This window comes from Mixophyes fleayi, chromosome 10, assembly GCF_038048845.1.
Source record: "Mixophyes fleayi isolate aMixFle1 chromosome 10, aMixFle1.hap1, whole genome shotgun sequence".
Taxonomy (NCBI): domain Eukaryota; kingdom Metazoa; phylum Chordata; class Amphibia; order Anura; family Limnodynastidae; genus Mixophyes; species Mixophyes fleayi.
In genome coordinates this window covers 40,793,074-40,865,162 of record NC_134411.1, presented here as the reverse complement: position 1 = coordinate 40,865,162, position 72,089 = coordinate 40,793,074, and the positions used below count along the sequence as shown (strand labels likewise).

The window sequence follows — 72,089 nt, the reverse complement described above, 5'->3', positions numbered from 1 at the left end:
AAAATGCGGGAGTCTCCTGGATATTTCGGGAGAGTTGGCAAGTATGTTGTAATAACAGTGCACTATAGAAAGTTCTGTGAAGCATAAATAAAGACATAGCACAGGAGTGTGGAAGAACTAAAGATAACTGGAAGGTGTTACACCAATGTATGCTTTGCTTTATATAAACAGTACTCATCACCATATATTAAAGCACAAGAAATAACAATGAAATAACATGAAATAATAATGTGAACAAAATAAGGAACCAGGAGAGATGAGCATCCCTTCACCTAAAAAGAAATGACTTCCAAACATCAGGTTCCAGTAGTGCTGTCACAGCTGATTAATATAAACAAGATAAAAACCCAGCTGTGAGAAATATAAGGTAAACAAGCTCAAGTTATACACCTACAACTCACTGTAAATGTCATAAGTGGGCACAGGAAGCAGATCTGGGGGTATGACGAGAAGGTCCTCGGACCACTGTCTATTAAAAATGTTAAACAACTCACCCTGTGGCATGGAGCCAGTGGAGGCTGCACTCTCAGGATCACCCATGCACCGGGAACAGGTGGCCGGGTTGAACCCCGGCCCTAGTGGGTAGAAATTATATTCCAAGTTCTTGTTGGCACCACTATGATGTACTGAGCGGTTTCTAAGCCATACAGAATGGGTTGGGTCTAACGCCATGATCTGTAATAAAACAAAAATCAATATCTCACCCACATGACTGCAGTATACACATTCATTGTGTTGCTTCATTACAGGAACTTACCTCATTGCAATGACGTCTGCTGACGACTGCTCTGTACTTCATTTGAGCAAATAGTTTTGTTCTTAGATTCACAAAGAGACGGAAGTGTTGTATCCATGTCTTTCCCAGTGCCCATGGGAATATTTCATAATGGTAATTGTCCTCTTCTTCTTCCATGTCATTTGCAAGGTACCTATGGAAAACACAAGAGTAGTTCAATGCTGGCATTTCTTGGCAGTTTTTTGCACTCACATTGGTTATGAACTATACCAGGGTGTCTCCTTACATACACAACCAGGTCAGTTCAGTATTTCCTTAACCACTTCATGTCCTGAGCTCTTAGCCCTTCATGACTAAGTCAGTTTCCAAGTTTTGGGAAGAATCAGTTTCTTAGTGATAACCTATTTTATCAAGGCAAATGTTATATTTTCCCTGAGATAAGGCTTTCTATGGTATATTGGATTTTTTTAAAAAAAATAATTTAAGTCCGGTATACATGTCAAAGTTAGCAAAAAAAAAATCAGCTTCTTGTACCATTCAGTTACACCAAGCCCATTCTATTACAAAATATAATCAGGGAGACATCCCAAGTAGAGTGATACAAAATGTGTACTTTAACACTGAAGTAGTGATAGGGCTATGAGGGTTTTTTTCAGTGTTGAAAAAAACTTTTTTCAGTGTTCAGCATAAACTAAGAGGTATGTTAATAGCTCTGGCAGTGCTCACTGAAGAACAAATAGATTTCTGCAGTGGTGAAGAGCTCTGGTGCATCCACCTCGGTGAGTCAATGACTGACCAATAGCGAGTGTTTAATCATGCAGATATATATACTTATTTGACTGGGTTAGTATTTATCCCATGTATATGAAGATTTCCCTCTAAACATGACCAATTAGAAGTATTTGCGGATAGTGCTCTAGTCTAGAAACATTGAAATGAACCAGCCTCTTTAAGCTATATGGCAGTTTAAGTTACTGTTTGTTAGTTTCAGCATCAAAACACATATCATGTTCGGAAAGAATTCGTAATTTTGGTTGAGTAAAGCAGAACTCATGAATAGTAAATTGGGTATGGCAGAATGACTCCATGTGTATTATAAATAGACCAGGCTAATGTGTATAAGAATGACAGCTTTACCTGACTATAACGTAAAACAGTGTGCCAGTAGGACTTACACATGTTAACACAAAGATATCCCCCCTTAACTATATGCAAGCAGAAACTGCAATATTAGGGGCTTATTTAAATTTTAGAGTTATTAATTCATGTAACAAACAGTAATGGACATATGAGGAATCCTATCTCAGACAGCTATACTATCACAATGAAGGGGGTGGTCCACGGCCTTCGACACCGTGGACCACCCCCTCCTGCTGCAAACTCTACTCTCTCTTGGCCTCTCTGGCTCTGTCCATGCCTGGTTCACCTCATACCTTGCTAACCGCTCCTTCTCTGTATCTACGTCTGGTTCTTCCTCCACCCCCTCCCCTCTCCCTGTTGGAGTCCCTCAGGGCTCTGTTCTTGGCCCTTTACTCTTTTCGCTCTATACCTCCTCCCTTGGAGCTCTCATCTCTTCGTTCGGTCTTCAGTACCACCTATATGCTGATGATATTCAACTCTACATCTCTTCTCCTGATCTTTCCCCCTCCACTCTCTCTTGTAACTGACTGCCTCTCAGCCATCCCATCCTGGATGTCTTCGCGCTTTCTTAAAATTAACATCTCCAAAACTGAACTCATTGTCTTTCCCCCACCCAGACTCCCTTCCCATCATGACCTCTCTATAATCGTTAACAACTCCACTATCTCCTCTGTCACCCAACTCCGCTGTCTAGGAGTCACTCTTGACTCCTCTCTCTCTTTTGCCCCCCACATTCAATCCCTTACCCAAGCCTGTCGCTTCCAACTCCGTAACATTGCCCGCATCCGTCCCTTCCTCTCTCAAGATGCCACCAAAACTGTCATCCATGCTCTCATCATTTCCCGCCTCGACTACTGCAACCTCCTCCTTACTGGCCTCCCCTGCTCCCACCTCGCCCCCCTCCGCTCTATACTTAATGCGGCTGCAAGACTCATCTTCCTCTCACGCCGCTCCTCCTCTGCCTCCCCTCTCTGTCTTGTCTTACACTGGCTCCCCTTCCCCTACAGAATCCTTTTCAAACTCCTCACCACCACTTACAAGGCTCTCTCCCAGTCTACTGCCCCTTATATCTCTAACCTCCTCTCCATTCACACTCCCGCCCGCTGCCTGCGCTCGGCCAACGATCGCCGCCTCTCCTCCACTCTGATCACCTCTTCCCACTCTAGAATACAAGACTTCTCCCGTGCTGCCCTCCTTCACTGGAACGACCTCCCTCGCTCCATCCGTCTCTCACCCAATCTGTGCTCCTTCAAGCGGGCACTTAAAACTCACTTGTTCCTTAAGGCCTACCAACCATCCAATTAACCTCCCACCTCTTCTGTTTCTCCCCTGGCTCCTTTTCTCTCCCCTTTGCTTCACTCCTCTTGTGCCTGATTTTGTATACCCTCTCTTAGGATGTAAGCTCGTATGAGCAGGGCCCCTCTCCCCTCCTGTCTCCACACCTGTTCTTCTGCTCCGTCTTTACAGTATTTGCCTGTCTGGAGTTTCTGAAGTTCTGGTACTTTGTGTTTATTGTTCTGTATTGTTTTACCCTGTATAGTATACTGTTTGTGCCGTGTACGGCGCTGCGGAAACCTTGTGGCGCATAACAAATAAACGATAATAATAATAATAATAATAATAAATACTTTGGTGGCACATAGGAAGCACAGATGGACAATACTGCACCATAGCCTGTTGCAAATCTAAAGTAATAAATGCCCAGAGTATTCTTGTTCTGGTCAGTTTTAAATGTACTGGTTGAATAATATTATTTTACTATGAATACAAAAGTAAAAAAGCAATACTTACAGGGCAATAAAAAAATTCATTGGTGTATATTCGCTGATATATAAGCCTGCCCTCTTAAAGTATGCAAATACCATAGCGATGAGGTACTGTAGAAGACAAAAAGCAAAACAAATGGTTGTGAATCCTTGCTCCAATAGCAGGAGATATACAGTTATACAACTATACAGCTCAATTAAAGTTTATTGGCAGTAAATATACAGACCATCAAAGGATACAAAAATAATTACAAACATTGGATGAAACACAAGTGCAGGATATTATAGACAGTATTGTGGTATGTACACAGTGGCTTCCATTCCCCTCAATGTGAGTGTAGCTGTGCTGACCATGTGGTAAACAGCATCTTGGACAGATATAACCATTGATATACATTGATCAGTATAGTAAACGCAGTATCAGTAAAGAACAGTATGAATACCAGAACACTGCTAGAGCTACAAAACTTGCAGTTTACTGAATATCTAGTGGTGGGAGGTCAGAATTGCATTATCCATACCCACCTTGTCCGAGATCTTCATGCAGGCATCCGCACATAGGAAGTCCTGGATCACTTTATTTTCTGCAAATGAAGTTGTAAAAATTTTATATCAGTGACCACTTAAGACATCAAGGGAAGAAAAACATTCACCTACAACATTACATCTTGTTTTTTTGTTTTTTATATGAACACTTTTTACAGCTGTGAAAGGACTGGAATATTAGAGGACAATGACCCTATCCACAAAATTTTATAAAAATAAACACTTGAACGCAGGCAGGGATAACGGACATAAGAATTCACTTCCCTGCACTCTATGTATGTGTAACGTTCCTCAATGCTTCTAACAGGGAGAGGGGACATCCCCAGCAAAGGGCCGCTGAAGCAGAAGGGACGTTCTCCTGCTCAGGCTGTTAGATCTTTGATGCCTGAACCGATCCATTTAAAAACAGCGTCTGTCAATGCCTAAGGTGATATTGTGTAATAAACTGATAGTTGTACACATTTTTACTTCACTCTTTATAAATTAAATTATTTGTTTTTGCAAATTAATGCACAAATATATCCACTATCGATGCTTACATTTCTCTGCCAGATTTTCCATGTTTCATAGCATTAGTTTGGATGCATTTTGCAAAAACAACCTTATTTTTTGACAAGTGTCTGCTGTGATTGATTTACAGTAAGAGAATGTTGTTTACAACAATAAAGGATAAGTCGTCTGAAACCCTTCAAGACAGAAACCATTTTTGGGGTTTTGTACTCAGAAAGCTTAGCTGGGAATAACCTTTTAGTCTATCCAGTAGATACCAAAGGTATTTGCTTTACTCACAGCCTTACAGTGGCAGAAACAGACTGCACAAGCAATGCTCTCATGTGAATACTATTTGGAAAAATCACAGAGCTAGAAAACGGGCAAAACATTTACTGGCCCCATATCACTGGACCCTCCGACTGTCACTGACATCTGGAGTTGTACAGGAATAAGACGCCAAAATCTCTACAATGGTACTTAGAAAAATAATTGTAACAATTTGGTCTTAATAATTGTTTGTGGTCTTAATAAATGTTAATAAATGTTAAGTCCTACCCAGCAGTTTGTAAAATGCAGTGTTCTCCTCTTGTCCTGGGCTAGGAGAGTGGTCCGCGCTGTAATGTTGGCTTTGGTCTTCCTGTAGTTTTATTTGCTTGGCAGGTTTCAGCTTCTCTTCTGTTGTCCTGTTGTTATAAATTTGTTTCTTTTATATATGGAAATAATGAATACTTATTTTCAAATGAAAGATAAATGAAGTGAAGTATTATCCATAAATGTATATAATTAATTTTTGATGTGAAAATGGACACATACTACTTTTGGGAACTACTGCTGTAAAATGAGGATGCAGCTGCTTTGCATGATGCAGGTCTTGTTGAATTTGCACATTGTGAAAAGAGTATTAAAATTTCTTCAAAATCCTGTTACTAACCCTTTAGATCCTCCTCCTTCTTTAATTTTGACTTTTCAATTTTTCTTCCAAAATACTTCTTGTTCTAGCCTTTTTTATGTTTTAAATGAATTATGAGAGTGAGAGGGCACCAGACTGTCTGTATTTCATGTGTCATTTTTGTGTGTTTGAATATTTATTTTATTTTACATGGGTATTGGGCACATATAATGCGCATACTAGCGTCAAATGCACCAGGATGCTTATAAAGTCATCCCAGTGACAGTATAACAGCAACTCCCCATTACTGGCACCTCCTGAGCGCCCATAAATATCCTATAGTTTTGCAGGTAGAAAAAAACTCTGCAGCCACCCACAAGTCAGGTCATCCCCCATAAATGTGTATCTTTCTTCTTTCCACTCTTATTTAAATATTTTATCCCACTAAATAAAAACTCATTTATGCATGTGGATGTCTAAAAATATAAAACTACCTATAACAAACTTAACTACACATCTATACACTCAGTAATGCACCGTAAAAAAATTCCCCAAGCTAGTGATATTGTGTATTGTATAATATTTGACACAAATATACCCACAGCTCCCCCATCACAATGCATTTAGCCCCTTACAGGCGTGACCCCTTTCACTATTCCTCCCATAACCTACTACATGTAGTGACTGGCTCATTGCACTTACCTCTTGTCCATTTTCACGACTCAGTTACACCCAGCAAAGGACGAAGTTAAAGGAAAATTAAAAAAGAAGGTGTAGGTTAAAACAGAAGGGAAATTATGGAAAAATCAGCTAGAAACAATGTACTATACAACACTAAAGACTAAACTACTTAGCTTAACTTAATATAGCTTAACTTAATTTAGCTTAACTTAATTTAGCTTAACTTAACTTAACTTAGCTTAACTTAACTTAGCTTAACCTAACTTAACTTAACTTAGCTTAACTTAACTTAACTTAACTTAACTTAGCTTAACTTAACTTAGCTTAACTAAATATATCTTATAATTAAATATTATACTACAGATAACTTATCAGATCTCAATATAATATGCTATATAATAAAATATAAATATATATATATATGTAAGTATCAATAAAGTATTAAAAATTCTGTTTTCAGCTCGAGAGTAATTGGCTCAGTATCGCAGGGCTCAAGAGTCACAGCGATATGAGGACCATCAGGCACCAGGGCTCACGGCCAGTTTGAATGTATACAACTGACATCACCATGACAACCTGCTCTGCAGTGATGAGGACCGAGGTTTTAAAGCTGTTGTCATGGCTTCAACTAGACTTAAAGGGCCACTAGAGCTAAAATGCTGCATTACATAAAGGAACTAATTTATCAAATATAATTTAGGAAGCTGTCACAAGTTTGACATGAGGAAGTGAATACAGTCAAGACTTAGTCATATGCACATCAGTCTTTCTGTTTTTAGGACTATTAAAAGTTACGGCAGTTAATCTATTGTTATCTAGCCAACTATAATCAATAGTTAATCTACTTTAGGTCCCTACTAATTGGCACTTGACCTACAGCGTTCATGGATGGCATTAGCAGTGGAGGAACTAATGCCAATACAAAAGGAATGGCTGCTACGGGCAGGGCCAGTGTAAGGGCAACAAGGACCTGAAGGACCTATAGAGAGAAGCCCAGTTGACTCCCACCGGAGAGGGTGTGGCCATGGAGTACATACCTAGTGCCACCCTCCATCCACCTACATCTCTCTCCCATCTTCCCTAACATGAAGCACATCAATAACTTGTTCACACAGCATTTAAGGAAAATAAAGATTTTGAAATATCTCCCAACTGCCCCTCATGTGAGGACAATACATTATTTACAGATAAATAGTAAAAAAAGCAAAAAATAATATGGAGGTCACTTTTCACCTTAACAGCTTGGGCAATGCCTTCCAAACTTACAGTAATGCACTTACAAAATTAGTGTTACCAGATACCAATGAAACTTTCACACAAAATCCTTTTTGAGTCAAACTATATTATAAAAATAAGTACAAAACAAGGTATTTCAAATATCATAAATAAAAAAGTTTATGATCTCCTACCTAGAAAGGGGTAATCCAGAAAAATTTGAAAATCAAAAATGGCAATTAAATAATAGTAGCTATTTAATTTCACGAGGAAGGGAAGATAATGGGTAATTATTTAAATGTAGTTTAAAAGATCTTAAGCTTAGTGCTCCAAAATTAAAATACAATCTCTTGTGCATAACAGTATAAGTCATACTTACCAACTTTGAATAGTTGGTTTCCGGGAGCCTGTTATGGGTGGTGGGCGTGATGGGGGCGGGGCTCCAAAATTAGTGGCATTTTGGACCCACCACCCGTTAGGTCATGACGCAAAACGCGGCATTTGACAGAGGGGGGCGGGGCCAAATGCTGCGATTCCCTGGGAATCGCAGCATTTGCGAACTAATTCTGCCCACTTCACTAGGAAGTGGGCAGAATTTGGGAGATTGCCCCACTTACCCAGGAGTCCGAGAGACTCTCGCAAAATGCGGGAGTCTCCCGGACATTCAGGGAGAGTTGGCAAGTGTGGTATAAGTCCTGAGCATTGTCAATGATAGATCCTGTACCTGTACATCTTGATGCTCAAACTCTTCCATTGGCTCACTCTCTTCTTCTACTAGATTTATACAGCATACACCCTTATCCTCACTAATCCCATCATTACTGCAACAGCTGTGTACTTCTTGTGATGGAAAAACTCTCAAAACAGTCAAAAGCTCAATCACTACAACCAAAATTGTTACATTTGGTAGCTTCCAATAATTCTTCCTCACTATATATGACCACATATTATATAAGAGCCACTGATTTTTATCATTAGACTGACACTTGACAGAATAAACATGTGTTAAGAAATCTATATTTATGCCACCTCCTCCAAAAAATAAATACATATATTTGGTGTGTCTGGGACACAGGAAGACTCTGTATCTTGGATAAAGTCACAAAGAAACACTGTCATGTGAACCATGTTTTTGGGCAACTCTTTGTCCCCATTTTGTTATCAGAACTTTAAGCAATTGTACTACTCATTAATTAGGGATTGAAAATAGAGATGTGTGATGGCAATATGTAGAGTAATGCCTCCTAATTTGTTTAATTTTTTTTTTTGGTGATATGACCCACCTATGGATATATATGCCACATTTTTCACTCAATGCTAAAATTATGTAATAAAGAAAACAAAAAATAAGAGTTTAAAAAAGTTGGTAATTTTGTTGTAAGAAAATGAAGAAAAGGAAGGGATCCCTACACTAATACACACGGGCCATTCACACATGCATCTTATATTCTCACATATCTCTTGTTGGACGCATTTTCACATAGTCACACACAGCCTCTGTGGGCGTAGTCCCCATCTCACTCAGCAACAGACAGCCTCCAACGACCAGACTGCCCCCAACCAGGGAAGCCACCAGCGGTCCACTTCACCCCCCCACACCGCTCATTACCATGAAACACTGCCTCCTCCTAACGAAATTAACCCTTGTGTTGTCAGCCTTCTTTTGGTGGGAGAAAAAGCATGGTGTCTCCCCTGATTTTATGATAACCAGCACTAGACAATTCAGCCAGGACTGGTGGAATAAAGCAAGGGAAGCCGCAGCATGGGGTTCCCCTGTCATAATGACAAACCAGACCCAGGCTGCTCAGCACTAGTCTCTTAGGGAGTTGGCCTCCGCAAAAAAAAATTCCCTTAGGGATACTCAGCTCCATGCTGCAAACACTAGGGCTCTTCCCACACCAATGGGCGGTGGGTGTGGAGTAAAAAAAAAAAGTAAAAAATTATTTAAACACTATTCTAGTTTGTGGAACTACAGGTCCAAGCCAGCCCAGGCTACCAATAACAGTCTGGATATGCAGGTCTTCTTAGAACTACAAGCACAAGCATGCACACTGCAGCCAGCGTGTCAGGGCATGATGGCATTTGTGGTTTCAGTGCCATCATGCCCTGACACCCAGGGCCCGTTGATCCGAGGAGTACCACAAGCAAAAACTTAAATAAAGCACGCATCTCTTTTATACCACATAATTTTATTAAAAATAATAAAATCCCATATATACTTAACAACAGCTGTTAATCCTTAAGGTTTGAGTCCATCATAAAAACCAAAACATTCCAAGGTCCTGTCACACTGGGACATGAAGGGCCCCCCTGGAGGAATGCAGTGGTAGGGGCTCATGAAAATATGTGCTATATATATATATATATATATATATATATATATATATATATACAAACACATACACACACACACACACACACACACACACACACACTCATGCACTTACCTAGATGAAAGTCAATGTCCTCTTCTTTCTTTTCTCTCTCTCTTTCTCCTCTGTCTTCTCTCTTCTATCATCCCTTTTCTCCATTGCTATAAAAGTGGTGCAGGAAGGCCAGCCTAGAATCAGATTGGGGAGAGTAGTGGCAGGTGATATACAGCAGCAGAAGATGTCAGTCAGAAGTGAGGCTAAATGTATTGATGGGGCCAGTGGCAGCACTGGGTGACTGACAGTGGTGAACAGTGCAGCAGCAGGTAGGTGAAAGGTGTAGATGGGATGCCCAGATGCAGGGAAGGAAAGTTGGTAAATGGGGAGCCCGGACGCAGGGAAGGAAAGTGTAAGAGATGGGGATCCCGGACGCAGGGAAGGAAAGTGTGGTAGATGGGGTCCCCAGATGCAGGGAAGGAAAGTGTAGGAGATGGGGTGCCTGGATGCAGGGAAGGAAAGTGTGAGAAAGCTCTATTGCTGACTTCATCCACCTTTGAATTCTTCCTTTCTTACTACTATTCTGCCCTCTACAGCCAAATAAATCTATTTCACGTCCTTCATCTTCTCCATGTCCACTAAACCCAGATGCCTCTTTGCTACCATTAATTCTCTACTGTGTTTTCCCCCACCTCCTCCTCCATCATCCATCACCGCTCTTGACTTTGCTACCTTCATCAATGACAAAATTGACTTCATCCACAATTATATCTGTTCTCCTCAGGCTTGACCCCCCCCTCCACTTGTCCTCTCTTTCACTAACTCTGCCACCCATGGCTCTTACCCTCCTGTAACTGAGCCTGAGATCCTCTTTTTTCTCTCCTCCTTTTCCTCTACAACCTGTCCTCTCGATCCTGTCCCCTCCAAGTTCCTCCACTCCCTCTCTTACAATGCCTGTTGTCACCTTGCTCACCTCTTTATCCTCTCCCCCTTCACTGGTATCTTCCCCTCGGCATTCAATAATAATAATATTACATGCCATGACACAACACATGGCAAGTTGCCCACTCCTGAAAAAGAGGTAAATATTACATATGTTTGTTGTTAAATGTTTGGTATGGCATGAATTCATTTTAACTAAATACTTATTTGTAAGTGGTCATTATAATTTTATTATTAATATCATTTATTTATGAGGCGCCACAAACGGTCCATATCACCATATATAGAAGCGAGGGAGAAGAGTACAGGGTAGCAGTACACAGCATACAAGCATTACAAGGTGCAATAAGTACAAGAGGTACAACAATTACAAACACAGCAGATAGCAGGTGCAAAGGCAAAGAGGTAAGAGTGACTACCAGAGCAAAGAAAGAGTGGGAATGGAGTGAAGAAAGGAGTCCAAAAGTGTGGCTACCACTAGCAGGATTTGGAGAAGCAGAGGCAAGGGAGAAGAGAAGAGACAGCAGCAGCAGACAAGTGACAAAAATGAGAAAAGAGGGGGGGGGCAGGGGCATAGGTAATCAGGAGAAGAGGGCATAAGGATGGAGGGCCCATCTCAACGCAGCTTACAATCTAAGGGGGTGGGGGAGACTGCCCAGAGACACAGAGAGGGAAGATAGTGTGAGGGGACAAGAACTCTAGGGAAAGAGATGAGTACAAATAGGAACGAGGGAGGAAGAGTGAGGGGGAGGTAGAGTAAGGGAAGTAAAGAGGGTTAGAGGAGGGCAGTGTTCGATGGAAGAAGGATAAGCTAATCTAAATAGATGGGTTCTGAGGTAGCTTTTGAAGTGAGGCAGGTTGGGGAAGAGCCTGATAGAAAAGGCTAGATCGTTCGAGAGAAGGGGGGCAGCACAGGAGAAATCTTGAATGCGGGAGTGAGAGGTGTTGACCAGATGGGATGTGAGGCAGCGGTCGTTATAAGTCCGTAAAGGGTGAGAGGGAGTATGAGTGGAGATGAGGTTGGAGAGATAAGGAGCAGCGGCATTAGAGAGGGCTTTGTAGGTGAGAGTGAAGAGTTTGAAGAGGACTTTGAAGCGGAGGGGGAGCCAGTGTAGAGATTGACAGAGAGGGGAGGCAGATGAGAATCGGTGGGAAAGAAAGATAACTTGGGCTGCAGTGTACATTAAGGACTAAAGTAGAGTGGGAAGGGAGCGGGTGAAGCCAGTGAGAAGAAGGTTGCAATAATCCAGGCAGGAGATACTGAGAGTGGATGAGAGACTTAGTGGCATCAGTAGAGAGGAAGGGTCTGATAAGGGATATATTGCGAAGGTGGAACCGGCAGGATTGGGCAAGGGATTCTACGTGAGAGGGGAAGTCAAGGGTAACCCCTAGATAACGAAAATTGGAGTGAAGAGAAGATGATGGTAGGACCAATGGGGAGGGGAGGAGTCTCTAGAGGGGGGAAGATAATGAGTTTGGATTTATCCATATTGAGTTTGAGGAAATGTTGGGACATCCAGGAAGAAATGACAGGGAAGCAGCAGGATAACTTGTTGAGGATGGAAGGGAAAAGGACTGGTGAAGAGAGGTAGATCTGGGTGTCATCAGCATAGAGGTGGTACTGGAGGTTGAAGGAGCTGATAAGATCACCCAGTGAAAAGGTGTACAAAGAAAAATGCAGAGGGCCAAGGACGCTGAGCACTGGGGAAGGGGAGCCAGAGAAAGAGACAGAGAAGGAGCATTTAGACAGATAAGAAGTGAATCAAGAGAGGACAGTGTCAGAAAGGCCAAAGGAGCAAAGGGTGTCAAATAGGAGAAGGTGATCAACTGTGTCGAAGGCTGCAGAAAGGTCCAGGTGGATGAGAAGGGAGTAGTGACCTTTGGATTTGGCAGATAAACGTTCATTAGCAACTTTAACTAGGGCGGTTTCAGTGGAGGGGTCAAGGAGGGAATTGTTGTGAGGTGGTTAAGGAGACGGCTGTAGACTAGACGTTCAAGTAGTTTATAGAGGAAAGAGAGGAGAGGAGAGAGTGCAGTAGTTGGATAGGGTGGAGAGATCAAGGGATCAAAATTTGTTTTTTTTAGAATAGGCCAGACTATAGCATCTTTGAAGGAGGAGGGTAAAATTCCAGATGACCAGGATATATTAAAGAGATGGACTAGGTGGGAACAGATAGTGGGCGAGAGGTATCTGAGGAGGTGGGAGGGAATAGAATCAAGAGTACAGTTGGAAAGGGTAAAGGATCGAAGTAAAGAATAGACTTCCTCACTCGAGGTTGGGAGGAAGGAGAACATGGGATGAAGGTTGGAGGGCAACGAAGGGGATGAGAATTGAGGGAGGAAGAGATTTCGGTTCTAATGGCATTGATTTTGGAGGAGAAGAATGTATAGACACCATCAGAGGCAGAAAGATGAGATGATGGTCAGGGAGGGGGAATGGAGATGTGTCAAAGACAGAGAGTGCAAAGAAAGGTGGGTAAAGACATGGTCAAAACATGGCCAAGATGGTGGATAATGGAGGAGGTCCATTGTGAGTGGCCAAAAGAAGAGGAAAGAACAAGCCATTTAATGGACCCTGGGTCAGTGAAATTATCCATGGGGATATTGAAGTCGCCCAGGATGATGGAGGGAGGTCAGACGAAAGATAGAGGGGAAGCCAAGCTGCAAAGTTAGCAAGGAATAGGGAAGTGGGGCCGAGAGGGAAGCGGTATATGACTGTGACATGGAGATGAAAACCATTGAAGAGGCGGATGGAGTGGACCTCAAAGGAGGAGAATGTAAGGGAAAGCTCAGGAGGGATGACACTGAAGCTATACATAGGGGAAAGAAGGAAGCCCACACCAACCACAGGATGCTTGCCAGCCTGACGGTGTGGGAGAAGGAAAGGCCCCCATAGGAAAGAGCAGCAGGGGAAGCTGTGTCAGAAGAGGAGAACTACATTTCGGTGAGGGCAAGGAGGTTAAGAGCCTTGGCGATGAAGAAATCGTGAATAGAGGGCAGTTTATTGCAGATGGATCTTGGGATCTGTGAGACTGTGGAATGGAAAATGGGCTAGAGGCAACCGGAGAGAATCTAGGGGTCTGGTGGAGAGGGGTGTGGTGAATATCCGGAGAGGAGTGCAGGAGCAGGGGGTCAAATGGAGAGTCATTCGGGGCTAAATTGGAGGACAGTGGAGAAAGGCATCCAGAGTTCAAGCTCCGAAGAACATAGCTGCCGAACTGAAGTTGAAGAAAGAGGATATGGCAGGAAACAGCGGGAGACTAGGCCCAAAGCCATGGGCCCCAGTACAGTAGTGGAGGATTGTCATGCAGAGGAGGCATCAGAGTAAGCATCAGCCGTTGCTGCAGCAGCAGCGCATGTGGCCGGAAGGCAGTAAGAGAGCAAAGCCAGGTAAACTCTGGGGAAAATCAGAGGAAGCAGCCAGGAGAGCAGGGGGCTAGGCTGGAGCAGTGGGCTGAAGTAGATGCCAACCGGGATAGAGAACAAGAAGTGACAAAAGCTGCGTTCTGCAGACACGCTTACAGATTCAGCGTAGATGGAGATGCAGCAGGGTCCATCGGTTCAGCGTGATTGGGGACCTCATGGCCCCAATGGAAGGCAGGACAAGGCTGAAGACAGTACCTAGTTGCCTGAATGGATCCGCAGCAGCAGCAGAGGAATTACGAAGCAGTGATGAGGACTTCAGAGGAGGTAAGAATGACTTCAATGGCACCCCCTGATGATTTTGTAGCCCAGGGTGATCGTGGATACCGGGCCTCAGCAGGGAGCTCACAGAGCACGTCTGCTCAGTCCAAGAGTGGAAGTAGGTTAAGGGCTATAGAAAAACAGCAACAGTATAAATATATTCTGAGTGAAATAGGGACTAGCATTCAGAATATTTTGAAATATAACAACATAATTGCAATTACTGAGGATTAGAGATGAGCGCACTCGGATTTCTGAAATCCGAGCCCACCCGAACGTTGCGGATCCGAGCCTGATCCGAGACAGATCTGGGTATTCCCACCAATTGCAAAACTGAAACCGAGGCTCTGAGTCATATTCCCGCTGTCAGATCTCGCGATACTCGGACCCTATAAATTCCCCGCTAGTCGCCGCCATCTTCACTCGGGCATTGATCAGGGTAGAGGGAGGGTGTGTTAGGTGGTCCTCTGTCCTGCTATATCTCGTGCTGTTTAGTTCTGTGCTGTGCTCTGTGTTCTGCTCAGTCCAGTGGTGCTGTGTCCTGTGCTCTGTCCTTCTGAGTTCAGTGGTGCTGCTGGGTCCTGTGCTGGGTCCTGTTCAGTCCAGTGGTGCTGTGTCCTGTGCTCTGTCCTTCTGAGTTCAGTGGTGCTGCTGGGTCCTGTGCTGTGTCCTGTTCATTCCAGTGGTGCTGTGTCCTGTGCTCTGTCCTTCTGAGTTCAGTGGTGCTGCTGGGTCCTGTGCTGTGTCCTGTTCATTCCAGTGGTGCTGTGTCCTGTGCTCTGTCCTTCTAAGGGCATTGTTATTTCCCCATTATTCCCAAATTATAAAAAATTTCAAAAAAAGTTATAAAAAAAATTACAAAAAAAGTAATTATAAAAAAAAATAAAAAAAATATCCCTAAACAATCCTGCAGTATAAGTCAATTGGTACTGCTATATTACAAAGTTCACTGATTCAGCAGTATAAGTCTAGTGGTACTGCTATATTACAAAGTTCACTCATTCTGCAGTATAAGTCCATTGGTACTGCAAAATTACAAAGTTCACTCATTCTGCAGTATAAGTCCAGTGGTACTGCAATATTACAAAGTTCACTGATTTTGCAGTATAAGTCCATTGGTACTGCAATATTACAAAGTTCACTCATTCTGCAGTATAAGTCCAGTGGTACTGCAATATTACAAAGTTCACTCATTCTGCAGTATAAGTCCATTGGTACTGCAATATTACAAAGTTCACTGATTTTGCAGTATAAGTCCATTGGTACTGCAATATTACAAAGTTCACACATTCTGCAGTATAAGTCCATTGGTACTGCTATATTACAAAGTTCACTCATTCTGCAGTATAAGTCCATTGGTACTGCAATATTACAAAGTTCACTGATTTTGCAGTATAAGTCCATTGTTACTGCCATATTACAAATGTCACTGATTCTGCAGTATAAGTCCAGTGGTACTGCTGTATAACTCCAGTCCAGTGGTACTCTCCTGTGCCGCATATAATTTTTAAAGGCTTTGCCGAGTGTGTGTGGGTTAGGGGTACACACTCTTGTGCTACATATAATGCAGAACAAAAATTTGGAGGATAAAGTAGGGAAAGATCAAGACCCACTTCCTCCTAATGCTGAAGCTGCTGCCACTAGTCATGACATAGACGATGAAATGCCATCAACGTTGTCTGGCAAGCCCGATGCCCAATCTCCTAGTACAGGGCATGTAAAATCCAAAAAGCCCAAGTTCAGTAAAAGTAGCAAAAAGAGAAACTTAAAATCATCTGAGGAGAAATGTAAATATGCCATTTACGACATGCAGTGGCAAGGAACGGATTAGGCCCTGGCCCGTGTTCATGACTAGTGGTTCAGCTTCACCCAAGGAACTAAGCCCTACTCCCCCCCCTACAAAAAATTTAAGAGAGTTATGCTGTCAGCAACAACACAGCAAACAACTCTGCCTTCTAAAGAGAAATTATCACAAATCCCCAAGGCGAGTCCAAGGGTGTTGGTGGTTGCGAAGCCTTACCTTCCCATCACTGTACGGGAAGAGGTGGCTCCTTCCACAATTTGCAGCACGCCCTCTGCATATGCTGGAAGGATCACCCACAGTCCAGTTACAGATTTGGCTAATGAAGGTGTGAATGTTGTACACTGGGAGGAGGATATTGATGTAGCTGGCGTTGAGGAGGATGTTGATGATTATGATGCAGACAGATACCAAATTGCCTTTCTCAATTTCTATTTCTATTCTAGATTATATAACGGCTGAATAGTTTTCTATTTTACTCCTAGTGGAGAGGGGATCTGATGCAGACAGATACCAAACTGCCTTTGTCCATTTCTTTGTATATTTGAATTTCTAGTTCTACAGTCTATGCAGGGGGGGGGGGGGGGGGGCATAGATAGCCAGCAAAGTAACGTGGTCCATTTAATTTCACTTTCTAGCTCCACAGTCTGTGCAGCCTGCTTTTTTTTTATCTTCACAGTATTTATATTTACAAGCCTTGAAATCTAAATTAGCTAGAGGTAGTGACGTGGTAGAACTCCAAAAGGCAGTTTGGAAGCCTCTGTACAAACTGGCTCTATTTTTTAACTGAGTCGTCCCCCCTCCAGTGTGTACTCGGAAAGAGTTTTTAGTGCAGCGGGGAACCTCGTCAGTGAGCGGCGAAGGACAACGTTGAAAAAATGATGTTTATAAAAATGAATAATCAATTCCTCAATGAAGTACAGCACTGCCCTCCAGATAGTACAGAGGGACCTGTGGTTGTGGAGTCCAGCAGGGATGAATTGATAATGTGAGAGGAGGAGGAAGTACACACTGTAGGGGGAGAGGCATCAGAGGTTGAGGATGAGGACGAAATCTTGCCTCAGTAGAGCCTGTTTATTTTGTACAGGGAGAGATGAATAGCTTTTTTGGTGTGGGGGCCCAAACAAACCAATCATTTCAGCCACAGTTGTTTGGTAGGCCCTGTCGCTGAAATGATTGGTTTGTTATAGTGTGCATGTCCTATTTCAACAACATAAGGGTGGGTGGGAGGGCACAAGGACAATTCCATCTTGCAACTATATTTTTGGCATTATGTGACCATTCAACAGTCGTTTGCCATGTTCAAAAAGTAAAAGAAAATGCCAACAAATTCAATAAATTAAATCAAAAGTTAAATGCCCTGTCATTATTTTAAACAAGAGGTTTTGACGTGCTAGAATTAGTGTAGTGTTAAGATGTTATAAACACTACACTTGGAACTTGGATGAGGTATTGTGGCCCCGGTATCAAATTGGGTACCGGGGCCACCCCACTACGCAGTTCAGATACTTGTTTGGTGGAATTCTGACCAGTTAAGGGTGTATTTATTATATTGTGGCCCCGGTATCAAATTGGGTACCGGGGCCACCCCAATACGCAGTCCAGATACTTGTTTGGTGGAATTCTGACCAGTTGAGGGTTTTATTATTATATTGTGGGGACTACTCTATACCACACTACCACTCTATACCACTCTATTTAATACTTTAATTCTATTTAATACTTTAATTATATTACTAATTCCCATAAAGAGGAACTGCCGCTTCTATTTAATACTTTAATTCTATTAGTATACTAATTAGTATACTATTTACCAAAAGTATAATATGACTTACAAACACTACACTTGAAAGATGGAGCCTTTAAATGAAAAAGTCAGTCTTCATTGCACGACTATGTGCAACAGGGACAGTTTTTTGGTTTACAAAGTCAACCAATAACACTTCGACCCTGTCTGTCTTTAACATACTTGATGGGATCTCAATGATGAATGCTCTGTACCATGGTTGGAGGAGGTATTGTGGCCCCGGTACCAAATTGGGTACCGGGGCCACGCCACTATGCAGTCCAGATAGAGGTGTATCAGATATTAAACAATGTTGACTGTTGCTGCAAAATGTTTAAATAATATTGTGGGGAACACTACACTACGCAGTCCATAAACTTTTTGGGTGGAATTCAGACCCGTGGAGGGTTTTTTAATAATATTGTGGCCCCGGTAAAAAATTGTGTACCGGGGCCACCACTACGCAGTCCAGAACCTTTTTTTTGGGAATTCAGACCCGTGGAGGCTTTTTTAATTATATTGTGGTGACCACTCCTCTGCACAGTCCAGATACATTTATTGGTGCGAATTATACAAGTTCAGGGTTTTTAATTTATATTGTGGTGACCCACTCCTCTATGCAGTCCAGGTACATTATTGGTGCGAATCATACAAGTTCAGGGTTTTTAATTTATATTGTGGTGACCCACTCCTCTACGCAGTCCAGGTACATTATTCGGTGCGATTCATACCAGTTGATGGTTTTCTTATTATATATATTGTGGTGACCCACTCCTCTATGCAGTCCAGGTACATTATTGGTGCGAATCATACAAGTTCAGGGTTTTTAATTTATATTGTGGTGACCCACTCCTCTACGCAGTCCAGGTACATTATTCGGTGCGATTCATACCAGTTGATGGTTTTCTTATTATATATATTGTGGTGACCCACTCCTCTATGCAGTCCAGGTACATTTATTGGTGCGAATCATACAAGTTCAGGGTTTTTAATTTATAATGTGGTGACCCACTCCTCTACGCAGTCCAGGTACAAATGCTTGTTATTGAATGTTATTGAGGTTAATAATAGCGTAGGAATGAAAATAAGCCCAAAAACTTGATTTTTGAACTTTTTATGCTTTTCTCAGAAAAAAATCCGAATCCAAAACCTTAAATCTGAACCAAAACCTTTCGGCAGGTGTTTTGCGAAACAAATCCGAACCCAAAACATCACGGAAATCCGAATCCAAAACACAAAACACGAGACACCAAAAGTCGCCGGTGCACATCTCTACTTAGTACATGGGTGGGAGGTAGGCTATTAATTTAATGGTGACGTTTAGGTGGGGGCTATTTATTTAATGAGTACTATTTTATTTGTGGGGGGCTGGTGGGTCAATTTAATTTATTGATGGGGCTTTTTAATTTAATGGTGGGGTCTATTAATTTCAGGTGAGGTATTTATCTGTATTGCAGTCACAAGAATGCTCTGTATTAAATGGCGGTCATAGGAATGCTCTCTGTATTGTACGGTGGTTATAGGAATGCTCTCTGTATAGTATGGCGGTCATAAGAATGCTCTCTGTATAGTATGGCGGTCATAGGAATGCTCTCTGTATAGTATGGCGGTCATAAGAATGCTCTCTATATAGTATTATTCACTTGCAAACATGCAAGCAGCTAGAGTCTAGTGAATTGAGCTGCAGGCCATTACAAGAGTTTTGACCATTGGTTGGGTACCGCAGGAAACCTGTGCTCAATTGTTCAACTTCAGTTTGCTAGTTACTAATAAATAAATATATGTAAAAGGGTAGCTATTTTGACCCTGAAGCAGGTGCTACTTATTGTGCCATTTTCTTCAGAGCCTGCTATTCTGTTAGTACTGAGGGTGTAATGACGTGGTAAATATGTTAACAACACATCTCAGGCATTTCTGTCAATATTAAACCAATCAATACCCATGACTCAGCTCTTTCTGTCTATCTAATATTTTGTTACCCATGACATCTCCTGACCTTTTCGTCAATATCTAACTATGTGTTACCCATGTTACCTATGACATCTTTGCTGGTATTAAATTGCATCTCTATGCAACCTCCAAAAACTATATATATATATAAAATCTATATCAAATTATTTTACTACACGGATGACTGAGTTATAAATAGTACCTATAAATCCTTGCATAAAATTCACATAATATGATGTGATTCAACAGGTAAAAGGATCATACAATACTACCACTAAGTGAGTTTCCAGTTTGTCTCCAGTAATGTGCTATCCCTTTCTGTTACCAAGTTAACGTGGTATATTTTTATTCATTTCTTAGGTATATAAGTATCAGCAGGAGCGGATTGGGCACAGGACTTACTGGGAAGTTACTGGTAGGCCAGGGTTTGGGTGCAGGCGAGCAAGAATGATCAAAGCCACTAGTGGTCAGTGGACAGTAACAGGCAGCTATGTATGGGCTCCCACAGAGCTGTACAGCAGACAGGAAGTCTCACTTCACTTCCTGCGTAAACCGAGGAGCGACGCCGGCCAGCGTAACTAAATGTAAGTGAGGGGGCTGCCTATACAACACTATAGTGAGGGGGCTGCCTATACAACACTATAGTGACGGGGCTGCCTATACAACACTATAGGGAGGGTGGGCTGCTGATATAACACTATAGGGAGGGTGGGCTGCTTATATAACACTATAGTGAGGGGGCTGCCTATACATCACTATAGGGAGGGGGGATCCAGACAAGCAGCAACTGATCTAAAGACACTAGCAGTCACAGGTAGTGAAAGTGACAAGAACAGGAAGAAGAGAACAGGAATCTGGTTGTGCAGTTCTGAATTTGGGTGACTGTCCCACTTATTCGGGACTACAAGGACAGTTTAGAGGTATGTCATCATCATCAATTTATATAGCACCACTAATTCTGCAGCGCTGTACAGAGAACTCACCCACATCACTCCCTGCCCCATTGGAGCTTACAGTCTAAATTCCCTAACATACACACACACCGAGAGAGAGAGAGAGACACACACACACAGACACAGACAGACAGAGAGACACAGACTAGGGTCAATTTTGTAGCAGCCAATTAACCTACCAGTATGTTTTTGGAGTGTGAGAGGAAACCAGAGCACCCGGAAGAAACCCACGCAAACACGGGGAAAACATACAAACTTCTCACAGATGAGACCATGGTCGGAAATCAAACTCATGACCCCAGTGCGGTGCGGCAGAAGTGCTAACCACTTCGCCACCGTCCTGCCCATGCTTCACACTGTACTACTTGTGAAGGCAGAGCTGCGTACACCGAACAGAAGTGCTCACAGTTTTGCATGTGTATTTGTATAAAATATATCTAAAATGATAACCCCCCCTGTCTTGAGTGCCTCAGACCCACAGATCCTTATTCCAGCTCTGGCGATACTTTACTGGTTCTTACATTGATCCCATTGCTTGCCTTCTACCCGATCCCATCAGAGCCGGATTTACACCTCATGGGGCCCTAGGCAAGATATCGGTTTGGGCCCCCCCCCCCTTCACACACACAGTGGCCCCTCACACACACATAATACACGCACGCAGTGGCCCCTCACACACACATAATACACAGAATAATACATGCACACAGTGGCCCCTCACACACACACACATAATACACGCACGCATTGGCCCCTCACACACACACACACATAATACATGCACACATAATACACGCACACATAATACACGCACACAGTGGCCCCTCACACACACATAATACACACAGACAGTGGCCACACACACACACACACACACAGACAATACACACAGACAGTGGCCACACACACACGGGGCCTGATTAAGGGTTCTGGCAGCCCTAGGCTAATACGGCCGCAGCGCCCCCCCGAATATATATGTGTATAGGAACACTCCTGAATATGAATGTTCAGGTGTATTCTCCAGCATTCAAATTTAGACAGATTGTGCCATTGTCTCTTACCTGTTCTTGCTCTTCTCTCTTGCAATTTTGTTATCCTCTCGCTGGCTTCTGGTAAGTTGGCGTCCTGTTTTGAAAAAGCAAAAATGTATTATAATGCAAAATGTTAACAAACCCTGAATGATTAGGCCCTTTAGTTAAAACAAAACACCCCATTATGGCCAGCTAAAAGTACCCCATTGTACAGGCATATATAAGCAATATCTAAATATTTGTGGTCAATCAAATACAAACCTCTACCAGCCCCATCTCACTAATATTTAGTATTCTAGTGATTGCTGAGACCACAGAGAGCATCCAAGTGACCACCACACAATCATGAGATTATGCCCTCCAAAGCTGCTCTATTTTTTAAATAACCCCTGCAGCCATTTTCCTTAACCACCCCCCCCCTACAGCCATTTTCCTTACCTCCCACCCTGAATCCATCCCCCCTGCAGCTATTTTCCTTACCTCCACTCGGTAGCTATCCCCCCGTCACATCAAAACTCCCCCAGTCACATATATCAGCCCCCCTCCTCTGCCCTCCTTCACACATATCAACCTCTCTCCCTCCCTATAGATTTTCACGGCAGCCCCCCCTCCCACTCTATAGATATGCAGGGCAGTTTCCCCCCCCCCCTCCCTATAGATATGCAGGGCAGGTTCCCCCCCTCCCTATAGATATGCAGGGCAGGTTCCCCCTCACTTACCTGTAGTTGAGTAGTGCTGGCCAGCGTCGCTCCTCTGCTCCTCAGATCAGCAGACAGGAAGTGAAGACGTCCTGCTTCCTGTCTGCTGCACAGCAACAGGCAGCCTAGCGATTGGCTGCCTGTTGCTAACCACTGACCACCAATGCATTTGATCGTGGAGCACCAGACCCCCTCCCCCGACTCATGGCACCCCAATTATTTTTAATTGCTCTTGTGTCCCCTGCTGGGCCCCCCGAGATCTGCTAGGCCCTAGGCAGGTGCCTAGGTTGCCTAGCGGTAAATCCGGCCCTGGATCCCATTCTCAGATCACTTTGTTGAACATATGACCAGCACCCATTGCACTGACAATATCATTAATCTTTCCTCCTTTGGACTAACTATAACACCACATTACAAACCCTTGGAATAGCTCTCCTTTTCACTTATGTCATTGTCTGCCAACCTTCCCTGCACTGTTATTAATTCAAACACCCTCAAAACCAGGGCTCAAACACAATTGTTTCAAAAGAAGTGTTTTCTTGCAGACGCTTAAAGCATTTCACCTTTGAGGTGATCGCACCTGGGCAGCCATTTATTATAAGGATTGTTTTCAATGCATTTTTTTCCAACACACAGTACACATATTTATATATTATATATAAAAAGAGATTTGACTGGTAGTTTGCATCTCATGATGTCAGGGGAAGATGCATGTGTGCGTGAGGGGCTCATTTGCTGATCTGGCAGACTGATTAAATACGATTGTATTGACATGTCTCGTAATAGTTATACTTATTAATCAAAGTCAGATATGTTTCTATGAAGGGAATATTGAAAGGTTATGTTAGTAGGCAACTAAAGAAGTATGAACACAGAGTCATAAACCAGTCACGGATCATGCAAAAGGATTCATGTATTTTTATAGCACAGTATTGGCAGCTCTTTCCCTGCATTGCCTTAGAGATGACCCACTGTGTCTTAAGTAATCACATCCAGGTGTTCTTAAATGTTGCTACAACCAAATTCCAGTAACTTTAAATCACACCTACTTTTGTGTTGGCCCCACCTACAGTTGGTTTGGTTCCACCCACAAGGACAATTTAAGAATTTATCCAGGGCCACTTTAAGTTCCCAATCTAACCCTGAGTTCCAGGATTTGTTTACTATATGTGTACATGTAGGTTTATATGAGTGTGGAAAAGTGAGCTAAAACAGAACTAATGTATGCAAGTGAAATATCAGTAGTTCCTCTCGGTGTGTCAATGTATACGTTAATTAAGTATGAAAGTGAGGGAGGGACATGCACGAGAGAAAGAGAGAGAGAGAGGTGCGTGCATGAGAGAGAGGGGAGTGCACGTGAGAGAGAGGGGAGTGCACGAGAGAGAGAGAGGGGCATGCGAGCACACGAGAGGTTACGTAGACAACCACATTATTACAAGATAAGGACATGCCGCATGGAAGAGACAAGATGGAGAACATACCGCATGAAAGAGAGGACAAAGACAAAGATAGAGTTACAAGATGGAGGATATGCTGCATGGCAGAGACAAGACAGGGGACATGCGTCATGGAGAATACAAAGGTAAAGATGAAGGAAGAAGCCACATGGCAGAGAAGACAAAGACAAGGATAGAGTTACAAGATGGCGTATATGCCACATTGCAGAGACAAGATGGAGGACATGCTGCATGGAGAAGACAAAGATAGCTTTGGTTATGTTATAGGATTTAGCTGGGTTTGGCTAAAGTATCGTATACATTTGTCCTTTAATCCTATAACAATATCATATCATACACACATCCCTATATGTGGGAGAACTTGCTTATTGCATTTAGGGATACATATCTGGTATAATAGTGTCTGACTGAGGAAAATAATATGTCGAAAGAGAGGAATGAAGCAGAGAAGATATAAGTTGTTTCAAACCTACCAACAGACCCAATTATTTTTGGACTGTGGGAGGAAACCCACACAAAAAGAACATACAAACTTCACACAAATAGGTCCCTGGCCTGAATCTAACTCTTGAATCATTGTTAGGCAACAATGCTAATTGCTCCAATTACGGATCATGAGAGTAGAGTCTAAGTACTGTATACCAGGATTACTAAAAATGAGTTTAATAAAAAAAAAAGCAATATACCTACTCGTACAACTCACACTGGTGCTGTCTAACTAGCATGCTTCCCGGCTCACTGCCCAGATGGGATTTCTTATCTTGTATATGTTACTAGTAAAACTGTCATAAATTATTTTTAAAAGATTATTACACTAAGTTTGTTTTATATTTTAAAACTAGGTTTTTGTATATGCTGATCCCGTGGATGGGTTTGTGATTTGTAATGTTCCTATTTGATTACAAGAGTTTATTTCTCTTTCCACCATGTGCTTGATATAGTGGGAATTGTTTATCATCTTATTTTCTGAACTTTTACGGTATATGGGTGTGTAATTAAAATAGTAGATACAATCAACTCAGTTTGTAACCAAACGATTAATCCTCTTTACTTAAGTTCATGAAGGCATTAAGGAACTCCAATCTCCAATACAATTTTATCCCCAGCCACCTTCTTCCAACTAATGGATTCATGGGGCTTCTGCTCTAGGACCCTGCCAAGTTGCCCAATACTCACACTCATCACTGAAATAAACAAAAACCCTGAAACAATTTTGCTGCTGACAGCTGAGATACAGCACAGTTATTCTCATTCACTCTGAATAGACTCCAGACCACTTAAAACACCAAACAAAAGGTGTAAGTCCCAGAAGAGGGGCTCCCAAGTTCCACCGGGCAGGGTATTTAATATAGGTTATTGGATACTGTACTTCTCTTTTTAAGGACTTTATGACTTTTAAGACTCCAACAATTCTGCACCTGTATTTCAACCATCATGCCTGACCTAGCCACTTCCTACACAATTCACAAATATATGTAATCTGAAAACAGTTTAATGCATGACCTTAACATTTTACATAAAGAAAAAGAATTCTGAAAGCTATGAAAGTACCTAATCAGTACCAAAGAAAGACAATTAGAAAGGGGGGACTACAATGAGAGATGGTCATTACTCCTATGATAACATAGAAGTAGACAGGGATTGTTCTTGTTTGGTGAACAGTGTGGAAGGTCTACATGTTCTGATGAGTGAGTGCTGTATGTTGTACGTGGTCACATACATATATACATACACACACATATATTTATTTATTGGGATGTGACCACAACCTGTTGTGCTTTGGAGATTAGCATGCCAGCTTGTAGTATTGAAGGGTGCAGTACCCTGTTGGGGTTGGGTACGCTTTAACGGTGCAGACAGATCCGTAACGAGGCCGGTGCGGGCGGTGCCGCCGCCCAGGGCGCAGTCCCAAGGGGGGCGCAGTGGCCGCATGCACCTGCCTCTGTGTGAGGAGTGAAAAAAAATAAAATGAAACAGACCTCAGATTCAGACTGCCGGCCGCCCGGCGCATCCAAAATGGCGGCTGGCACCCGGCTCCACCCCCTTCTGAACTCTGCCCTCTGCCTCAGCGTCTGATGTCATGACGTTGCTAGGCAGCAGAGAAGCAGAGAAGCAGAGAGGAGCCAGGCAGCGACGGCTGGTCAGGAATAAAGACAACAAAGGTAAGCTTCAAAGCAGGGGAAAGGGGATGTGTGTTGCTATTATGGAGGGAGGGGGGATGTAAGCTGCTATTATGGAGGGAGGGGGGGTGTAAGCTGCTATTATGGAGGGAGGGAGGGGGGCATGTGAGCTGCTATTATGGAGGGAGGGGAGGGGGGCATGTGAGCTGCTATTATGGAGGGGGTCATGTAAGCTGCTATTATGGAGGGGGGGATGTGAGCTGCTATTATGGAGGGAGGGGGGGATGTGAACTGCTATTATGGAGGGAGGGGGGGATGTGAACTGCTATTATGGAGGGAGGGGAGGTGTGCTGCTATTATGGAGGGGAGGAATGTGTGCTGCATCTTGCTATTATGGAGGGGGGGATACTGCTATGCTTTATGGGGGAAGGGGGGTATGCTGCCATAATGTGTGAGAAAAGGGAGGATGTATTAATATAATGTGTGATATGTGGGTAGGGAGGTTGGGTGTCTTAGTACATGGGTGGGAGGTAGGCTATTAATTTAATGGTGACGTTTAGGTGGGGGCTAATTATTTAATGAGTACTATTTTATTTGTGGGGGGCTGGTGGGTCAATTTATTGATGGGGCTTTTTAATTTAATGATGGGGTCTATTAATTTCAGGTGAGGTATTTATTTGTATTGCAGTCACAAGAATGCTCTGTATTAAATGGCGGTCATAGGAATGCTCTCTGTATTGTACGGTGGTCATAGGAATGCTCTCTGTATAGTATGGCGGTCATAGGAATGCTCTCTGTATAGTATGGCGGTCATAGGAATGCTCCCTGTATAGTATGGCGGTCATAGGAATGCTCTCTGTATAGTATGGCGGTCACAGGAATGCTCTCTGTATAGTATGGCGGTTATAGGAATGCTTTCTGTATTGTATGGAGGTCACAGGAATGCTCTCTGTATTGTATGGAGGTCACAGGAATGCTCTCTGTATTGTATGGAGGTCACAGGAATGCTCTATAAGGTATGGGGGACACTAGGAGGCTCTTAATATTGTATGCGTGTGTGTGTATATATGTGTATATATGTGTATATATATATATATATATATATATATATATATATATATATATATTATTCATTTCGTGTGATGGTGATAAGGGGGCACAATGTGATAAAGATGGCTCCATGGCACGATGTGATAAAGGAGAAACTGTGATGGAGGGCACAGTGGGATGAAGGGGACGTGTGATACAGATGGTACCGTTACATTTATGTTTTAATTTGTTTCAGTGAGTTTTATTTCAATAACCAATTCATTTTTTATACAGCTAGCATGTGATAGCTGCATTTAAAGTACTTTGATTCTATGGTGACTTATTACATAAAGATCCTTACAAAGCCAGACCGTGAAGAATGGGGAGGGAGAGGGTTTCAGTGCAGTCTAGAACTTGTAAAGCGCTAGCCACGCCCCCACAGTAGGTTGACCACGCCTACATGATGATTGACACTCCTACTTAGATGGGGGGCGCCGGTTCCCTATCTCGCCCAGGGCACTAAAATGGCTAGTTACGGCACTGGGTGCAGATAATTCCCGACACCGAGGATTCCTCCATTTAAAATCCGAATCTGTGAAAAAACGATTTAAATAATAATAATAAATATTACCTCCATACTGATGCTGTAGATCTGCGATCGCAGAAGGATGCTGACCGCAAGTTATTCTGACTAGTCAGGTGTCACATCACTTTCACGTCATTGCGCCCTCTATCACTTTTAATTTATAGCGGCAATGTCAGGACCCCGCAGGTTAAGTGTTTAAACACTTAACTCGCCATTGCCGCTTTCAATTAAAAGTGATGGAGGGCGCAATGACGTGAAAGTCTACTGACAGTGAAAGTCTTTTGGCGTCCATGCCTAGACAGGTCAGAGCTGTTCTGGCGGCACGATAAACAATATTAGGCAGGTTGTTTTAATGTTGTGGCTGATCAGTTTATATCCACAGCCTAGATTCAAGTCAACCAGCAGGTTTGTAGGCTGAATCAGCTCATGTTAATGCAGCATATTAAGTCAAGGAGAACCAATGAGGCCCAAAAGCAGGCTTGGAAACCTGTGGTTTTCCTGGTGTCACAGAACTACATGTAGTAACCACTAGTGACTATAGCCTATCGCTGGAGTATTTTGTTTTACTAGGCATTAATAGCCAGAATTACATCATAACCAAAATCAAGTGCTGACAACTTCACCTACTGGTTCTACACTACTCCGGAGTCCTGGCTGTAAGCAGTTATAATTACTACAGTTGATGGCATCCCCAGGTTCCAGCTAGTGTAACATTTTATTATATCATAACACATATTATAATGTACTGTTACAGTATAGCACATACTAATAAGCAGGAATATCTTGTGTGTCTTGGGTAGCTGGAACCCCAGAACTCAATCAACCACAGTTTTGAAAATATTACATCCTATTGCATTTGTCACTGAATTCTAGAGCAGAGAAGATAAACAAACCATCCCACTTGATTGGAGATGGATGGATGGCCCAGACAGATAAACATCTAACCATTGTATAACTTCAGGACAATAATACTGAAGAACATTTTGTACATTTTGTTTTAGTAACAACTTTATTTAGGATTTTTGACTTTGTTACGCTATTGGCCATATAGAGTGCGGTTTTTTTTATAGATGGATCCAATGCTATGATAAATACAAGCAGGAATGACCCCCTACCACCACCACAAGTGCTCTTTACCAATGCATTTTGATTGCAGACAAGTTTGCAATGCAGCACCATTGGCATTCAACACTACGCCAGTGGGTAATTAGCATTAGATTTCTACACGTGGTCTATTTTACACCCGTGCATTTAAATAAATTGGACTAACCTTTCAATCCATCTCTGTAGTAGTGACAGCACCCCTGGGAGCCGCGGCGCACAGTTTGGGAACCGCCGATCTAAGGTATCAAGTGGAATATTCCTAATATCGGACATTGCTTACTTCATGAACTGGGACATTCCTACATGAAATTATTCAAAATATTGGACATATTTTTTAACTGTTGGTGCACATGCACTTTCTACACATATCAACCATTGTGTATTATTGTGTTATCTACAGCCTTTGTATATTTTATAAACTGGCATTGCTCACCTTTTCAAGAGAATATAATACCATTTGCTTTTATGTTTTTTTCTGGTATTTTTTGTCTGTAATAGAAAATTTGACAGCAAGAGAATACCTTTGACATGGTGTATTCAGGTTGCAACGTGGATTGTATTTTCATATATTCATTCATTTATTTTCATGCATGTTTTTTGGTTTTGTTTTATTAAACTGTCTCATATTTATTGGTGCAAAGGGATTATTTTTTCTACATTATTGTACTGGAAGGTTTGGGACTCCCCTTCTATATATTCCAACCCTACGCCAACATTAGCTTCTCTTCACTTTATAGGGAGCTCAGATCCCCATACCCCCCTCTTCTATCATCATGAGGACTGGACTTATAGAGACCACATATATTCCTTATCCTGTAATAGTGATTTAATCTCTGATCCAGGGACATCATGTCTCTTTGGTATACACACTCCACTATGGACCAAGAGGTAATGGCTGACTATGGCAAATGGTAAGTTTATATGTCAGTAAAGCTAATTTATCCCCTGTGTCACTTGCCCACTGCAAACCATCTTTAATATTTTAACCTATGAGTGTGTGATAACCTCAACATCAAGAAGTTGTGTAGAAACTCACTAACATAATATGTATACATAGAAATAAAATGACAGCAGAGACTATATCTATAATATAAATGTCTAGTGGCGTGTGTTAGTCTGTCTGTGTGGAAAAAATAAAACCAAGCTGCAGCGCCACCTGCTGGGCGGAGTTATACACTGACCTACTAAATTCTTTGTGTGTGGAAAAAAAAATTCAGAAAGGGCTGAAATTTGGTATACTAAGATGTTTTTAATTTGTTAATTTAATTTGTTAATTGTTAAAAGTGTTTATAAAGATTTAAAAAAAAATATATATATTTCTTGAAGGAGAAGTGACAGTTGGGAGTGGTTGGTGGTTGCCGGTGGTGACAGTGGGGAGTGGTTGGTGGTTGAGGCCTGGGCTATGGCCCAAATGCATGACAAGAACCTTTTTAACACCTTAAGTAGCTTGATTTCACTAGAATGCATGAGTATAATGCACGGGTTAACTTGTATATATATATATATTTATACACACACACACATATTAGATATATAGTCAGAACTCCCAATATGAAGACCACTGAGAGAATGTAAGTGGAACGGAGTATTTTATTTATTACACTGATCACACAGGTTTGGAAATGCAATATATGGTAAGGCAACTAATAAAAGTCAGCAGGGTATAGCAGTGCTGAGAAGCCAATGTCACAATCCAGAATTGAAATATAGGATCCCCAGGTCTGTCTATCTTGGTACTACACTACCCAGAGGCGCAGAGTCTAACGGGACAGGTTGTCTTCACCAGGAACCCCCGCAAGGAGGTATGGGCTTTGCAGCCACTGCCCCGCAGGTCGCGGCCCTCAAGGAGACTGCTAGACGAGACCCATATGGAGAACATAGGAGTAGAAGAAACTCTGCAGCGAGGAAATCACATAGAGGTTAACACACTTGAGCAGGAGATAGCTGTAGTTGAGTGGTACCAAACAGCAACTGAGAAATCACTGGAACAGTCAACTGAAAACGAGGAAGTGATGTCTGTGGATGAGTATCACTGAACAGCAACTGAGGAATCACTGGAACATGCGGATTAACTTGGTACTACTCTTCCCAGAGGCGCGGAGTCTAACGGGACAGGTTGTCTTCACCAGGAACCCCCGCAAGGAGGTATGGGCTTTGCAGCCACTGCCCCGCAGGTTGCGGTCCTCAAGGAGACTGTTAGACAAGACCCGTTTGAAGAACATAGGAGTAGAAGAATCTCTGCAGCGAGAAAATCACAGAGAGGTTAACACACTTGAGCAAGAGATAGCTGTAGTTGAGCGGTACTAAACAGCAACTGAGAATTAACTGGAACAGTGAACTGAACACGAGGAAGTGATGTCTGTGGATGAGTATCACTGAACAGCAACTGAGGAATCACTGGAACAACGAGGAAGTGATGTCTGGGGGTGAGTAACACTGAACAGCAACAGGAATAACGGGAACACAAACTGAAAAGGAGGAAGTTATGTCTGTTGATGAGTAGCACTGAACAGCAACGGAGAAATCATTGGAACAGCAAACTGAACATGAGGAAGGGTTATCTGAGGATGACTAGCACTAATCAGCATCTGAGGAATCACTGGAACAGCTGACTAACTTTGTACTTCTCTTCCCAGAGGCGCGGAGTCTAACGGCACAGGTTGTCTTCACCAGGAACCCCCGCAAGGAGGTATGGGCTTTGCTGCCCTGCCCCGCAGGTCGCGGCCCTCTAAGAGAGTGTTAGATGAGACCCGTATGGAGAACATAGGAGTAGAAGAAACTCTGCAGCGAGGAAACCGCAGAGAGGTGAAAACACTTGAGCAAGATATAGATGTAGTTGAGTATTACTGAACAGCAACTGGAAAATCACTGGAACAGTGAACTGAACACGAGGAAGTTATGTCTGTTGATGAGTAGCACTGAACAGCAACGGAGAAATCATTGGAACAGCAAACTGAACATGAGGAAGGGTTATCTGAGGATGACTAGCACTAATTAGCATCTGAGGAATCACTGGAACAGCTGACTAACTTTGTACTTCTCTTCCCAGAGGCGCGGAGTCTAACGGCACAGGTTGTCTTCACCAGGAACCCCCGCAAGGAGGTATGGGCTTTGCTGCCCTGCCCCGCAGGTTGCGGCCCTCTAAGAGAGTGTTAGATGAGACCCGTATGGAGAACATAGGAGTAGAAGAAACTCTGCAGCGAGGAAACCGCAGAGAGGTGAACACACTTGAGCAAGATATAGATGTAGTTGAGTATTACTGAACAGCAACTGGGAAATCACTGGAACAGTGAACTGAACACGAGGAAGTTATGTCTGTTGATGAGTAGCACTGAACAGCAACGGAGAAATCATTGGAACAGCAAACTGAACATGAGGAAGGGTTATCTGAGGATGACTAGCACTAATCAGCATCTGAGGAATCACTGGAACAGCTGACTAACTTTGTACTTCTCTTCCCAGAGGCGCGGAGTCTAACGGCACAGGTTGTCTTCACCAGGAACCCCCGCAAGGAGGTATGGGCTTTGCTGCCCTTCCCCGCAGGTCGCGGCCCTCTAAGAGAGTGTTAGATGAGACCCGTATGGAGAACATAGGAGTAGAAGAAACTCTGCAGCGAGGAAACCGCAGAGAGGTGAACACACTTGAGCAAGATATAGATGTAGTTGAGTATTACTGAACAGCAACTGGGAAATCACTGGAACAGTGAACTGAACACGAGGAAGTTATGTCTGTTGATGAGTAGCACTGAACAGCAACGGAGAAATCATTGGAACAGCAAACTGAACATGAGGAAGGGTTATCTGAGGATGACTAGCACTAATTAGCATCTGAGGAATCACTGGAACAGCTGACTAACTTTGTACTTCTCTTCCCAGAGGCGCGGAGTCTAACGGCACAGGTTGTCTTCACCAGGAACCCCCGCAAGGAGGTATGGGCTTTGCTGCCCTGCCCCGCAGGTCGCGGCCCTCTAAGAGAGTGTTAGATGAGACCCGTATGGAGAACATAGGAGTAGAAGAAACTCTGCAGCGAGGAAACCGCAGAGAGGTGAACACACTTGAGCAAGATATAGATGTAGTTGAGTATTACTGAACAGCAACTGGGAAATCACTGGAACAGTGAACTGAACACGAGGAAGTTATGTCTGTTGATGAGTAGCACTGAACAGCAACGGAGAAATCATTGGAACAGCAAACTGAACATGAGGAAGGGTTATCTGAGGATGACTAGCACTAATCAGCATCTGAGGAATCACTGGAACAGCTGACTAACTTTGTACTTCTCTTCCCAGAGGCGCGGAGTCTAACGGCACAGGTTGTCTTCACCAGGAACCCCCGCAAGGTGGTATGGGCTTTGCAGCCACTGCCCCGCAGGTCGCGGCCCTCAAGGAGACTGCTAGACGAGACCCATATGGAGAACATAGGAGTAGAAGAAACTCTGCAGCGAGGAAATCACATAGAGGTTAACACACTTGAGCAGGAGATAGCTGTAGTTGAGTGGTACCAAACAGCAACTGAGAAATCACTGGAACAGTCAACTGAAAACGAGGAAGTGATGTCTGTGGATGAGTATCACTGAACAGCAACTGAGGAATCACTGGAACATGCGGATTAACTTGGTACTACTCTTCCCAGAGGCGCGGAGTCTAACGGGACAGGTTGTCTTCACCAGGAACCCCCGCAAGGAGGTATGGGCTTTGCAGCCACTGCCCCGCAGGTCGCGGTCCTCAAGGAGACTGTTAGACAAGACCCGTTTGAAGAACATAGGAGTAGAAGAATCTCTGCAGCGAGAAAATCACAGAGAGGTTAACACACTTGAGCAAGAGATAGCTGTAGTTGAGCGGTACTAAACAGCAACTGAGAATTAACTGGAACAGTGAACTGAACACGAGGAAGTGATGTCTGTGGATGAGTATCACTGAACAGCAACTGAGGAATCACTGGAACAACGAGGAAGTGATGTCTGTGGGTGAGTAACACTGAACAGCAACTGAGGAATAACGGGAACACAAACTGAAAAGGAGGAAGTTATGTCTGTTGATGAGTAGCACTGAACAGCAACGGAGAAATCATTGGAACAGCAAACTGAACATGAGGAAGGGTTATCTGAGGATGACTAGCACTAATCAGCATCTGAGGAATCACTGGAACAGCTGACTAACTTTGTACTTCTCTTCCCAGAGGCGCGGAGTCTAACGGCACAGGTTGTCTTCACCAGGAACCCCCGCAAGGAGGTATGGGCTTTGCTGCACTGCCCCGCAGGTCGCGGCCCTCTAAGAGAGTGTTAGATGAGACCCGTATGGAGAACATAGGAGTAGAAGAAACTCTGCAGCGAGGAAACCGCAGAGAGGTGAACACACTTGAGCAAGATATAGATGTAGTTGAGTATTACTGAACAGCAACTGGGAAATCACTGGAACAGTGAACTGAACACGAGGAAGTTATGTCTGTTGATGAGTAGCACTGAACAGCAACGGAGAAATCATTGGAACAGCAAACTGAACATGAGGAAGGGTTATCTGAGGATGACTAGCACTAATTAGCATCTGAGGAATCACTGGAACAGCTGACTAACTTTGTACTTCTCTTCCCAGAGGCGCGGAGTCTAACGGCACAGGTTGTCTTCACCAGGAACCCTCGCAAGGAGGTATGGGCTTTGCTGCTCTGCCCCGCAGGTCGCGGCCCTCTAAGAGAGTGTTAGATGAGACCCGTATGGAGAACATAGGAGTAGAAGAAACTCTGCAGCGAGGAAACCGCAGAGAGGTGAACACACTTGAGCAAGATATAGATGTAGTTGAGTATTATTGAACAGCAACTGGGAAATCACTGGAACAGTGAACTGAACACGAGGAAGTTATGTCTGTTGATGAGTAGCACTGAACAGCAACGGAGAAATCATTGGAACAGCAAACTGAACATGAGGAAGGGTTATCTGAGGATGACTAGCACTAATCAGCATCTGAGGAATCACTGGAACAGCTGACTAACTTTGTACTTCTCTTCCCAGAGGCGCGGAGTCTAACGGCACAGGTTGTCTTCACCAGGAACCCCCGCAAGGAGGTATGGGCTTTGCTGCCCTGCCCCGCAGGTCGCGGCCCTCTAAGAGAGTGTTAGATGAGACCCGTATGGAGAACATAGCAGTAGAAGAAACTCTGCAGCGAGGAAACCGCAGAGAGGTGAACACACTTGAGCAAGATATAGATGTAGTTGAGTATTACTGAACAGCAACTGGGAAATCACTGGAACAGTGAACTGAACACGAGGAAGTTATGTCTGTTGATGAGTAGCACTGAACAGCAACGGAGAAATCATTGGAACAGCAAACTGAACATGAGGAAGGGTTATCTGAGGATGACTAGCACTAATCAGCATCTGAGGAATCACTGGAACAGCTGACTAACTTTGTACTTCTCTTCCCAGAGGCGCGGAGTCTAACGGCACAGGTTGTCTTCACCAGGAACCCCCGCAAGGAGGTATGGGCTTTGCTGCCCTGCCCCGCAGGTCGCGACCCTCTAAGAGAGTGTTAGATGAGACCCGTATGGAGAACATAGGAGTAGAAGAAACTCTGCAGCGAGGAAACCGCAGAGAGGTGAACACACTTGAGCAAGATATAGATGTAGTTGAGTATTACTGAACAGCAACTGGGAAATCACTGGAACAGTGAACTGAACACGAGGAAGTTATGTCTGTTGATGAGTAGCACTGAACAGCAACGGAGAAATCATTGGAACAGCAAACTGAACATGAGGAAGGGTTATCTGAGGATGACTAGCACTAATTAGCATCTGAGGAATCACTGGAACAGCTGACTAACTTTGTACTTCTCTTCCCAGAGGCGCGGAGTCTAACGGCACAGGTTGTCTTCACCAGGAACCCTCGCAAGGAGGTATGGGCTTTGCTGCCCTGCCCCGCAGGTCGCGGCCCTCTAAGAGAGTGTTAGATGAGACCCGTATGGAGAACATAGGAGTAGAAGAAACTCTGCAGCGAGGAAACCGCAGAGAGGTGAACACACTTGAGCAAGATATAGATGTAGTTGAGTATTACTGAACAGCAACTGGGAAATCACTGGAACAGTGAACTGAACACGAGGAAGTTATGTCTGTTGATGAGTAGCACTGAACAGCAACGGAGAAATCATTGGAACAGCAAACTGAACATGAGGAAGGGTTATCTGAGGATGACAAGCACTAATCAGCATCTGAGGAATCACTGGAACAGCTGACTAACTTTGTACTTCTCTTCCCAGAGGCGCGGAGTCTAACGGCACAGGTTGTCTTCACCAGGAACCCCCGCAAGGAGGTATGGGCTTTGCTGCCCTGCCCCGCAGGTCGCGGCCCTCTAAGAGAGTGTTAGATGAGACCCGTATGGAGAACATAGGAGTAGAAGAAACTCTGCAGCGAGGAAACCGCAGAGAGGTGAACACACTTGAGCAAGATATAGATGTAGTTGAGTATTACTGAACAGCAACTGGGAAATCACTGGAACAGTGAACTGAACACGAGGAAGTTATGTCTGTTGATGAGTAGCACTGAACAGCAACGGAGAAATCATTGGAACAGCAAACTGAACATGAGGAAGGGTTATCTGAGGATGACTAGCACTAATCAGCATCTGAGGAATCACTGGAACAGCTGACTAACTTTGTACTTCTCTTCCCAGAGGCGCGGAGTCTAACGGCACAGGTTGTCTTCACCAGGAACCCCCGCAAGGAGGTATGGGCTTTGCAGCCACTGCCCCGCAGGTCGCGGCCCTCAAGGAGACTGCTAGACGAGACCCATATGGAGAACATAGGAGTAGAAGAAACTCTGCAGCGAGGAAATCACATAGAGGTTAACACACTTGAGCAGGAGATAGCTGTAGTTGAGTGGTACCAAACAGCAACTGAGAAATCACTGGAACAGTCAACTGAAAACGAGGAAGTGATGTCTGTGGATGAGTATCACTGAACAGCAACTGAGGAATCACTGGAACATGCGGATTAACTTGGTACTACTCTTCCCAGAGGCGCGGAGTCTAACGGGACAGGTTGTCTTCACCAGGAACCCCCGCAAGGAGGTATGGGCTTTGCAGCCATTGCCCCGCAGGTCGCGGTCCTCAAGGAGACTGTTAGACAAGACCCGTTTGAAGAACATAGGAGTAGAAGAATCTCTGCAGCGAGAAAATCACAGAGAGGTTAACACACTTGAGCAAGAGATAGCTGTAGTTGAGCGGTACTAAACAGCAACTGAGAATTAACTGGAACAGTGAACTGAACACGAGGAAGTGATGTCTGTGGATGAGTATCACTGAACAGCAACTGAGGAATCACTGGAACAACGAGGAAGTGATGTCTGGGGGTGAGTAACACTGAACAGCAACAGGAATAACGGGAACACAAACTGAAAAGGAGGAAGTTATGTCTGTTGATGAGTAGCACTGAACAGCAACGGAGAAATCATTGGAACAGCAAACTGAACATGAGGAAGGGTTATCTGAGGATGACTAGCACTAATCAGCATCTGAGGAATCACTGGAACAGCTGACTAACTTTGTACTTCTCTTCCCAGAGGCGCGGAGTCTAACGGCACAGGTTGTCTTCACCAGGAACCCCCGCAAGGAGGTATGGGCTTTGCTGCCCTGCCCCGCAGGTCGCGGCCCTCTAAGAGAGTGTTAGATGAGACCCGTATGGAGAACATAGGAGTAGAAGAAACTCTGCAGCGAGGAAACCGCAGAGAGGTGAAAACACTTGAGCAAGATATAGATGTAGTTGAGTATTACTGAACAGCAACTGGAAAATCACTGGAACAGTGAACTGAACACGAGGAAGTTATGTCTGTTGATGAGTAGCACTGAACAGCAACGGAGAAATCATTGGAACAGCAAACTGAACATGAGGAAGGGTTATCTGAGGATGACTAGCACTAATTAGCATCTGAGGAATCACTGGAACAGCTGACTAACTTTGTACTTCTCTTCCCAGAGGCGCGGAGTCTAACGGCACAGGTTGTCTTCACCAGGAACCCCCGCAAGGAGGTATGGGCTTTGCAGCCACTGCCCCGCAGGTCGCGGCCCTCAAGGAGACTGCTAGACGAGACCCATATGGAGAACATAGGAGTAGAAGAAACTCTGCAGCGAGGAAATCACATAGAGGTTAACACACTTGAGCAGGAGATAGCTGTAGTTGAGTGGTACCAAACAGCAACTGAGAAATCACTGGAACAGTCAACTGAAAACGAGGAAGTGATGTCTGTGGATGAGTATCACTGAACAGCAACTGAGGAATCACTGGAACATGCGGATTAACTTGGTACTACTCTTCCCAGAGGCGCGGAGTCTAACGGGACAGGTTGTCTTCACCAGGAACCCCCGCAAGGAGGTATGGGCTTTGCAGCCATTGCCCCGCAGGTCGCGGTCCTCAAGGAGACTGTTAGACAAGACCCGTTTGAAGAACATAGGAGTAGAAGAATCTCTGCAGCGAGAAAATCACAGAGAGGTTAACACACTTGAGCAAGAGATAGCTGTAGTTGAGCGGTACTAAACAGCAACTGAGAATTAACTGGAACAGTGAACTGAACACGAGGAAGTGATGTCTGTGGATGAGTATCACTGAACAGCAACTGAGGAATCACTGGAACAACGAGGAAGTGATGTCTGGGGGTGAGTAACACTGAACAGCAACTGAGGAATAACGGGAACACAAACTGAAAAGGAGGAAGTTATGTCTGTTGATGAGTAGCACTGAACAGCAACGGAGAAATCATTGGAACAGCAAACTGAACATGAGGAAGGGTTATCTGAGGATGACTAGCACTAATCAGCATCTGAGGAATCACTGGAACAGCTGACTAACTTTGTACTTCTCTTCCCAGAGGCGCGGAGTCTAACGGCACAGGTTGTCTTCACCAGGAACCCCCGCAAGGAGGTATGGGCTTTGCTGCCCTGCCCCGCAGGTCGCGGCCCTCTAAGAGAGTGTTAGATGAGACCCGTATGGAGAACATAGGAGTAGAAGAAACTCTGCAGCGAGGAAACCGCAGAGAGGTGAACACACTTGAGCAAGATATAGATGTAGTTGAGTATTACTGAACAGCAACTGGGAAATCACTGGAACAGTGAACTGAACACGAGGAAGTTATGTCTGTTGATGAGTAGCACTGAACAGCAACGGAGAAATCATTGGAACAGCAAACTGAACATGAGGAAGGGTTATCTGAGGATGACTAGCACTAATCAGCATCTGAGGAATCACTGGAACAGCTGACTAACTTTGTACTTCTCTTCCCAGAGGCGCGGAGTCTAACGGCACAGGTTGTCTTCACCAGGAACCCCCGCAAGGAGGTATGGGCTTTGCTGCCCTGCCCCGCAGGTCGCGGCCCTCTAAGAGAGTGTTAGATGAGACCCGTATGGAGAACATAGGAGTAGAAGAAACTCTGCAGCGAGGAAACCGCAGAGAGGTGAACACACTTGAGCAAGATATAGATGTAGTTGAGTATTACTGAACAGCAACTGGGAAATCACTGGAACAGTGAACTGAACACGAGGAAGTTATGTCTGTTGATGAGTAGCACTGAACAGCAACGGAGAAATCATTGGAACAGCAAACTGAACATGAGGAAGGGTTATCTGAGGATGACTAGCACTAATTAGCATCTGAGGAATCACTGGAACAGCTGACTAACTTTGTACTTCTCTTCCCAGAGGCGCGGAGTCTAACGGCACAGGTTGTCTTCACCAGGAACCCTCGCAAGGAGGTATGGGCTTTGCTGCTCTGCCCCGCAGGTCGCGGCCCTCTAAGAGAGTGTTAGATGAGACCCGTATGGAGAACATAGGAGTAGAAGAAACTCTGCAGCGAGGAAACCGCAGAGAGGTGAACACACTTGAGCAAGATATAGATGTAGTTGAGTATTATTGAACAGCAACTGGGAAATCACTGGAACAGTGAACTGAACACGAGGAAGTTATGTCTGTTGATGAGTAGCACTGAACAGCAACGGAGAAATCATTGGAACAGCAAACTGAACATGAGGAAGGGTTATCTGAGGATGACTAGCACTAATCAGCATCTGAGGAATCACTGGAACAGCTTTCTAACTTTGTACTTCTCTTCCCAGAGGCGCGGAGTCTAACGGCACAGGTTGTCTTCACCAGGAACCCCCGCAAGGAGGTATGGGCTTTGCTGCCCTGCCCCGCAGGTCGCGGCCCTCTAAGAGAGTGTTAGATGAGACCCGTATGGAGAACATAGGAGTAGAAGAAACTCTGCAGCGAGGAAACCGCAGAGAGGTGAACACACTTGAGCAAGATATAGATGTAGTTGAGTATTACTGAACAGCAACTGGGAAATCACTGGAACAGTGAACTGAACACGAGGAAGTTATGTCTGTTGATGAGTAGCACTGAACAGCAACGGAGAAATCATTGGAACAGCAAACTGAACATGAGGAAGGGTTATCTGAGGATGACTAGCACTAATCAGCATCTGAGGAATCACTGGAACAGCTGACTAACTTTGTACTTCTCTTCCCAGAGGCGCGGAGTCTAACGGCACAGGTTGTCTTCACCAGGAACCCCCGCAAGGAGGTATGGGCTTTGCTGCCCTGCCCCGCAGGTCGCGACCCTCTAAGAGAGTGTTAGATGAGACCCGTATGGAGAACATAGGAGTAGAAGAAACTCTGCAGCGAGGAAACCGCAGAGAGGTGAACACACTTGAGCAAGATATAGATGTAGTTGAGTATTACTGAACAGCAACTGGGAAATCACTGGAACAGTGAACTGAACACGAGGAAGTTATGTCTGTTGATGAGTAGCACTGAACAGCAACGGAGAAATCATTGGAACAGCAAACTGAACATGAGGAAGGGTTATCTGAGGATGACTAGCACTAATTAGCATCTGAGGAATCACTGGAACAGCTGACTAACTTTGTACTTCTCTTCCCAGAGGCGCGGAGTCTAACGGCACAGGTTGTCTTCACCAGGAACCCTCGCAAGGAGGTATGGGCTTTGCTGCCCTGCCCCGCAGGTCGCGGCCCTCTAAGAGAGTGTTAGATGAGACCCGTATGGAGAACATAGGAGTAGAAGAAACTCTGCAGCGAGAAAACCGCAGAGAGGTGAACACACTTGAGCAAGATATAGATGTAGTTGAGTATTACTGAACAGCAACTGGGAAATCACTGGAACAGTGAACTGAACACGAGGAAGTTATGTCTGTTGATGAGTAGCACTGAACAGCAACGGAGAAATCATTGGAACAGCAAACTGAACATGAGGAAGGGTTATCTGAGGATGACTAGCACTAATCAGCATCTGAGGAATCACTGGAACAGCTGACTAACTTTGTACTTCTCTTCCCAGAGGCGCGGAGTCTAACGGCACAGGTTGTCTTCACCAGGAACCCCCGCAAGGAGGTATGGGCTTTGCTGCCCTGCCCCGCAGGTCGCGGCCCTCTAAGAGAGTGTTAGATGAGACCCGTATGGAGAACATAGGAGTAGAAGAAACTCTGCAGCGAGGAAACCGCAGAGAGGTGAACACACTTGAGCAAGATATAGATGTAGTTGAGTATTACTGAACAGCAACTGGGAAATCACTGGAACAGTGAACTGAACACGAGGAAGTTATGTCTGTTGATGAGTAGCACTGAACAGCAACGGAGAAATCATTGGAACAGCAAACTGAACATGAGGAAGGGTTATCTGAGGATGACTAGCACTAATCAGCATCTGAGGAATCACTGGAACAGCTGACTAACTTTGTACTTCTCTTCCCAGAGGCGCGGAGTCTAACGGGACAGGTTGTCTTCACCAGGAACCCCCGCAAGGAGGTATGGGCTTTGCAGCCACTGCCCCGCAGGTCGCGGCCCTCAAGGAGACTGCTAGACGAGACCCATATGGAGAACATAGGAGTAGAAGAAACTCTGCAGCGAGGAAATCACATAGAGGTTAACACACTTGAGCAGGAGATAGCTGTAGTTGAGTGGTACCAAACAGCAACTGAGAAATCACTGGAACAGTCAACTGAAAACGAGGAAGTGATGTCTGTGGATGAGTATCACTGAACAGCAACTGAGGAATCACTGGAACATGCGGATTAACTTGGTACTACTCTTCCCAGAGGCGCGGAGTCTAACGGGACAGGTTGTCTTCACCAGGAACCCCCGCAAGGAGGTATGGGCTTTGCAGCCATTGCCCCGCAGGTCGCGGTCCTCAAGGAGACTGTTAGACAAGACCCGTTTGAAGAACATAGGAGTAGAAGAATCTCTGCAGCGAGAAAATCACAGAGAGGTTAACACACTTGAGCAAGAGATAGCTGTAGTTGAGCGGTACTAAACAGCAACTGAGAATTAACTGGAACAGTGAACTGAACACGAGGAAGTGATGTCTGTGGATGAGTATCACTGAACAGCAACTGAGGAATCACTGGAACAACGAGGAAGTGATGTCTGGGGGTGAGTAACACTGAACAGCAACTGAGGAATAACGGGAACACAAACTGAAAAGGAGGAAGTTATGTCTGTTGATGAGTAGCACTGAACAGCAACGGAGAAATCATTGGAACAGCAAACTGAACATGAGGAAGGGTTATCTGAGGATGACTAGCACTAATCAGCATCTGAGGAATCACTGGAACAGCTGACTAACTTTGTACTTCTCTTCCCAGAGGCGCGGAGTCTAACGGCACAGGTTGTCTTCACCAGGAACCCCCGCAAGGAGGTATGGGCTTTGCTGCCCTGCCCCGCAGGTCGCGACCCTCTAAGAGAGTGTTAGATGAGACCCGTATGGAGAACATAGGAGTAGAAGAAACTCTGCAGCGAGGAAACCGCAGAGAGGTGAACACACTTGAGCAAGATATAGATGTAGTTGAGTATTACTGAACAGCAACTGGGAAATCACTGGAACAGTGAACTGAACACGAGGAAGTTATGTCTGTTGATGAGTAGCACTGAACAGCAACGGAGAAATCATTGGAACAGCAAACTGAACATGAGGAAGGGTTATCTGAGGATGACTAGCACTAATTAGCATCTGAGGAATCACTGGAACAGCTGACTAACTTTGTACTTCTCTTCCCAGAGGCGCGGAGTCTAACGGCACAGGTTGTCTTCACCAGGAACCCTCGCAAGGAGGTATGGGCTTTGCTGCCCTGCCCCGCAGGTCGCGGCCCTCTAAGAGAGTGTTAGATGAGACCCGTATGGAGAACATAGGAGTAGAAGAAACTCTGCAGCGAGGAAACCGCAGTGAGGTGAACACACTTGAGCAAGATATAGATGTAGTTGAGTATTACTGAACAGCAACTGGGAAATCACTGGAACAGTGAACTGAACACGAGGAAGTTATGTCTGTTGATGAGTAGCACTGAACAGCAACGGAGAAATCATTGGAACAGCAAACTGAACATGAGGAAGGGTTATCTGAGGATGACAAGCACTAATCAGCATCTGAGGAATCACTGGAACAGCTGACTAACTTTGTACTTCTCTTCCCAGAGGCGCGGAGTCTAACGGCACAGGTTGTCTTCACCAGGAACCCCCGCAAGGAGGTATGGGCTTTGCTGCCCTGCCCCGCAGGTCGCGGCCCTCTAAGAGAGTGTTAGATGAGACCCGTATGGAGAACATAGGAGTAGAAGAAACTCTGCAGCGAGGAAACCGCAGAGAGGTGAACACACTTGAGCAAGATATAGATGTAGTTGAGTATTACTGAACAGCAACTGGGAAATCACTGGAACAGTGAACTGAACACGAGGAAGTTATGTCTGTTGATGAGTAGCACTGAACAGCAACGGAGAAATCATTGGAACAGCAAACTGAACATGAGGAAGGGTTATCTGAGGATGACTAGCACTAATCAGCATCTGAGGAATCACTGGAACAGCTGACTAACTTTGTACTTCTCTTCCCAGAGGCGCGGAGTCTAACGGCACAGGTTGTCTTCACCAGGAACCCCCGCAAGGAGGTATGGGCTTTGCTGCCACTGCCCCGCAGGTCGCGGCCCTCTAAGAGAGTGTTAGATGAGACCCGTATGGAGAACATAGGAGTAGAAGAAACTCTGCAGCGAGGAAACTGCAGAGAGGTGAACACACTTGAGCAAGATATAGATGTAGTTGAGTATTACTGAACAGCAACTGGGAAATCACTGGAACAGTGAACTGAACACGAGGAAGTTATGTCTGTGGATGAGTATCACTGAACAGCAACTGAGGAATCAATTGAACAGCAAGTTGAACATGAGGAGATAATGGTTGTGGATGAGAGGCACTGAACACCAACCAGGAAGTCACTAGAACAGGTAGTTGAAGCAGCAGGAACAAATAGAACACTTGAGTTGTTATAGAGGGATAATTGTCTGGTTATAATTGCCACTCAAAGCTTCTTCCATGCTTCAGAGTTTGTTGTTGAACTACAATAGAAGAAAAATGTTATTTATATAATAGTAATTATAAACCTGATTATATTTAGGATCAAAAGCAGCAGTATCTTCATTGCCTATATTTCTTATTAGTTAGATTTTAACCATAAACCACATTATCAAATTGAGAGGGGGAAGAGGTGGATACAATGTACATGTACACGGGGATTGTTTCACTAGTGCACTGCTGTTTAACTGATTGGCGCCTTTCAGTGGCTCACCACCACAGCACTATCCTAACAATGTATAATATCCAGCGTGTAGCAGGTAATTAGTGGCTGCTTTTGCCTCAAGAGGGTCATAATTAAACCTAACAGTTTGCCAATGCATTAAATAAATTCAATAGGGGCAACAGTTTGCTATGATGCCCCTTGTGATGCTTTGTGCATTTCTAAGTTTGTAGTAATTTTAGAGTTGTCTTTCAATGAAATTGATTACTTCATGTACCTATCCTTTAGAGTGGTGCTATTCATTTTAGCATTATTCAGAGTTCAGAGATATAGATTTTTCCGTCATACTTGGTGCCACATTTAGGAACAAATCTAAAGGGTGCAAATGTACATACCATGCTGTAATGCAAGAGCAGCAAATGCAATTTTATTTTGTATGCGTGGAAAATACTTCCTGCTTCTGCATTCAGCACACAAACACTGTGCAGCTTTCTTTTTACAAAGCAATTTAGAATTTAGCTAGGATGAGCCCCCACCCCAACTCTAAGTCTGTCCGCACATTTTAAATTTGTCCCCTCCGCAGTGCAACATGGGTTTGACAACATTGCACCTTTAAGCTAGATTTACTCCTAACTGGATCAGCCCCATAATTAAGTTTTACCGCAGTATGGGAGGTTTCACTTGTATGCAATTAATTGTGCCACCAGTGACCAGTATTTGGAAGAAGAGTTTATGAGATATTTAGCCACAGTTTTGCACCTTGTAATCCATACTTACCAACTTTCTGTTGGTGAAATCCGGGAGCCTGAAGAGAAGGTGGGCGTAATGGGGGGGGGGCTCCAAAATGGCGTAATTTTGGACCCCCCCCATGACATGATGACGCAAAACGCGTCATTTGACAGCGGGGGCGGGGCCAAATGCCGCGATTCACCGGGAATCGCGGCGTTTGGGACTTAATTCTGCCCACTTCACTAGGAAGTGGGCAGAATTATCCAGATGCGGGGGATTGCCACACTCGCCCGGGAGCCTCCCGCAAAATGCGGGAGTCTCCCGGATATTTCGGGAGAGTTGGCAAGTATGTTGTAATAACAGTGCACTATAGAAAGTTCTGTGAAGCATAATTAAAGACATAGCACAGGAGTGTGGAAGAACTAAAGATAACTGGAAGGTGTTACACCAATGTATGCTTTGCTTTATATAAACAGTACTCATCACCATATATTAAAGCACAAGAAATAATAATGAAATAACATGAAATAATAATGTGAACAAAATAAGGAACCAGGAGAGATGAGCATCCCTTGACCTAAAAAGAAATGACTTCCAAACATCAGGTTCCAGTAGTGCTGTCACAGCTGATTAATATAAACAAGATAAAAACCCAGCTGTGAGAAATATAAGGTAAACAAGCTCAAGTTATACACCTACAACTCACTGTAAATGTCATAAGTGGGCACAGGAAGCAGATCTGGGGGTATGACGAGAAGGTCCTCGGACCACTGTCTATTAGAAATGTTAAACAACTCACCCTGTGGCATGGAGCCAGTGGAGGCTGCACTCTCAGGATCACCCATGCACCGGGAACAGGTGGCCGGGTTGAACCCCGGCCCTAGTGGGTAGAAATTATATTCCAAGTTCTTGTTGGCACCACTATGATGTACTGAGCGGTTTCTAAGCCATACAGAATGGGTTGGGTCTAACGCCATGATCTGTAATAAAACAAAAATCAATATCTCACCCACATGACTGCAGTATACACATTCATTGTGTTGCTTCATTACAGGAACTTACCTCATTGCAATGACGTCTGCTGACGACTGCTCTGTACTTCATTTGAGCAAATAGTTTTGTTCTTAGATTCACAAAGAGACGGAAGTGTTGTATCCATGTCTTTCCCAGTGCCCATGGGAATATTTCATAATGGTAATTGTCCTCTTCTTCTTCCATGTCATTTGCAAGGTACCTATGGAAAACACAAGAGTAGTTCAATGCTGGCATTTCTTGGCAGTTTTTTGCACTCACATTGGTTATGAACTATACCAGTGTGTCTCCTTACATACACAACCAGGTCAGTTCAGTATTTCCTTAACCACTTCATGTCCTGAGCTCTTAGCCCTTCATGACTAAGTCAGTTTCCAAGTTTTGGGAAGAATCAGTTTCTTAGTGATAACCTATTTTATCAAGGCAAATGTTATATTTTCCCTGAGATAAGGCTTTCTATGGTATATTGGATTTTTTTAAAAAAAATAATTTAAGTCCGGTATACATGTCAAAGTTAGCAAAAAAAAAATCAGCTTCTTGTACCATTCAGTTACACCAAGCCCATTCTATTACAAAATATAATCAGGGAGACATCCCAAGTAGAGTGATACAAAATGTGTACTTTAACACTGAAGTAGTGATAGGGCTATGAGGGTTTTTTTCAGTGTTGAAAAAACCTTTTTTCAGTGTTCAGCATAAACTAAGAGGTATGTTAATAGCTCTGGCAGTGCTCACTGAAGAACAAATAGATTTCTGCAGTGGTGAAGAGCTCTGGTGCATCCACCTTGGTGAGTCAATGACTGACCAATAGCGAGTGTTTAATCATGCAGATATATATACTTATTTGACTGGGTTAGTATTTATCCCATGTATATGAAGATTTCCCTCTAAACATGACCAATTAGAAGTATTAGCGGATAGTGCTCTAGTCTAGAAACATTGAAATGAACCAGCCTCTTTAAGCTATATGGCAGTTTAAGTTGCTGTTTGTTAGTTTCAGCATCAAAACACATATCATGTTCGGAAAGAATTCGTAATTTTGGTTGAGTAAAGCAGAACTCATGAATAGTAAATTGGGTATGGCAGAATGACTCCATGTGTATTATAAATAGACCAGGCTAATGTGTATAAGAATGACAGCTTTACCTGACTATACCGTAAAACAGTGTGCCAGTAGGACTTACACATGTTATCACAAAGATATCCCCCCTTAACTATATGCAAGCAGAAACTGCAATATTAGGGGCTTATTTAAATTTTAGAGTTATTAATTCATGTAACAAACAGTAATGGACATATGAGGAATCCTATCTCAGACAGCTATACTATCACAATGAAGGGGGTGGTCCACGGCCTTCGACACCGTGGACCACCCCCTCCTGCTGCAAACTCTACTCTCTCTTGGCCTCTCTGGCTCTGTCCATGCCTGGTTCACCTCATACCTTGCTAACCGCTCCTTCTCTGTATCTACGTCTGGTTCTTCCTCCACCCCCTCCCCTCTCCCTGTTGGAGTCCCTCAGGGCTCTGTTCTTGGCCCTTTACTCTTTTCGCTCTATACCTCCTCCCTTGGAGCTCTCGTCTCTTCGTTCGGTCTTCAGTACCACCTATATGCTGATGATATTCAACTCTACATCTCTTCTCCTGATCTTTCCCCCTCCACTCTCTCTTGTAACTGACTGCCTCTCAGCCATCCCATCCTGGATGTCTTCGCGCTTTCTTAAAATTAACATCTCCAAAACTGAACTCATTGTCTTTCCCCCACCCAGACTCCCTTCCCATCATGACCTCTCTATAATCGTTAACAACTCCACTATCTCCTCTGTCACCCAACTCCGCTGTCTAGGAGTCACTCTTGACTCCTCTCTCTCTTTTGCCCCCCACATTCAATCCCTTACCCAAGCCTGTCGCTTCCAACTCCGTAACATTGCCCGCATCCGTCCCTTCCTCTCTCAAGATGCCACCAAAACTGTCATCCATGCTCTCATCATTTCCCGCCTCGACTACTGCAACCTCCTCCTTACTGGCCTCCCCTGCTCCCACCTCGCCCCCCTCCGCTCTATACTTAATGCGGCTGCAAGACTCATCTTCCTCTCACGCCGCTCCTCCTCTGCCTCCCCTCTCTGTCTTGTCTTACACTGGCTCCCCTTCCCCTACAGAATCCTTTTCAAACTCCTCACCACCACTTACAAGGCTCTCTCCCAGTCTACTGCCCCTTATATCTCTAACCTCCTCTCCATTCACACTCCCGCCCGCTGCCTGCGCTCGGCCAACGATCGCCGCCTCTCCTCCACTCTGATCACCTCTTCCCACTCTAGAATACAAGACTTCTCCCGTGCTGCCCTCCTTCACTGGAACGACCTCCCTCGCTCCATCCGTCTCTCACCCAATCTGTGCTCCTTCAAGCGGGCACTTAAAACTCACTTGTTCCTTAAGGCCTACCAACCATCCAATTAACCTCCCACCTCTTCTGTTTCTCCCCTGGCTCCTTTTCTCTCCCCTTTGCTTCACTCCTCTTGTGCCTGATTTTGTATACCCTCCCTTAGGATGTAAGCTCGTATGAGCAGGGCCCCTCTCCCCTCCTGTCTCCACACCTGTTCTTCTGCTCCGTCTTTACAGTATTTGCCTGTCTGGAGTTTCTGAAGTTCTGGTACTTTGTGTTTATTGTTCTGTATTGTTTTACCCTGTATAGTATACTGTTTGTGCCGTGTACGGCGCTGCGGAAACCTTGTGGCGCATAACAAATAAACGATAATAATAATAATAATAATAAATACTTTGGTGGCACATAGGAAGCACAGATGGACAATACTGCACCATAGCCTGTTGCAAATCTAAAGTAATAAATGCCCAGAGTATTCTTGTTCTGGTCAGTTTTAAATGTACTGGTTGAATAATATTATTTTACTATGAATACAAAAGTAAAAAAGCAATACTTACAGGGCAATAAAAAAATTCAATGGTGTATATTCGCTGATATATAAGCCTGCCCTCTTAAAGTATGCAAATACCATAGCGATGAGGTACTGTAGAAGACAAAAAGCAAAACAAATGGTTGTGAATCCTTGCTCCAATAGCACGAGATATACAGTTATACAACTATACAGCTCAATTAAAGTTTATTGGCAGTAAATATACAGACCATCAAAGGATACAAAAATAATTACAAACATTGGATCAAACACAAGTGCAGGATATTATAGACAGTATTGTGGTATGTACACAGTGGCTTCCATTCCCCTCAATGTGAGTGTAGCTGTGCTGACCATGTGGTAAACAGCATCTTGGACAGATATAACCATTGATATACATTGATCAGTATAGTAAACGCAGTATCAGTAAAGAACAGTATGAATACCAGAACACTGCTAGAGCTACAAAACTTGCAGTTTACTGAATATCTAGTGGTGGGAGGTCAGAATTGCATTATCCATACCCACCTTGTCCGAGATCTTCATGCAGGCATCCGCACATAGGAAGTCCTGGATCACTTTATTTTCTGCAAATGAAGTTGTAAAAATTTTATATCAGTGACCACTTAAGACATCAAGGGAAGAAAAACATTCAACTACAACATTACATCTTGTTTTTTTGTTTTTTATATGAACACTTTTTACAGCTGTGAAAGGACTGGAATATTAGAGGACAATGACCCTATCCACAAAATTTTATAAAAATAAACACTTGAACGCAGGCAGGGATAACGGACATAAGAATTCACTTCCCTGCACTCTATGTATGTGTAACGTTCCTCAATGCTTCTAACAGGGAGAGGGGACATCCCCAGCAAAGGGCCGCTGAAGCAGAAGGGCCGTTCTCCTGCTCAGGCTGTTAGATCTTTGATGCCTGAACCGATCCATTTAAAAACAGCGTCTGTCAATGCCTAAGGTGATATTGTGTAATAGACTGATAGTTGTACACATTTTTACTTCACTCTTTATAAATTAAATTATTTGTTTTTGCAAATTAATGCACAAATATATCCACTATCGATGCTTACATTTCTCTGCCAGATTTTCCATGTTTCATAGCATTAGTTTGGATGCATTTTACAAAAACAACCTTATTTTTTGACAAGTGTCTGCTGTGATTGATTTACAGTAAGAGAATGTTGTTTACAACAATAAAGGATAAGTCGTCTGAAACCCTTCAAGACAGAAACCATTTTTGGGGTTTTGTACTCAGAAAGCTTAGCTGGGAATAACCTTTTAGTCTATCCAGTAGATACCAAAGGTATTTGCTTTACTCACAGCCTTACAGTGGCAGAAACAGACTGCACAAGCAATGCTCTCATGTGAATACTATTTGGAAAAATCACAGAGCTAGAAAACGGGCAAAACATTTACTGGCCCCATATCACTGGACCCTCCGACTGTCACTGACATCTGGAGTTGTACAGGAATAAGAAGCCAAAATCTCTACAATGGTACTTAGAAAAATAATTGTAACAATTTGGTCTTAATAATTGTTTGTGGTCTTAATAAATGTTAATAAATGTTAAGTCCTACCCAGCAGTTTGTAAAATGCAGTGTTCTCCTCTTGTCCTGGGCTAGGAGAGTGGTCCGCGCTGTAATGTTGGCTTTGGTCTTCCTGTAGTTTTATTTGCTTGGCAGGTTTCAGCTTCTCTTCTGTTGTCCTGTTGTTATAAATTTGTTTATTTTATATATGGAAATAATGAATACTTATTTTCAAATGAAAGATAAATGAAGTGATGTATTATCCATAAATGTATATAATTAATTTTTGATGTGAAAATGGACACATACTACTTTTGGGAACTACTGCTGTAAAATGAGGATGCAGCTGCTTTGCATGATGCAGGTCTTGTTGAATTTGCACATTGTGAAAAGAGTATTAAAATTTCTTGAAAATCCTGTTACTAACCCTTTAGATCCTCCTCCTTCTTTAATTTTGACTTTTCAATTTTTCTTCCAAAATACTTCTTGTTCTAGCCTTTTTTATGTTTTAAATGAATTATGAGAGTGAGAGGGCACCAGACTGTCTGTATTTCATGTGTCATTTTTGTGTGTTTGAATATTTATTTTATTTTACATGGGTATTGGGCACATATAATGCGCATACTAGCGTCAAATGCACCAGGATGCTTATAAAGTCATCCCAGTGACAGTATAACAGCAACTCCCCATTACTGGCACCTCCTGAGCGCCCATAAATATCCTATAGTTTTGCAGGTAGAAAAAAACTCTGCAGCCACCCACAAGTCAGGTCATCCCCCATAAATGTGTATCTTTCTTCTTTCCACTCTTATTTAAATATTTTATCCCACTAAATAAAAACTCATTTATGCATGTGGATGTCTAAAAATATAAAACTACCTATAACAAACTTAACTACACATCTATACACTCAGTAATGCACCGTAAAAAAATTCCCCAAGCTAGTGATATTGTGTATTGTATAATATTTGACACAAATATACTCACAGCTCCCCCATCACAATGCATTTAGCCCCTTACAGGCGTGACCCCTTTCACTATTCCTCCCATAACCTACTACATGTAGTGACTGGCTCATTGCACTTACCTCTTGTCCATTTTCCACGACTCAGTCACACCCAGCAAAGGACGAAGTTAAAGGAAAATTAAAAAAGAAGGTGTAGGTTAAAACAGAAGGGAAATTATGGAAAAATCAGCTAGAAACAATGTACTATACAACACTAAAGACTAAACTACTTAGCTTAACTTAATATAGCTTAACTTAATTTAGCTTAACTTAATTTAGCTTAACTTAACTTAACTTAGCTTAACTTAACTTAGCTTAACTTAACTTAGCTTAACTTAACTTAACTTAACTTAACTTAACTTAACTTAGCTTAACTTAACTTAGCTTAACTAAATATATCTTATAAATAAATATTATACTACAGATAACTTATCAGATCTCAATATAATATGCTATATAATAAAATATAAATATATATATATATGTATGTATCAATAAAGTATTCAAATTTCTGTTTTCAGCTCGAGAGTAATTGGTTAAGTATCGCAGGGCTCAAGAGTCACAGCGATATGAGGACCATCAGGCACCAGGGCTCACGGCCAGTTTGAATGTATACAACTGACATCACCATGACAACCTGCTCTGCAGTGATGAGGACCGAGGTTTTAAAGCTGTTGTCATGGCTTCAACTAGACTTAAAGGGCTACTAGAGCTAAAATGCTGCATTACATAAAGGAACTAATTTATCAAATATAATTTAGGAAGCTGTCACAAGTTTGACATGAGGAAGTGAATACAGTCAAGACTTAGTCATATGCACATTAGTCTTTCTGTTTTTAGGACTATTAAAAGTTACGGCAGTTAATCTACTGTTATCTAGCCAACTATAATCAATAGTTAATCTACTTTAGGTCCCTACTAATTGGCACTTGACCTACAGCGTTCATGGATGGCATTAGCAGTGGAGGAACTAATGCCAATACAAAAGGAATGGCTGCTACGGGCATGGCCAGTGTAAGGGCAACAAGGACCTGAAGGACCTATAGAGAGAAGCCCAGTTGACTCCCACCGGAGAGAGGGTGTGGCCATGGAGTACATACCTAGTGCCACCCTCCATCCACCTACATCTCTCTCCCATCTTCCCTAACATGAAGCACATCAATAACTTGTTCACACAGCATTTAAGGAAAATAAAGATTTTGAAATATCTCCCAACTGCCCCTCATGTGAGGACAATACATTATTTACAGATAAATAGTAAAAAAAGCAAAAAATAATATGGAAGTCACTTTTCACCTTAACAGCTTGGGCAATGCCTTCCAAACTTACAGTAATGCACTTACAAAATTAGTGTTACCAGATACCAATGAAACTTTCACACAAAATCCTTTTTGAGTCAAACTATATTATAAAAATAAGTACAAAACAAGGTATTTCAAATATCATAAATAAAAAAGTTTATGATCTCCTACCTAGAAAGGGGTAATCCAGAAAAATTTGAAAATCAAAAATGGCAATTAAATAATAGTAGCTATTTAATTTCACGAGGAAGGGAAGATAATGGGTAATTATTTAAATGTAGTTTAAAAGATCTTAAGCTTAGTGCTCCAAATTAAAATACAATCTCTTGTGCATAACAGTATAAGTCATACTTACCAACTTTGAATAGTTGGTTTCCGGGAGCCTGTTATGGGTGGTGGGCGTGATGGGGGCGGGGCTCCAAAATTAGTGGCATTTTGGACCCACCACCCGTGAGGTCATGACGCAAAACGCGGCATTTGACAGAGGGGGGCGGGGCCAAATGCTGCGATTCCCTGGGAATCGCAGCATTTGCGAACTAATTCTGCCCACTTCACTAGGAAGTGGGCAGAATTTGGGAGATTGCCCCACTTACCCAGGAGTCCGAGAGACTCTCGCAAAATGCAGGAGTCTCCCGGACATTCAGGGAGAGTTGGCAAGTGTGGTATAAGTCCTGAGCATTGTCAATGATAGATCCTGTACCTGTACATCTTGATGCTCAAACTCTTCCATTGGCTCACTCTCTTCTTCTACTAGATTTATACAGCATACACCCTTATCCTCACTAATCCCATCATTACTGCAACAGCTGTGTACTTCTTGTGATGGAAAAACTCTCAAAACAGTCAAAAGCTCAATCACTACAACCAAAATTGTTACATTTGGTAGCTTCCAATAATTCTTCCTCACTATATATGACCACATATTATATAAGAGCCACTGATTTTTATCATTAGACTGACACTTGACAGAATAAACATGTGTTAAGAAATCTATATTTATGCCACCTCCTCCAAAAAATAAATACATATATTTGGTGTGTCTGGGACACAGGAAGACTCTGTATCTTGGATAAAGTCACAAAGAAACACTGTCATGTGAACCATGTTTTTGGGCAACTCTTTGTCCCCATTTTGTTATCAGAACTTTAAGCAATTGTACTACTCATTAATTAGGGATTGAAAATAGAGATGTGTGATGGCAATATGTAGAGTAATGCCTCCTAATTTGTTTAATTTTTTTTTTTGGTGATATGACCCACCTATGGATATATATGCCACATTTTTCACTCAATGCTAAAATTATGTAATAAAGAAAACAAAAAATAAGAGTTTAAAAAAGTTGGTAATTTTGTTGTAAGAAAAGGAAGAAAAGGAAGGGATCCCTACACTAATACACACGGGCCATTCACACATGCATCTTATATTCTCACATATCTCTTGTTGGACGCATTTTCACATAGTCACACACAGCCTCTGTGGGCGTAGTCCCCATCTCACTCAGCAACAGACAGCCTCCAACGACCAGACTGCCCCCAACCAGGGAAGCCACCAGCGGTCCACTTCACCCCCCCACACCGCTCATTACCATGAAACACTGCCTCCTCCTAACGAAATTAACCCTTGTGTTGTCAGCCTTCTTTTGGTGGGAGAAAAAGCATGGTGTCTCCCCTGATTTTATGATAACCAGCACTAGACAATTCAGCCAGGACTGGTGGAATAAAGCAAGGGAAGCCGCAGCATGGGGTTCCCCTGTCATAATGACAAACCAGACCCAGGCTGCTCAGCACTAGTCTCTTAGGGAGTTGGCGTCCGCAAAAAAAAATTCCCTTAGGGATACTCAGCCCCATGCTGCAAACACTAGGGCTCTTCCCACACCAATGGGCGGTGGGTGTGGAGTAAAAAAAAAAAGTAAGAAATTATTTAAACACTATTCTAGTTTGTGGAACTACAGGTCCAAGCCAGCCCAGGCTACCAATAACAGTCTGGATATGCAGGTCTTCTTAGAACTACAAGCACAAGCATGCACACTGCAGCCAGCGTGTCAGGGCATGATGGCATTTGTGGTTTCAGTGCCATCATGCCCTGACACCCAGGGCCCGTTGATCCGAGGAGTACCACAAGCAAAAACTTAAATAAAGCACGCATCTCTTTTATACCACATAATTTTATTAAAAATAATAAAATCCCATATATACTTAACAACAGCTGTTAATCCTTAAGGTTTGAGTCCATCATAAAAACCAAAACATTCCAAGGTCCTGTCACACTGGGACATGAAGGGCCCCCCTGGGGGACTGCAGTGGTAGGGGCTCATGAAAATATGTGCTATATATATATATATATATATATATATATATATATATATATATATATATATATATATATACAAACACATACACACACACACACACACACACACACTCATGCACTTACCTAGATGAAAGTCAATGTCCTCTTCTTTCTTTTCTCTCTCTCTTTCTCCTCTGTCTTCTCTCTTCTATCATCCCTTTTCTCCATTGCTATAAAAGTGGTGCAGGAAGGCCAGCCTAGAATCAGATTGGGGAGAGTAGTGGCAGGTGATATACAGCAGCAGAAGATGTCAGTCAGAAGTGAGGCTAAATGTATTGATGGGGCCAGTGGCAGCACTGGGTGACTGACAGTGGTGAACAGTGCAGCAGCAGGTAGGTGAAAGGTGTAGATGGGATGCCCAGATGCAGGTGTCACGGGCACTAGGAGTCTTTACCCAGGGATCACCAGGTGATAGGCTTACCAGAGCAGTATAGGTGGTAATATGGTACTCTGGTAGCAGGGTGATCACGGAACAGGAAATAGCAGATGATGAGATGCTCAGGAAAGTCTATGACTAGCAGCACTGGCAATATGGAGGTAGTAATACACGAGGAACTGTATGGACAAAGGACACGTGAAGGTAGTCAGTGGTCTGCGGTAGCAAGTTGTACCACTGCTATAGTGAGGAGGAATGTCCAACAGAAACGAGGAGGTGATGAGAGTCAGCGGTCTGCGGATAGCCAGTTGTACCGCTGTCTGAGTGAAGGAAAGGAATCCAAGTGGAGGTATCCGGGGAGTCAGTGGTCTGCGTTAGCAAGTTGTACCACTGCTATGTGAGAGGATACTGGAACAGGTGAAACTGTAAACAGGAGTCAGTGGTCTGCCACTAGCAAGTTGTACTACTGAATAAATATGTGAGAAGGTGCACGGGGAGAGACTGCAACACAATATATACACGGGCACCTTGACTTTGATCCACAGTAATATGCACAATATAAATGTATAAATGACTGAACAACACTGCCAATATAGAAAGTCTCTTGAAGTAATCCGGCATGAGATAACACAGTCAATGATGGCAGTAGAGTCAGCAGATAGTACACTCCAGAGGAGAACCAACACAGTCAATGATGGCAATAGACTCAGCGGATAGTACACTCCAGAGGAGAACCAACACAGTCCAGCAAGGTATGCAATACACAGCACAGTCAATGGGAAGTATGCATACCGTGGTTCAGGAGAAGGCAGTCAGACAGGAGTGCAGAGATACCTGAAGGGCAGGAGGCCAGCAGGATACAAGTCCCTGGATGGGTGAAGCAGGGGTCTAGCAGGTGCAGCGCACAGGTAGGTAGACCAGCAGGGAACACAGGAAGGCGTGGAGAGCGGGTCAGCAGTAGATGGATGAGTAGCGCTGAGAAGTAACAGCAGCGGGTCTCTGCGGGAACACGGAGGTAACCAATAGCAACCAGCAGGTGCAGTAACGATGGGACACCGGAGCAGAGTTGAACTGGAACAGATGATCACGGAGAGTAGCGGGTAGCAATAGTGGCAGCAGACTCAAGGAAACACGGTAGAGTAGACAAGGACTGAAGACTGAAGCGCACAGAGGCAGCGGATAGGAATCAGCTAAACAGTCACGATGATGAAACACAGACGAGTTGCAGGTTGAAGACTGTAGTGCACGGAGGCAGCGGATAGGAATCAGCCAAACAGTCACGATGATGAAACACAGACGAGTTGCAGGTTGAAGCCTGTAGTGCACGGAGGCAGCGGATAGGAATCAGCTGGCAGTCACAATCATGAACAGGTGAGTGGATGTGAATGAAAGACTGTAGTGCACGGAGGCAGCGGATAGGCATCAGCTAACAGTCCCAATGATACATGGTAGAGTTGAAGTGGTTAGAAGACTGTAGTGCACGGAGGCAGCGGATAGGAATCAGCTCACAGTCACGATGATACAGTAGATGGTAGAAGTGGTATGGGAACCACAGTAGCAGAAGTGGTTTGGAAACCACAGAGGTAGAAGTGGTTTGGAAACCACAGGAATCAGCAGGGCTGAATAAACAAGGAAACACAGGAACACCTTCAGAGACTCATGGGGAATGAGACTCCAAGATCAGGCAACGTGGTGTTGACCACAGGTGCTTAATATAGGGAGGTTGCCTGATCTGCCAATTAAGTTAAAGGAACATACACTGAAGGTTTGGAAAGGGCTGCGCATGCGCAGTCCCTCAGGATAGAGGACGTCCACGGTTCCTAATAGTCCGGGAAGAAGCACTCACAGTCCGGTGAGTGACAGTACCCCCCCTTTTAAAGGTGGGCACAGAACGCCTGGAACCGGGCTTGTCCGGATTTTTGGAATAAAACTTCTTCAGAAGGGCAGGAGCATTAAGATCTTCAGCTTTGATCCATGAACGCTCTTCAGGACCAAAGCCCTTCCAATGAACGAGGAAACGGAGGACTCCTCGCGAAATTTTTGCATCCAATACCTCAGTAATCTCGAAATCCTCCTCCTGATGAACTTGAACTGGCTGCGGTGCTGAGGAAGGAGTCGAGAAACGGTTGATGATGAGAGGTTTGAGCAAGGACACATGGAAGGCATTGGAGATCCGAAGATTCTTAGGAAGAAGAAGTTTAACACATACTGGATTGATAACTTGAATGATCCTATATGGACCAATAAAACGAGGGGCGAATTTCATAGATGGAACCTTCAAACGAATATTTTTGGTAGATAACCAGACACGATCTCCAATTTTTAGTGGTGGAATAGCCCGCCTCTTCTTATCTGCGAAAGACTTATATTTGTTAGATGTCTTCTTTAAACAGGTTTTGACCTGAGACCAGATATTTTTGAAGGTCTGACAAGCAGTCTCCACAGCAGGAACTTGGGTGGGCGGGAGGGCAGGAAATTCCGGAAAAGACGGATGGTGACCGTAGACCACAAAGAATGGAGTTTTGGATGATGACTCATGGTACATGTTGTTATGGGCGAATTCAGCCCAAGGGAGCAATTCTACCCAGTTGTCTTGGTTGGCTGAAGAGAACATCCTAATAAAAGTCTCAAGATCTTGATTGACTCGTTCCGTTTGTCCGTTAGATTGCGGATGGTAAGACGATGAGAGTGCTAATCGTATGCCCAAGGTTTTACAAAGGGCCCGCCAGAATCTGGAAACGAATTGTACTCCTCTATCTGACACAATCTCAGACGGACATCCATGGATGCGGAAGATTTCTTTAATGAAATGTTCAGCCAGAGTAGACGAGGAAGGTAAACCGGACAGAGGGACGAAATGAGCCATCTTCGAAAATCTGTCTACCACTACCCAAATAGTATTGTGATTCTTACTTGGTGGCAAATCAGTAACGAAATCCATACTAATATGGGTCCAAGGCTTGGACGGAATGGGTAGTGGTCGCAGCAACCCTGCTGGAGTTCTGCGGGAGGATTTGAACTGAGAACATAAATCACAGGAAGCAATAAACTCTTTGACGTCTCTCCTCATTGAAGGCCACCAGTAACTACGAGAGAGCATCTCAAAGGTCTTGTGTTCACCGGCGTGTCCGGAAAAACGAGAGGCATGGAACCACGAAAGGATTTTCCTCCTCAGAGTAGGAGGCACGAGGGTCTTCCCAAATGGTAGCATTTTGGTGGATGAAGCAGCCAGAGAAATACATTTGGGGTCTAGAATAGCATGGTTGGGAACCTCTTCTACATCAGAGGACGTCACAAAAGCTCGAGATAGAGCGTCAGCTTTCTTGTTCTTAGCAGCTGGTTTGAAGGTTATAATTAATTCAAAACGGGAAAAGAAAAGAGACCATCTTGCTTGACGAGGGTTCAAGCATTGAGCAGATTGCAAATATGACAAGTTCTTATGATCCGTGAAGATCGTCACCGGATGGCGAGCTCCTTCCAACAAGTATCTCCATTCCTCTAATGCAGCTTTGATGGCCAGCAACTCCTTGTCCCCGATAGTATAGTTTTTCTCTGCGGGCAGAAGACCCCGAGAGTAGAAGGCACAAGGATGTAATTTTTGTTGCTCCGAGCGTTGGGAGAGAATAGCTCCTAAGCCCACATTAGAGGCATCTACTTCTAGGAAGAAGGGGAGTGTCACATCAGGTTGTCGCAGAATGGGAGCAGACGAGAAGGACTCTTTGAGGATTTGAAAGGCTTGGAGAGCCTCAGATGACCATTGCTTAGTATTAGCCCCTTTCCGAGTTAAGGCCACAATGGGAGATGCAATGGATGAGAAGTCTTGAATGAAGCGTCTATAGTAATTGGCAAAACCTAAAAAACGCTGGATGGCACGAAGAGTAGTTGGCTGAGGCCAATGTAGTACAGCATTTACTTTGTCTGGATCCATCTTCAGGCCAACTCCGGAAACTATATACCCCAAGAATGGAATCTGGGGTAACTCGAATGAACATTTTTCCAATTTACAGAACAATGAGTTTTTCCGTAGTCTGGAGAGGACCTCTGCCACATGTTGGTGATGAGAAGGCAGGTCCTGTGAGAAGATCAATATGTCGTCCAGGTAGACAACGACACATACATATAATAAGTCCCGAAAGATCTCATTGATGAAACCCTGGAAAACCGCGGGGGCATTACACAGCCCGAAGGGCATTACTAAATATTCGTAATGCCCATCTCTGGTGTTAAACGCGGTCTTCCATTCGTCACCGGAACGGATTCTAATTAAATTGTAGGCACCACGAAGATCCAACTTAGTAAATATCCGAGCTCCCTTGATGCGATCAAATAGCTCAGTGATCAGCGGAATGGGATACCGATTCTTGATAGTAATGGCGTTGAGTCCACGAAAATCTATACAAGGGCGTAATGATCCATCCTTCTTTTTGACGAAGAAGAACCCAGCTCCAGCGGGAGAGGTGGAAGGTCGAATGAACCCACGCTGGAGATTCTCCTGTATGTACTCAGATGTGGCTTGAGTTTCAGGTAACGAGAGAGGATAGACCCGACCCCTGGGAGGAGTCTTGCCAGGTAGAAGGTCGATCGGACAATCCCAAGAACGATGAGGAGGAAGACGTTCAGACTGAGCTTTATCAAACACATCGGCAAATGAAGCATACTGAGGAGGGAGTCCCGGGGAGGAAGATGAGATGGAAGATTGCTGTACTTTAAGAGGAATAACTTGAGAGAGACAACGATGATGACATTCAGGCCCCCAAGACGTAACTTGAGGGGTGCGCCAGTCAATCTGGGGAGAGTGACATTGAAGCCATGGAAGGCCTAAGACAATCGGACTTGTCGTAACAGGAAGAATTAAAAACGAAATTTCTTCATGGTGTAGTACACCAATCTGAAGGGTTACTGGAGACGTACTCTGGGTGATGAGACCATTGATGAGACGTGATCCATCAATAGCCGTCACAGTAATGGGTGTTTTTAAAGTGATCACTGGTAGGGACCATTGATTCACTAGATTTTTAGAAATGAAATTTCCTGCTGCTCCGGAATCAATCAATGCCTGTGACTCAAAGGATTTGGTAGCAAAGGAAATCGTAACATCGAAAGCGCAGACTTTAGATTTCATAGACAATGGAGAGGACTCCAGGGACCCTAACTTCACCTCTCCAGAACTAGTTAGGGCCTGGCATTTCCCGATTTCTTAGGGCAAGAACTGAGCATATGTGTGGAATCAGCACAATAGATACAGAGTCTATTCTTTACTCTTCGTTTCCTCTCTTCTAAAGATAATTTGGAACGTCCTATCTCCATGGGAATCACAGAAGGTGAAACTGGACGAAATTGAGGGTTTAAACGAAGAGGTGCTTTAGCAGAAGTTGTTTTCTCAGATTCTCTTTCACGAAATCTCATGTCTACACGATGGCAAAGAGAGATCAAATCTTCTAGTGACGAAGGAAGCTCTTGGATAGTCAGTGCATCTTTAATTTTATCGGAGAGCCCCTGCCAGAAGGCGGCAACTAATGCTTCAGTATTCCACTGAAGTTCAGAGGCTAAGATCCTAAATTGAATGACATACTGTCCTACTGTATGGGAGCCTTGTCGCAAACGAAGAATGCTGGAAGCAGCGGAGGTCACACGACCTGGTTCATCGAACACACTTCGGAACGTGGAAATGAATTTGGCACTATCTTGTAGAATTGGATCGTTTCTTTCCCACAGAGGGGAGGCCCAAGCCAGGGCTTGTCCAGAAAACAATGAGATAAGATAGGCCACTCTGGAACGATGGGTAGAAAAATTTTGAGGTTGGAGTTCAAAATGGACTGAACATTGGTTAAGGAAACCTCTACAAGTTTTGGGGTCCCCGTCATATTTTGACGGAGTAGGCAGGTGAAGCGTAGGAGCTGTAGACACCTGGGATGGCACTGGGGAAACGGAGGAAAGCACAGGAGCTTCAATACTAGCTGTAACCGTCTGTCCAGATGTTCCTTGGGAGGTTAACGATTGGTAACATTGAAGTAACAGCTGTTGGCGAGCATCCTGTTGCTCCACACGGCTGACCAGATGCTGCAGCATCTCTTTAGCAGTAGGTTCCGTATCTGGGTCTGTCATGGCCTGATCTTACTGTCACGGGCACTAGGAGTCTTTACCCAGGGATCACCAGGTGATAGGCTTACCAGAGCAGTATAGGTGGTAATATGGTACTCTGGTAGCAGGGTGATCACGGAACAGGAAATAGCAGATGATGAGATGCTCAGGAAAGTCTATGACTAGCAGCACTGGCAATATGGAGGTAGTAATACACGAGGAACTGTATGGACAAAGGACACGTGAAGGTAGTCAGTGGTCTGCGGTAGCAAGTTGTACCACTGCTATAGTGAGGAGGAATGTCCAACAGAAACGAGGAGGTGATGAGAGTCAGCGGTCTGCGGATAGCCAGTTGTACCGCTGTCTGAGTGAAGGAAAGGAATCCAAGTGGAGGTATCCGGGGAGTCAGTGGTCTGCGTTAGCAAGTTGTACCACTGCTATGTGAGAGGATACTGGAACAGGTGAAACTGTAAACAGGAGTCAGTGGTCTGCCACTAGCAAGTTGTACTACTGAATAAATATGTGAGAAGGTGCACGGGGAGAGACTGCAACACAATATATACACGGGCACCTTGACTTTGATCCACAGTAATATGCACAATATAAATGTATAAATGACTGAACAACACTGCCAATATAGAAAGTCTCTTGAAGTAATCCGGCATGAGATAACACAGTCAATGATGGCAGTAGAGTCAGCAGATAGTACACTCCAGAGGAGAACCAACACAGTCAATGATGGCAATAGACTCAGCGGATAGTACACTCCAGAGGAGAACCAACACAGTCCAGCAAGGTATGCAATACACAGCACAGTCAATGGGAAGTATGCATACCGTGGTTCAGGAGAAGGCAGTCAGACAGGAGTGCAGAGATACCTGAAGGGCAGGAGGCCAGCAGGATACAAGTCCCTGGATGGGTGAAGCAGGGGTCTAGCAGGTGCAGCGCACAGGTAGGTAGACCAGCAGGGAACACAGGAAGGCGTGGAGAGCGGGTCAGCAGTAGATGGATGAGTAGCGCTGAGAAGTAACAGCAGCGGGTCTCTGCGGGAACACGGAGGTAACCAATAGCAACCAGCAGGTGCAGTAACGATGGGACACCGGAGCAGAGTTGAACTGGAACAGATGATCACGGAGAGTAGCGGGTAGCAATAGTGGCAGCAGACTCAAGGAAACACGGTAGAGTAGACAAGGACTGAAGACTGAAGCGCACAGAGGCAGCGGATAGGAATCAGCTAAACAGTCACGATGATGAAACACAGACGAGTTGCAGGTTGAAGACTGTAGTGCACGGAGGCAGCGGATAGGAATCAGCCAAACAGTCACGATGATGAAACACAGACGAGTTGCAGGTTGAAGCCTGTAGTGCACGGAGGCAGCGGATAGGAATCAGCTGGCAGTCACAATCATGAACAGGTGAGTGGATGTGAATGAAAGACTGTAGTGCACGGAGGCAGCGGATAGGCATCAGCTAACAGTCCCAATGATACATGGTAGAGTTGAAGTGGTTAGAAGACTGTAGTGCACGGAGGCAGCGGATAGGAATCAGCTCACAGTCACGATGATACAGTAGATGGTAGAAGTGGTATGGGAACCACAGTAGCAGAAGTGGTTTGGAAACCACAGAGGTAGAAGTGGTTTGGAAACCACAGGAATCAGCAGGGCTGAATAAACAAGGAAACACAGGAACACCTTCAGAGACTCATGGGGAATGAGACTCCAAGATCAGGCAACGTGGTGTTGACCACAGGTGCTTAATATAGGGAGGTTGCCTGATCTGCCAATTAAGTTAAAGGAACATACACTGAAGGTTTGGAAAGGGCTGCGCATGCGCAGTCCCTCAGGATAGAGGACGTCCACGGTTCCTAATAGTCCGGGAAGAAGCACTCACAGTCCGGTGAGTGACAGCAGGGAAGGAAAGTTGGTAAATGGGGAGCCCGGACGCAGGGAAGGAAAGTGTAAGAGATGGGGATCCCGGACGCAGGGAAGGAAAGTGTGGTAGATGGGGTCCCCAGATGCAGGGAAGGAAAGTGTAGGAGATGGGGTGCCTGGATGCAGGGAAGGAAAGTGTGAGAAAGCTCTATTGCTGACTTCATCCACCTTTGAATTCTTCCTTTCTTACTACTATTCTGCCCTCTACAGCCAAATAAATCTATTTCACGTCCTTCATCTTCTCCATGTCCACTAAACCCAGATGCCTCTTTGCTACCATTAATTCTCTACTGTGTTTTCCCCCACCTCCTCCTCCATCATCCATCACCGCTCTTGACTTTGCTACCTTCATCAATGACAAAATTGACTTCATCCACAATTATATCTGTTCTCCTCAGGCTTGACCCCCCCCTCCACTTGTCCTCTCTTTCACTAACTCTGCCACCCATGGCTCCTACCCTCCTGTAACTGAGCCTGAGATCCTCTTTTTTCTCTCCTCCTTTTCCTCTACAACCTGTCCTCTCGATCCTGTCCCCTCCAAGTTCCTCCACTCCCTCTCTTACAATGCCTGTTGTCACCTTGCTCACCTCTTTATCCTCTCCCCCTTCACTGGTATCTTCCCCTCGGCATTCAATAATAATAATATTACATGCCATGACACAACACATGGCAAGTTGCCCACTCCTGAAAAAGAGGTAAATATTACATATGTTTGTTGTTAAATGTTTGGTATGGCATGAATTCATTTTAACTAAATACTTATTTGTAAGTGGTCATTATAATTTTATTATTAATATCATTTATTTATGAGGCGCCACAAACGGTCCATATCACCATATATAGAAGCGAGGGAGAAGAGTACAGGGTAGCAGTACACAGCATACAAGCATTACAAGGTGCAATAAGTACAAGAGGTACAACAATTACAAACACAGCAGATAGCAGGTGCAAAGGCAAAGAGGTAAGAGTGACTACCAGAGCAAAGAAAGAGTGGGAATGGAGTGAAGAAAGGAGTCCAAAAGTGTGGCTACCACTAGCAGGATTTGGAGAAGCAGAGGCAAGGGAGAAGAGAAGAGACAGCAGCAGCAGACAAGTGACAAAAATGAGAAAAGAGGGGGGGGGGGGCAGGGGCATAGGTAATCAGGAGAAGAGGGCATAAGGATGGAGGGCCCATCTCAACGGAGCTTACAATCTAAGGGGGTGGGGGAGACTGCCCAGAGACACAGAGAGGGAAGATAGTGTGAGGGGACAAGAACTCTAGGGAAAGAGATGAGTACAAATAGGAACGAGGGAGGAAGAGTGAGGGGGAGGTAGAGTAAGGGAAGTAAAGAGGGTTAGAGGAGGGCAGTGTTCGATGGAAGAAGGAAAAGCTAATCTAAATAGATGGGTTTTGAGGTAGCTTTTGAAGTGAGGCAGGTTGGGGAAGAGCCTGATAGAAAAGGCTAGATCGTTCGAGAGAAGGGGGGCAGCACAGGAGAAATCTTGAATGCGGGAGTGAGAGGTGTTGACCAGATGGGATGTGAGGCAGCGGTCGTTATAAGTCCGTAAAGGGTGAGAGGGAGTATGAGTGGAGATGAGGTTGGAGAGATAAGTAGCAGCGGCATTAGAGAGGGCTTTGTAGGTGAGAGTGAAGAGTTTGAAGAGGACTTTGAAGCGGAGGGGGAGCCAGTGTAGAGATTGACAGAGAGGGGAGGCAGATGAGGATCGGTGGGAAAGAAAGATAACTTGGGCTGCAGTGTTCATTAAGGACTAAAGTAGAGTGGGAAGGGAGCGGGTGAAGCCAGTGAGAAGAAGGTTGCAATAATCCAGGCAGGAGATACTGAGAGTGGATGAGAGACTTAGTGGCATCAGTAGAGAGGAAGGGTCTGATAAGGGATATATTGCGAAGGTGGAACCGGCAGGATTGGGCAAGGGATTCTACGTGAGAGGGGAAGTCAAGGGTAACCCCTAGATAACGAAAATTGGAGTGAAGAGAAGATGATGGTAGGACCAATGGGGAGGGGAGGAGTCTCTAGAGGGGGGAAGATAATGAGTTCGGATTTATCCATATTGAGTTTGAGGAAATGTTGGGACATCCAGGAAGAAATGACAGGGAAGCAGCAGGATAACTTGTTGAGGATGGAAGGGAAAAGGACTGGTGAAGAGAGGTAGATCTGGGTGTCATCAGCATAGAGGTGGTACTGCAGGTTGAAGGAGCTGATAAGATCACCCAGTGAAAAGGTGTACAAAGAAAAATGCAGAGGGCCAAGGACGCTGAGCACTGGGGAAGGGGAGCCAGAGAAAGAGACAGAGAAGGAGCATTTAGACAGATAAGAAGTGAATCAAAAGAGGACAGTGTCAGAAAGGCCAAAGGAGCAAAGGGTGTCAAATAGGAGAAGGTGATCAACTGTGTCGAAGGCTGCAGAAAGGTCCAGGTGGATGAGAAGGGAGTAGTGACCTTTGGATTTGGCAGATAAACGTTCATTTGCAACTTTAACTAGGGCGGTTTCAGTGGAGGGGTCAAGGAGGGAATTGTTGTGAGGTGGTTAAGGAGACGGCTGTAGACTAGACGTTCAAGTAGTTTATAGAGGAAAGAGAGGAGAGAGTGCAGTAGTTGGATAGGGTGGAGAGATCAAGGGATCAAAATTTGTTTTTTTTAGAATAGGCCAGACTATAGCATCTTTGAAGGAGGAGGGTAAAATTCCAGATGACCAGGATATATTAAAGAGATGGACTAGGTGGGAACAGATAGTGGGCGAGAGGTATCTGAGGAGGTGGGAGGGAATAGAATCAAGAGTACAGTTGGAAAGGGTAAAGGATCGAAGTAAAGAATAGACTTCCTCACTCGAGGTTGGGAGGAAGGAGAACATGGGATGAAGGTTGGAGGGCAACGAAGGGGATGAGAATTGAGGGAGGAAGAGATTTCGGTTCTAATGGCATTGATTTTGGAGGAGAAGAATGTATAGACACCATCAGAGGCAGAAAGATGAGATGATGGTCAGGGAGGGGGAATGGAGATGTGTCAAAGACAGAGAGTGCAAAGAAAGGTGGGTAAAGACATGGTCAAAACATGGCCAAGATGGTGGATAATGGAGGAGGTCCATTGTGAGTGGCCAAAAGAAGAGGAAAGAACAAGCCATTTAATGGACCCTGGGTCAGTGAAGTTATCCATGGGGATATTGAAGTCGCCCAGGATGATGGAGGGAGGTCAGACGAAAGATAGAGGGGAAGCCAAGCTGCAAAGTTAGCAAGGAATAGGGAAGTGGGGCCGAGAGGGAAGCGGTATATGACTGTGACATGGAGATGAAAACCATTGAAGAGGCGGATGGAGTGGACCTCAAAGGAGGAGAATGTAAGGGAAAGCTCAGGAGGGATGACACTGAAGCTATACATAGGGGAAAGAAGGAAGCCCACACCAACCACAGGATGCTTGCCAGCCTGACGGTGTGGGAGAAGGAAAGGCCCCCATAGGAAAGAGCAGCAGGGGAAGCTGTGTCAGAAGAGGAGAACTACATTTCGGTGAGGGCAAGGAGGTTAAGAGCCTTGGCGATGAAGAAATCGTGAATAGAGGGCAGTTTATTGCAGATGGATCTTGGGATCTGTGAGACTGTGGAATGGAAAATGGGCTAGAGGCAACCGGAGAGAATCTAGGGGTCTGGTGGAGAGGGGTGTGGTGAATATCCGGAGAGGAGTGCAGGAGCAGGGGGTCAAATGGAGAGTCATTCGGGGCTAAATTGGAGGACAGTGGAGAAAGGCATCCAGAGTTCAAGCTCCGAAGAACATAGCTGCCGAACTGAAGTTGAAGAAAGAGGATATGGCAGGAAACAGCGGGAGACTAGGCCCAAAGCCATGGGCCCCAGTACAGAAGTGGAGGATTGTCATGCAGAGGAGGCATCAGAGTAAGCATCAGCCGTTGCTGCAGCAGCAGCGCATGTGGCTGGAAGGCAGTAAGAGAGCAAAGCCAGGAAAACTCTGGGGAAAATCAGAGGAAGCAGCCAGGAGAGCAGGGGGCTAGGCTGGAGCAGTGGGCTGAAGTAGATGCCAACCGGGATAGAGAACAAGAAGTGACAAAAGCTGCGTTCTGCAGACACGCTTACAGATTCAGCGTAGATGGAAATGCAGCAGGGTCCATCGGTTCAGCGTGATTGGGGACCTCATGGCCCCAATGGAAGGCAGGACAAGGCTGAAGACAGTACCTAGTTGCCTGAATGGATCCGCAGCAGCAGCAGAGGAATTACGAAGCAGTGATGAGGACTTCAGAGGAGGTAAGAATGACTTCAATGGCACCCCCTGATGATTTTGTAGCCCAGGGTGATCGTGGATACCGGGCCTCAGCAGGGAGCTCACAGAGCACGTCTGCTCAGTCCAAGAGTGGAAGTAGGTTAAGGGCTATAGAAAAACAGCAACAGTATAAATATATTCTGAGTGAAATAGGGACTAGCATTCAGAATATTTTGAAATATAACAACATAATTGCAATTACTGAGGATTAGAGATGAGCGCACTCGGATTTCTGAAATCCGAGCCCACCCGAACGTTGCGGATCCGAGCCTGATCCGAGACAGATCTGGGTATTCCCACCAATTGCAAAACTGAAACCGAGGCTCTGAGTCATATTCCCGCTGTCAGATCTCGCGATACTCGGATCCTATAAATTCCCCGCTAGTCGCCGCCATCTTCACTCGGGCATTGATCAGGGTAGAGGGAGGGTGTGTTAGGTGGTCCTCTGTCCTGCTATATCTCGTGCTGTTTAGTTCTGTGCTGTGCTCTGTGTTCTGCTCAGTCCAGTGGTGCTGTGTCCTGTGCTCTGTCCTTCTGAGTTCAGTGGTGCTGCTGGGTCCTGTGCTGGGTCCTGTTCAGTCCAGTGGTGCTGTGTCCTGTGCTCTGTCCTTCTGAGTTCAGTGGTGCTGCTGGGTCCTGTGCTGTGTCCTGTTCATTCCAGTGGTGCTGTGTCCTGTGCTCTGTCCTTCTGAGTTCAGTGGTGCTGCTGGGTCCTGTGCTATGTCCTGTTCATTCCAGTGGTGCTGTGTCCTGTGCTCTGTCCTTCTAAGGGCATTGTTATTTCCCCATTATTCCCAAATTATAAAAAATTTCAAAAAAAGTTATAAAAAAAATTACAAAAAAAGTAATTATAAAAAAAAATAAAAAAAATATCCCTAAACAATCCTGCAGTATAAGTCAATTGGTACTGCTATATTACAAAGTTCACTGATTCAGCAGTATAAGTCTAGTGGTACTGCTATATTACAAAGTTCACTCATTCTGCAGTATAAGTCCATTGGTACTGCAAAATTACAAAGTTCACTCATTCTGCAGTATAAGTCCAATGGTACTGCAATATTACAAAGTTCACTCATTCTGCAGTATAAGTCCATTGGTACTGCAATATTACAAAGTTCACTGATTTTGCAGTATAAGTCCATTGGTACTGCAATATTACAAAGTTCACACATTCTGCAGTATAAGTCCATTGGTACTGCTATATTACAAAGTTCACTCATTCTGCAGTATAAGTCCATTGGTACTGCAATATTACAAAGTTCACTGATTTTGCAGTATAAGTCCATTGTTACTGCCATATTACAAATGTCACTGATTCTGCAGTATAAGTCCAGTGGTACTGCTGTATAACTCCAGTCCAGTGGTACTCTCCTGTGCCGCATATAATTTTTAAAGGCTTTGCCGAGTGTGTGTGGGTTAGGGGTACACACTCTTGTGCTACATATAATGCAGAACAAAAATTTGGAGGATAAAGTAGGGAAAGATCAAGACCCACTTCCTCCTAATGCTGAAGCTGCTGCCACTAGTCATGACATAGACGATGAAATGCCATCAACGTTGTCTGGCAAGCCCGATGCCCAATCTCCTAGTACAGGGCATGTAAAATCCAAAAAGCCCAAGTTCAGTAAAAGTAGCAAAAAGAGAAACTTAAAATCATCTGAGGAGAAATGTAAATATGCCATTTACGACATGCAGTGGCAAGGAACGGATTAGGCCCTGGCCCGTGTTCATGACTAGTGGTTCAGCTTCACCCAAGGAACTAAGCCCTACTCCCCCCCCCTACAAAAAATTTAAGAGAGTTATGCTGTCAGCAACAACACAGCAAACAACTCTGCCTTCTAAAGAGAAATTATCACAAATCCCCAAGGCGAGTCCAAGGGTGTTGGTGGTTGCGAAGCCTTACCTTCCCATCACTGTACGGGAAGAGGTGGCTCCTTCCACAATTTGCAGCACGCCCTCTGCATATGCTGGAAGGATCACCCACAGTCCAGTTACAGATTTGGCTAATGAAGGTGTGAATGTTGTACACCGGGAGGAGGATATTGATGTAGCTGGCGTTGAGGAGGATGTTGATGATTATGATGCAGACAGATACCAAATTGCCTTTCTCAATTTCTATTTCTATTCTAGATTATATAACGGCTGAATAGTTTTCTATTTTACTCCTAGTGGAGAGGGGATCTGATGCAGACAGATACCAAACTGCCTTTGTCCATTTCTTTGTATATTTGAATTTCTAGTTCTACAGTCTATGCAGGGGGGGGGGGGGGGGGGGGGGGGCACAGATAGCCAGCAAAGTAACGTGGTCCATTTAATTTCACTTTCTAGCTCCACAGTCTGTGCAGCCTGCTTTTTTTTTATCTTCACAGTATTTATATTTACAAGCCTTGCAATCTAAATTAGCTAGAGGTAGTGACATGGTAGAACTCCAAAAGGCAGTTTGGAAGCCTCTGTACAAACTGGCTCTATTTTTTAACTGAGTCGTCGTCCCTCCAGTGTGTACTCGGAAAGAGTTTTTAGTGCAGCGGGGAACCTCGTCAGTGAGCGGCGAAGGACAACGTTGAAAAAATGATGTTTATAAAAATGAATAATCAATTCCTCAATGAAGTACAGCACTGCCCTCCAGATAGTACAGAGGGACCTGTGGTTGTGGAGTCCAGCAGGGATGAATTGATAATGTGAGAGGAGGAGGAAGTACACACTGTAGGGGGAGAGGCATCAGAGGTTGAGGATGAGGACGAAATCTTGCCTCAGTAGAGCCTGTTTATTTTGTACAGGGAGAGATGAATAGCTTTTTTGGTGTGGGGGCCCAAACAAACCAATCATTTCAGCCACAGTTGTTTGGTAGGCCCTGTCGCTGAAATGATTGGTTTGTTATAATGTGCATGTCCTATTTCAACAACATAAGGGTGGGTGGGAGGGCATGAGGACAATTCCATCTTGCAACTATATTTTTGGCATTATGTGACCATTCAACAGTCGTTTGCCATGTTCAAAAAGTAAAAGAAAATGCCAACAAATTCAATAAATTAAATCAAAAGTTAAATGCCCTGTCATTATTTTAAACAAGAGGTTTTGACGTGCTAGAATTAGTGTAGTGTTAAGATGTTATAAACACTACACTTGGAACTTGGATGAGGTATTGTGGCCCCGGTATCAAATTGGGTACCGGGGCCACCCCACTACGCAGTTCAGATACTTGTTTGGTGGAATTCTGACCAGTTAAGGGTGTATTTATTATATTGTGGCCCCGGTATCAAATTGGGTACCGGGGCCACCCCAATACGCAGTCCAGATACTTGTTTGGTGGAATTCTGACCAGTTGAGGGTTTTATTATTATATTGTGGGGACCACTCTATACCACACTACCACTCTATACCACTCTATTTAATACTTTAATTCTATTTAATACTTTAATTATATTACTAATTCCCATAAAGAGGAACTGCCGCTTCTATTTAATACTTTAATTCTATTAGTATACTAATTAGTATACTATTTACCAAAAGTATAATATGACTTACAAACACTACACTTGAAAGATGGAGCCTTTAAATGAAAAAGTCAGTCTTCATTGCACGACTATGTGCAACAGGGACAGTTTTTTGGTTTACAAAGTCAACCAATAACACTTCGACCCTGTCTGTCTTTAACATACTTGATGGGATCTCAATGATGAATGCTCTGTACCATGGTTGGAGGAGGTATTGTGGCCCCGGTACCAAATTGGGTACCGGGGCCACTCCACTATGCAGTCCAGATAGAGGTGTATCAGATATTAAACAATGTTGACTGTTGCTGCAAAATGTTTAAATAATATTGTGGGGAACACTACACTACGCAGTCCATAAACTTTTTGGGTGGAATTCAGACCCGTGGAGGGTTTTTTAATAATATTGTGGCCCCGGTAAAAAATTGTGTACCGGGGCCACCACTACGCAGTCCAGAACCTTTTTTTTTGGGAATTCAGACCCGTGGAGGCTTTTTTAATTATATTGTGGTGACCACTCCTCTGCACAGTCCAGATACATTTATTGGTGCGAATTATACAAGTTCAG

At 44.1% G+C, this 72,089-nt stretch overlaps 3 protein-coding genes across 3 annotated transcripts in view; all 3 read right to left on the bottom strand.

Moving 5' to 3' along the window:
* Nucleotides 1-8,219, bottom strand: part of LOC142103366 (speedy protein 1-B-like) — a 9,494-nt gene extending 1,275 nt beyond the window's left edge. The window contains exons 1-6 of the mRNA XM_075187428.1: nucleotides 8,190-8,219; nucleotides 5,236-5,383; nucleotides 4,168-4,226; nucleotides 3,668-3,753; nucleotides 758-929; nucleotides 495-675 (exon numbers count right to left, since the gene is read on the bottom strand). Coding sequence (XP_075043529.1) covers nucleotides 495-675; nucleotides 758-929; nucleotides 3,668-3,753; nucleotides 4,168-4,226; nucleotides 5,236-5,383; nucleotides 8,190-8,219 — 676 coding nt within the window. The remainder of the gene's footprint in view (nucleotides 1-494; nucleotides 676-757; nucleotides 930-3,667; nucleotides 3,754-4,167; nucleotides 4,227-5,235; nucleotides 5,384-8,189) is intronic.
* Nucleotides 8,220-44,269: 36,050 nt separating this feature from the next.
* LOC142103456 (speedy protein 1-B-like) lies at nucleotides 44,270-46,643 on the bottom strand. The gene is made up of 3 exons (XM_075187506.1): nucleotides 46,303-46,643; nucleotides 46,040-46,220; nucleotides 44,270-44,332 (listed from the first exon to the last, which is right to left on the bottom strand). Exons 1-3 carry the CDS (start codon nucleotides 46,507-46,509, stop codon nucleotides 44,283-44,285), a joined length of 438 nt encoding a protein of 145 aa, XP_075043607.1. The 5' UTR covers nucleotides 46,510-46,643; the 3' UTR covers nucleotides 44,270-44,282.
* Nucleotides 46,644-49,119: 2,476 nt separating this feature from the next.
* On the bottom strand, nucleotides 49,120-51,982 carry LOC142103458 (speedy protein 1-B-like). Its single transcript, XM_075187507.1, has 4 exons — nucleotides 51,814-51,982; nucleotides 50,778-50,905; nucleotides 49,710-49,768; nucleotides 49,120-49,295 (listed from the first exon to the last, which is right to left on the bottom strand). The coding sequence occupies exons 1-4, from the start codon at nucleotides 51,822-51,824 to the stop codon at nucleotides 49,206-49,208; spliced, it is 288 nt and encodes a 95-aa protein (XP_075043608.1). The 5' UTR covers nucleotides 51,825-51,982; the 3' UTR covers nucleotides 49,120-49,205.
* Between the last annotated feature and the right edge of the window lie 20,107 nt (nucleotides 51,983-72,089).

Excerpts from the sequence above, each read along its gene's own strand:
- LOC142103456 (XM_075187506.1), bottom strand. The coding sequence starts at position 46,509 with ATGCCAGCATTGAACTACTCTTGTGTTTTCCATAGGTACCTTGCAAAT. Across the intron at positions 46,221-46,302 it reads GCAGACGTCATTGCAATGAG|ATCATGGCGTTAGACCCAAC; the intron begins GTAAGTTCCTGT and ends GTTTTATTACAG. Across the intron at positions 44,333-46,039 it reads CACTGGCTCCATGCCACAGG|TTCAACAACAAACTCTGAAG; the intron begins GTGAGTTGTTTA and ends CTTCTATTGTAG.
- LOC142103458 (XM_075187507.1), bottom strand. Across the intron at positions 49,769-50,777 it reads TGCATTTTACAAACTGCTGG|AAAATAAAGTGATCCAGGAC; the intron begins GTAGGACTTAAC and ends CTTCATTTGCAG. Across the intron at positions 49,296-49,709 it reads GCATGAAGATCTCGGACAAG|TACCTCATCGCTATGGTATT; the intron begins GTGGGTATGGAT and ends TGTCTTCTACAG.